The sequence below is a fragment of the Physella acuta genome, unplaced genomic scaffold (genome assembly GCF_028476545.2).
Source record: "Physella acuta isolate Inbredline_101_S28 unplaced genomic scaffold, ASM2847654v3 ptg000320l, whole genome shotgun sequence".
NCBI lineage: Eukaryota > Metazoa > Mollusca > Gastropoda > Physidae > Physella > Physella acuta.
This window is the reverse complement of record NW_026731839.1, coordinates 938588-1002500: the sequence shown is the minus strand read 5'-3', so window position 1 is coordinate 1002500 and position 63913 is coordinate 938588. Positions and strand designations below refer to the sequence as shown.

Genomic DNA, 63913 nt, shown 5'->3' with positions numbered 1-63913 from the left:
ATGTTCAAAGCCTTCACGTCTAGAACGCCAAGTTTCCCCCAGACACCAAGGGAGATGAACATACATTTTATGAAACAATTTATTACTTCCCTTGTTTTGCCTTCCGCTGTCTGTGTGACGGTAGTTGTAACAAGTTTTGTGTCATCGAGCGGAAAAACTACAGGATATGGTGAAGGTTATTGTTACTTGGACAATGCTTTTCTTGTGGGTGAGTGATTTTACCGGCAATTATTTACTAATAAAATTTAAAAAAAACACATCGGAGTATTATATACATTTTTGTCTACAAAAATAAAATTATTTTTTTCTACTTTAACCTAACAGTTTATCATTTTGTGATAAATGTTACCACAATGTTTGGTTTACCTGTGCATGGCATTTCAGTGCAATGAGGATATTGAAGTAATTCAGTACACATTAAAATATTGCATTTTTTCTTATTTTTATTAAAATATGTTTCATCTTTTAACATTTTTTAAAAACATTTTTATACAATTACAGAAGTCTCAATGATCGCACCGATGGCTATCATTATCACACTGGACCTTATCTTTCTGATTATAACCATCGTCAAGATCCAGTCAGTCCGTCAACTACAATCATCTGACCACACGAACACTGACCTCGCTAGATATGTTTTTATTTACTTTAAGTTGTCTACACTTACCGGAGCGTTCTGGACATTTGCCATCATCGCTGAAGCCTTGGATTCGGTTTGGTTGAGGTGATTTCTTCTTAATTTTTTTCTAATGAGCTTTAAATATGCCTAAAACATGTTTAACCTTTATCTTATGTTTCATTAGATTTTTTCATTTAGATTGTTTATAATGTCGTTTTTATTCTAATTATTATTTGATTTTTATGCGCATGCATGTTGTTAATTCAAAACTAAAATAATTAGAATTTGTAGTATTCACTGATATTTAAAAAAAAAACACTTAGATTCTCTTCTTTTTTTTCTGAATACCCGTAGGCCTTTTTATTTCAGATTACCTGATATTTAATTATTATTTAAAATTTCAGATTTATTTCCATTGTTCTGAATGGCCTACAGGGCGTGCTTCTATTTGTATCCTTCATCTGTAACAGGAGGGTACTGGAAGTGTACTTGAAAGCTTTTGGTAGGGACGCAAGTCCACGAGAGTAAAATACAAGCATGACATAGCGAACTGCAAACTGGTGTTTCTTGTAACGTATTTTACACATTGTTCCTAGTACTATCTCTTTAAAGATGTTCGTTGTTAAATATTTTTATTATTTATAACATTTATTTATTAAAATTTTAGGCCCTGCTATACAAGCGGGGACTAAGCCACATTGTATATAATTCTGTGTTGGTTAGGAAATTTAATTTTAAATTTAAAATATTTGATTTTAAAATGTTTTCAAAGTTGTGTTTTCTTTGTGGGCTTAATATTTTATATTCACTTAATTGTTAAATGTTGTTAATTTGTCGCCTATTACTATATATGTTCTTAGCATTAGCCAAAATATGGAATCATTCATTAAATTGCTGCGATGCCTGTCGAAAGAGAAAAAAAATTGTTCTGTTAGATTTTCTGTTTTTTTTTCTAGGTCAGTTGCAACGAATATAATACAATGTGAAAACAATTGTATAAAAATTAAACGATTTTATTGTCAATAATTTACTATAATGGAAAAAATTTATAATCGATACCCCACGTCATTTAATCCACTACGCTGTAATGGATATCCGACACGTTACAGCAAAAGCAAAGAGCTAGGCTAGCTTTATTCTCCTAAAGATTTCATTCTGCCTCCTCTCGTGTGATGATTTGTGATTCATAGCAATGTTAATGAGAGTGTCCAATAAAGATGACTGATCTTCTTTAATTCTTGCCCTACCAGAGCCTTATTGGAAAATCGTTTTAGACTACGTCGGAAACATTTAATCTCTATCCATTATGATGCTGACAACACATTTTTTTTTATATGTCGAGGTCACAAAGGATGCTGCAGCGTTAGCGGTAGCCGTAAAGGTAACGGTAATGGTAATGATAGGTTAAAGAGTAATTATAGTGCGAAGAATAGAGAAAAAGCATTTGGTTTTGGTTAGGAAAAGGTTTGGAGATTTGGGGATGGTTATTTGTGAAAGAAAGGGAAATTTATTGGTATAATGTATTTTATAGTGCGGGAATTACACATGGTAGTAATTAAGAGGAGGTAATTGATGTGGTGGCTTGCACCTAGATAAAACGTCGCATTTTCTATAAAAGTATCTACTATTTTTTTTTAAAAGATAGAGAACATGCTGTAAATATACAATGGTCTGTTACAATTTCTTATATTTTTAACTCGTTCGTTTTACTAACGTTCATTTTACGCTTTTAAATTTTTTTATATTAGTGTTCAATATGCTAAATAATCCTGCATGATATTTTTCCGATATTTTATGATTGTACTTTTTAATTGTATCATTTGGGATTGTTTCTCTTCAGGGGTCGTCCATAAATAACGTCACACTCGTAGGGGGAGGGGGGTCCGTAATTTTGTGACGGTGTGTGACGATGGGAGGGAGGAGGTTCAGATGGTGTGATATATATATATATATATATATATATATATATATATATATATATATATATATATATATATATATATATATATATGACGCTTTTTGAGGAAATTTCAGTAATTGTTAGTGGTATTTTATTTTAAAGTTCGAAGAACTTTTCCCTTTTATGTATTTTCACGAATAAAATTATCGTATCAGTCACATATTGAACTATCATTTCTATTGTCCGATCTCCTTGGAGATGCCGCCCCAACCTCTACTGTTATAAAAGAATTACCTAGAAGTTTGGGGGAGATCTCGTCCGTTTTTTAAAATTGTGAAATGGGGATATTTTCGTTCATAGTGTACAATGTGGTAATATATTTAATCGTTAAAGGAGCCTTCCTTTAATTTGTTTTTTAGAATTTTACAAGACGTTTTTCCTGTGTTTATTTAATTAATTTATTTTATTTTATATGTTTTTATCAGCTCTATTGTTCTCTAGAGTATTTGTCCTTGATCTTTGTTGTTTGTTTCAATAAACGTTGTATTGAAATAAATTCTTGATTCAAATGCTATCAATATAATTTAGATTATTAGATAAGTACTGTCTTTAAATACATGAAAAAAAAAGACACAATTACATTTTTTGGCGCTTTTTGCACTTTCCTTTTGTAACTTTTTTTAACTTCACAATAAATATATTGGCAGAATTATATAAGCTAACATGAGTAATAATATACTTTTCAATATACATTCACTATTTTTAATGCTGTACTTAAACCCTAAATAAAAAAAAGTATCAATGTGTCATATCAACATTTTACCAGGAAACTATGTTTGAAAATAATTTCTTCTACAGTGTCTATTGTATTTTTGTATTATACTTTCGTTAATGTAAGCCAGGTTGGATAGAAGCTGTTAAGATGGTATATCGTGATGTGTTAGGGGGTCGGCGTGGTCAAGTCGGTTAAGACCATGGCTGCTAACCCGAAAAGACACGAGCTCGAACCCTCGGGCAGATGAGGCTCGTTAGATGGGGACAGCCACTCTTCTAGGAGAGACAACTCCAAAATCAAACAACTGCTGCCTTGTATTTTGTTCTTGGTTGGACAAAGGCTATGGAAGCAAATAAAAAAAATAGGCTGAAATCGGATTCAATGGCCTCAGTGGCGCATAACCGTTTGACACGTATACTTAATTGTGGTGGAGGGGATCTCTTCCAACACTAAAATTAAGAACGAAGAAGGAGAAGTGATGTGTTACAATATAAAGTGGCGGACCGAAAGTGAAATTTTAAGACAGCTGAACTGTATGTAGATCTTTAATCACTATTGACTACGCAATTATTTATATAGTTTATAATGAATTATACTTGCTAATGAATTTAAAACAAACTGAACCTAATTATTTGTTTAAGAATAGTCTCCTTCAATGACCAGATAGGCTACGCATATCAACATTTTGAAATATCTAAATACTATATATTACAATTCCCCCCCCCCCCCCACACACACACCCTCCTATCTTTTGTTTGTTCCGCTATTTTTAATTGTCAGAGTTGTACCTGCCTCGAGGTGTCCCTTGTGTTTTATGGACCAAATAAAATGTGGCGGATATACATCACGTACGTGACCAGACAATAAAACAACGAGTGTCACGTACATTGAGTTGGGGGTCAATAGCAGATCATCTCCATCTGGACCACGTCTATACGTATTCTTTCACCCACTGATTGTACTACGTGTTACAACAGATTGTATATTTGTACAGACTATCTCTACCATGTATTTGTGTACCAAATAAATGTTCCACTTCTCTTTATACCAACTTACTTTACAAAAGTCTTTGTACTATCTAACTATACAACTTATCTTTGTACCAACCAACTGTACCACTTAACTTTGAATCAACTAACTGTACTTAGCATAGTTTGGCCACCTCCATTTACTGATGATTTCCGAACAAAATTTTAATTATACATTTTTAATTGGATATTAGCAAAAAGATTTGATTGAATTCGTTAACAAAATGTTCAGATCTCTAGATGAAACATACTAGTCTTTTTAAAATTAAGTTCACTGACCGTTTGTTCACGGAATTTTTTACGATGAAGTATATCGTGAAAAAGTGTATGATTGAATGATTGTATGATCGTATTATTGTATGATCGTATGCTGGTATGATCGTATGATTGGATGATTGGATGATTGTATGATATTACCAAAAACAAAAACAAAATTAAAACAAAACAACCCACATAGATAGCATAATGAAAAATAAATTCTCATGTTAAACACAGTTTACAACTATACACGTATACATATATACTTTTTAATTGCAGACATTAACAACCATCTAATCTCGTATCTGCATTAATTACGATACAATCTGAGAGTTTAACGCCAATACTTTACTAAAAAAAAGAACACACTTCTGTACGTCACCTCAATAATCTTATGCGGATTATAATGTTGACATTTAAAACCAGTTAATGTCAACTGTAAAAATCTATGTCTAGTCAACGTATGTCAATGGCACGAAATGTAAACGGGAGCTTTGTTAATTCATTTATATTTATGTGTATTCGTCAACATATGTTAGCATAAGCGACTAAAACATTCTATTTCTGAAACATTAAGGATGAAGTAACGAGTTGTGGTGGAAAGGGGAATGTATGGTATGTATGTATGTTTAGCATCTAGTATCCCAGGTATTGGAGCTTGGTTCTGACACTAAGTGTGTGGTGTGGTGTGTGTATGTGTGTGTGTTTTCTGTGTGTATGTGTATATGCGTGTGTGTACGTGTGTATGTGTGCGTGCACGCATGTGTGTGTGCCTGTGTACGTGTGTGTGTGTGTGCGTGTGCGTGCACGCATGTGTGTGTGTGTGGATGTGTGATTTTGTGCACGCATGTGTCTGTGTATGCGTGTGTCTGTGTGTCTGTGTGTGCGTGCGTGTGTGTGTGTGCGTGTGTATGTGTGTCTGTGTCTGTGTCTGTGTGTCTGTGTGTCTGTGTGTGTGCATGTGTCTGTGTGTCTGTGTGTGTGTGTGTCTGTGTGTGCGTGCGTGTGTGTGTGTGTGTGTGTGATTCTGTGCACGATCGCGCGTGTGTTAGCCACTGTCGTGTCGTTGCCCCCAGTCGTCCCAGTTCTTGTGGCCTAGGACGACGTGGATGTGACACGTCAAACAAAACAACAACCAACTGCGGCTTGTTTGAGCACTGTGACGTGTGGTGCAGACGATAGATATTGATTAACGACCGCACACTGGACACCTCATCAAGTAACAGGCTGGCGATCAACCTCAAAAAAAAAACATTTTATTAAAATTAGAAGGTAAGAGAGGTTTTTTTTTTAATTATATAATATGCAATTGAATTAAGTGATAAATATAATATTTCTAAGAATGTTCTTGGGTTCATAATTGTATTTAATAAGTTAAATTCATGAATAATAAAGTAATCGGTGTAATTATTTATTTATTTTTTATAAATGCTGTATAGAAATGTTTTGATCAATGGGAAAGCATTAAATGGGAGATTTATTTATTTATTTTTTTTAAGTTTTTAATCACCTCTTCAATAAACACATCTCCCGTTCCGAGGAAAATAAAATGTATATAGAAGACACATTATTTTACCTGTTTCTAGCCCCACTTCAATGACATATTATTTTAGTCAATAGATTTTTGAAAGATACTTATAATTTATAACACACTTGGCGTAGTATCAAATTATTTCACTTTTCTTTTGCTTCTTTGCTCATTGTATGTAGAAGAGGTGCTGATAGGAAGGTTCGGCCACAATTTGATTAATGTAATCTTTAACTTTATTTAGTTTCAAAGCGCACCCTACCATCTCAATGTTCTTTATTACAGATAATTAGTTTTTATAAGATATTAATTTCGAAACTCTAAGTAACAATACATTAAGTAGCAATAACATGTTGGTCTTTTTTAATCGGAATATTGTTATTTTTAAAAATGTAAAGTAATTAGAAATAAAATATTGTCTAACACTATTCCTTAGCACCAATTTTAACAATGATTAAATATTGTTCTGCAGGATGCCTTTTTTGCCAAGAAGACGCAGATCAACTAGAGTGACCATACCTACCCTTCTGCTGCTTCTACTTTTCGCTGTCCATTTTTATTTCTTTACCACTGGGTTTTCTACAACGTGTACACGATCTGATGGAGAAGTTGTTCATAAGCCGCAACGTAGCAGTCTGACAACAAGGAGTTTAGTCGTGAATTGTCTAAATCAAGATCCGGGATGTTTTAAAACAAACTTGACAAAAGGAAGCAACAGTGAGGTTTTTAATCATAAAGTAGAGCAAGTTGAAAATGTAGCACAGAAAATAATATCAAAGAATAGCGGCTTACTCTCTAATCTGAGTTCAAAGACAACAGAGTTTAAAGAGTACCCGGGATATTTTGAGAACTTCACGTATTTTCAACTCAATAGGTCACGTGTGTCGGACATTCCTAGCCAGTATTCGATCCCAGGTGCGTCCGTGTGTTCAGGTGATGTTGACCTGTTGGTGATGATTATGAGCGTTAAACAGCACAGTGACTGGAGGCTACTCATACGTCAGACATGGGCGTCACCAATTTACGACAAGTCCTGGAGCCAAAAAGGTTTGGTTCGATTGGTCTTTTTCTTCGGGAATGAAGGCTTCACAGATGTAGAGAATCTTGCATTGTACAACGAATCCAAACTTTATGGGGACATCGTTGTGGCAAGTTTTAAAGACAGCTACGGGAACTTGTCATTAAAGTTAGCCACGGCTTTGACTTGGGCGTCCAAACATTGCCCACATGCTAAATTTGTTGCTAAAGTGGACATGGACACCTTTGTCCTACTACCAACTCTGATGGAACTTCTCCAAACAATATCACACAACCACACGGAGTTTATCCTAGGGTTCCAGCACCGATACATCAAACCTCTTGTGCGGCGTAAAGGCAGATGGGCGGTGACGAATGAAACTTACCCCTACTTTTACTTCCCTAAGTACATCTACGGACATTCCTACGTGATATCTGGTCCCGCGGTTCACAAAATGGCTGCGAGCTTTCCCTTTGTTCACATCGTTCCTAACGAGGACGCGTTCATCACAGGTATCATGGCCGTCACGTTAAACATCACCAGACTGGGCAATCCTACCTTTGCCTACAGCTTAAAGAAATATAAAATTTGTGATTTGGTTTACGGATATTTTGTTACGGCGATATACAAGAAAATTTTCTTGAAAGAAATATGGACGAATGTACTAAATAAGAACTGTTCTTCAGTAGTGATTAATTAAAACTTGTTATACAACCTAATGCTTAGCCCTTTATCCACTGACGGTACTTATAAGTACCACTTTTATTAAGCGCCTGTATTATTTTTAATTTAGGACAAATTTAAAAATTATTGATGAAGTTGATAGAGTCATCTCCCCTGAGTTACAGGTATGTGGAGCGATCGATGTTTTTTGAACTTTTTTGGTGCGGCATCATTTTCAATCTCTACCTGTATCGGTAGTTCACAATTGTTCTGTACATATCTCACATGTGTTCCTGATTTCCCTTTGTTTTACCTTATTCTTCAAGTTTTCAACACCGAATATTTTTAATTGTTATCTTTAATAGTTAGGTTAACGTGTTTAACTTCTAGTTATACAAATTTAATCAAATTCTCTTTGTATTAGATCAATTTTTCGATGTGGATTGACATAAATATTATCTATATATATAATTCTCTTCTTGGAGACGTTAGAAAACAAGCTGTAAGCGCGCCGAGCAGTCCCCTTTTTTCGTCTCTAGGCATATTGCAACCACCCCCACCCCCACACGGTCTGGTGAGCTGTGGTTCACGCTAGATGTTTACAATCATAGAGCCGGGTTTAGTGACGCCTATTTAGTTTGAAACTGTTTTAAACTCAGGAGAGGTAACTTAGAGGAGGCTGCTTTCACGTGGGGGGGGGGGGGGGGGGGGGGGAGAGGGTTTTTAGTGTTTTAAAGCAAATATTTTTAAGTGGCAACATTGGTACTGTCGAATTCACAAATTATGAATTACTGAAAAGTAGAAAAACCAACAACTAAATAGCGGCGTATGATACGCCGCGGGTCGGCTCGTTTTTAATAATTAATTATCGAAGTGTACTTTAAAAAATAGTTATATACATTTATAAGAAGGTTAGCATTGGGTTTACCTCAGGAATATTGTAATTGATTGCAGATTTCTAGTAGTAAAAGAAAAACAATAATAGAGGTGGCATTTGCAGGCTCGTTTACTAGGTTTAGTATACGTTATTTGTATACCAAAGTCTAGTTCTAGAAGTAAGATGTGTTAGTTATATCTATTGCAAAAAAACTATCTTGTCTACAATAGCTAGCGTTTATGTAATGTATACATGTAGACTAGTAATAGTCCATACATCTGCATGTAATATAGATAGTTTTGTAAATTGTAATAAGTAAACACAAAACAGTAGGCCACTACGGCTATTCTAAACACATTGAGCTCACTTTTAATTATGAACTTTACACTGTAGTGTAGACTTGTCATAACATTCTAGTAGGCTACAATAATGCTAGTATTACTAGTAGTAGTGTACTGAATGGCTAGGCTTTCGTTTTCAAAATATTTGTTTATGCGGCTCATTGTAATAGCTATTGGAAGCTTTCAGCAAAAGCAGGTTCAGTCCGGCAACTGTTGCCACACCAGAAAGACGACAGACAAGAATGTATGAGGATTGAGGAATGAGGGAGTATGACATGTCGGAACCTTTTGCTGTGTTTGAGGTCTAAGATGTGTTCCGATAGAAAATCCAGTAAAAATCGTACTCAAAATATACTTTTGTGCTGTGTTTATGAGTGAAAATTACAAAAAAATGAGTGTTATAATGATTGCCATGTAATTAGTTAATAAGTTGTATCGTTTTTTCCTGTTTTTTATATATTTATTTTTTTTGGAAAAAATGTCCTACCTTCCTGACGGTACTTATAAGTACCAATATATGTTTTGGCCCTTAAAAATGTATGAAACAAAATTTCCTTCGATATATGCTTTAAGTGTGCCAAAAGCAATATGATAACACATTGTTTAAGAAAAAATGTCATTCGGAACATAATTTCGTAAATAAAGGGTTAAAAAATCATAATTTAAAATTTATTTTTCTTTTATTTGGTAAAATGTGTAATTTGCTATACTTACAATGTCTCAATTATTTAAACCTGATTACAGCATATTTCAATTTTACTGTTGCAGTTCTATCTGTGTATACAATTTGTTCTTGTGTTAGACTAAGATTTAACTAATGCATACATTGCTAAAATATATTCATGTAAATTATACCTACATATTAATTTTATTTATATCAATTGTACCATTTTTGTTATAGCTTTCAAAATAAATGTATCGATAGTTGAATGAAGAATCACTCATTCTAGATAAATACGACAATATGACTATTCTATTTTATAAACAAGGATATATATATATATATATATATATATATATATATATATATATATATATATATATATATATATATATATATATATATATATATATATATAAAATTCTCTACGTCGCCCAACCTTGCGGGACACCATCAGTACTCACGCTTTACAAAAGTAGAGCCGGATCGAATTAGTGATGGCTAGAAGGGGCAGATAATTTAGTTTTTAAACGATTTGACAGTAAGAGGAGGTAATAAGTTATCCTTGATCTTTTCATTGTCGTCTGTAAAATGTCGTCACGTACGGGGGGACGACACGTAACGTGAGGATAATTGTACTTCTCGGCACACTGATAGCGTTTTAAGGCAAAATATTTTCAGTTTCAAAATTGGTAGTGTCGAATTCGCAAATAATGAATTACTAAAAAGTAGAAAATAAAACAACTAAATAGCGGCGTATGCTATGCCGCGGGTCGGCTCGTTTCATATAATATGTATAACATGGTTTAAACATTTTAATGATTCTCACTGCACATTACCATTTTCTTGTGGGCGGACCGAATTCTTTTATACAAAAGAATAAAAAAGTACTTATAAAATTCCCACAGTCGCTAGACAGTTTAAAGCGACGGCATCGATTCTTGCAAATAATTTCAATTGTGTTTATCACACAATGCAAATAAGAAAGTATTAGGCGATCGCAGGTGGAAAGTTATTTCCCACTTTTGTGTGGTTTCGCTTTCATAAAAGTCACGTTCGCAAACATTGCTTTGTTCTATCGTAACATGCCGATATTTTACCCAGTTGCTATAAGTGTTAGTAAAACGCCTAGCTAAAATTTCTATTCGTTTAAATAAATATCTATAGATATTTCTGACGGCATTGTTGGAAGACAGTGTGCGCAACTGCTATACCAAAAGCCTACAGTTCAGATCCTGGGTTACAGTGTGAATCACGGTGCTGAGTCCACTCAGCTCGAAAAGGTTAACCATTGCAGGGTTAACCATTGTTGTATACTATAGAAAAACAAATAAACAATAAGGAAATGCATTGATCAACAATATTGATCAATAATTTTGACCGACAACGTTGACCATCAACCTTGACCAACAATCTTGACCGTTAGACTTCACCAACAAACTTGACCGGCAGTCTTTACCAACATACTTGACCAACAACCATGACCAACAACCTTGACCAACAACCTTGACCAACAACCATGACCAACAATATTGAACGACTTACTTCAACTAACTCGACCGACAACCTTGACTAGCAACCTGGACCAACAACCCTGACGAACAACTTTGACCAACAACCTTGGCCAACAACCTTGACTGACATGCTTCGCCTAACTGGACCGACAACTTTGACCATCAACCTTGACCAACAACCTTGACTGACATGCTTCCCCTAACTGGACCGACAACTTTGACCATCAACCTTGACCAACGAACATGATTAATAGCCCTGCGCAGCCAGCTTGACAGCCTTAACAAATGACATTAACGAATGATTTCGATCAACATCTTTGATTAATTACCCTGACTAACCGCCTTACCTAATGACCTTAATAATTGACATGTTATAAAACCTGAATAAAATCAATGTACACGTTACGAGAACAACACAATATTATGTATGTTGATTAAATTTAAAAAGTCAAACTTTCAGGTATTTCGGTTGGTAGTGCAGTGGCAGATTAGAGTTCATGTTTCTTGACCTCGGCATTTGAAGGAAAGTTGTGATCAGCACAATGCTCAGTCGCATTTACTTTCCCTAACAAGAATTAGATACCTATCAGAGCTGAGGGGACTGCACTCAAGGACGTTCTACTGTCTTGAACCAAGCTTCGAACTCGAGACTTTCGGATTAGCATCCTAGCGTTCTATCGCTTAGGCCGTCTAGTTTGATTGGTAAGCTCCATTTAATATAGAAATTACTTCTTTTTCGTGTTTGTTATATTTAGCCATTCAAAGTTTGTTATTCTGATTCTCAAATTTAAAAGCATTCTTTGCTACTGTTATTTGATAATATCATCTAATGAATATATTAACATTTTATTTCTGAACATTAAAAGGAAGAAAGATCAAAAGCTAATTAGTTTATAGCATTTACATAGTCGTTATTTCAAAACTCCAATCCCAAAGGCATATTGTATTAGTATTACAGAAAAGAAGTTAGACTGCAACAAAGTTAAATTAATGATAAAAACTACTTAACCGCAGTCATAAAACAGGAAAAAAATATATAAAGTAACATTGCAGTTACAAATGGAACAGGGTAGGCTTTTAAAAAATTTAAAATTGTAATTTAATATGGTATTTGAAACAAAGAAGCATTAAACAAGAACTTTTTTTTCGAATAATGCATTTTGTAAACGAGGTGGATGCTGAGTTAATGCAACAAGACGAATCAGCGAAGACAGGTATAGGAAAAACATGGCTCGCTGTTTTATTCGTGTTCTACACAGAAGTATTTTTTATTTACTTTTGTATAGCCAGTTCAGAATTACCCGATCCGATGAGCTTTTGGGAGCAACTCAACAAAAATTGAAGTTGGAAAAGAGAAATAAAGTAAAAACGTATAACGTGGACTCAAAACTATCGATTATTTCCACGGATTCAATGAATAACAAATCGTCAAGTTCATTCATACAATGGGACAGAACTCGAATGTCGGCTGTTGATTACCAGCAGAGTTTCTGCCCGTTGCGTTGCTATAACAACGCGACGGTGCCCATGTACGACATGACTCATCGGTGCCCGTTTCCGTTCTGCGACACCTGTACCTGCGACAGGCCGGCTTGTGAGATCTACGACAACTGCTGCCCGGATATCACGGAGACGTTCTTCCGTCTCGACAGTGACACGAAATACCGAACATACCCGAACATGACCGAAAATTATCGAATATTTCCGATCTTTACCGAGTCTAACCGAACACTCCCGAACACTACAGAACAGGCCGTAACTTTACCAAGCGCTTTTAAATATCCCCGGAATACCTCGAACTTAACCGAATCGTTTTTTGAAAACTACAAAATTCTCAACACCACAATGGAATGCGATGTCAAATATTCCGAAGCGCATGTGTTATACATTCGGTCGTGCGTGTCCGGATACGACATCGACGAACAAACTAAGGAGTTGTGTGTAAATGACGTGGAGCCTGACCGTGTCACATTAGACACATTCACGCACGTCGAGGACGAGCGTACAGGTGCCAAGTACTGGAACGTGTACTGCGCCAGGTGCAATGGGGTCAAACAGGTACGTCATGTATGTAGTCAAACGGGTTCAATATGTACGTGGTCAAACGGGTACGTCATGTGTGGTCAAACGGGTACGTCATGTATGTGGTCAAACGGGTAAGTCATGTATGTGGTCAAACGGTTACGCCATGTATGTGGTAAAACAGGTACGTTATGTATGTGGGTTGGACGGAGTGGCCTAGCGATAGAGAGCTGGACTGCTAATCCGTAAGTCTTGAGTTCGAATCCGGGTTCAAGACAGTAGACTGTCCCTGAGTCCACCCAACTCTGATGGGTACCTAACTCACGTTAGGGTAAGTAAAGGCGGCTGGGCATAGTGCTGACCACACTATCTCTTCATATGCCGAGGTCACGGAAACAAGTGAACTCTACTTCACTTGCCCCGTAGACAGTCAGGTTTGAACTTTACACGTATGTGGTCCAACGCTGGTTAACTCATGTATAAATGTACTTTATTTAACAACTTTACAAAGGGACGGCGCGGTCTAGTCGTAGAGCGCTAGACTGCTAACCCGAAAGTCTCGAAACCGTGTCCATAGGACGACCCTTCACCTAACTAGTGGTCCTCCGTGTTCGAACGGGAACTTAACTTTAATTATAAAACTTCTTTTCATTCGAATAAATAAATGAGATGAATAATGAATTGTGTTAAAACAATATACCCCAGTAACTATTAACAGGTAATTTTTAGAAGTTATAAAATAAGTTTTAACTATTTTAAAAATCATCTGGAATCCAGATACAAACTCAATTAACTTTGCTCTATTTAAAATCAGTTCAAAACATCCTATTATTTAGATATTAAAGATCGAATTTAGTGTCTCATGCAAGCATTACATGACGATATACGAGCACGTGGAACCAACGCCAATGTTGAGAGCCGCACTCAAACATTGTTCAGTCGTTCATGTTGTCCAGCGCCATTTATACAGCTCACAGTGTATTGATACAAGAAACATGTACGTATAGCTTTATTGTTTATACGTATCCATCTATATATCTTATATATATATATATATATATATATATATATATATATATATATATATATATATATATATATATATGCAGATATATACATATGAATATATGCAGATATATACATATGAATATGTATGTATATATATATATATATATATATATATATATATATATATATATATATATTTTATATATATATATATAAATATATATTTATATATATATATATATATATATATATATATATATATATGATATAGGGTTCTATATATAATACTTTAGTTTGTCAAAAACTAATTTATATCTTTACAATATACATGTATTATGTATTGAGAGAAAACAATACTTACAGGTGTGGAATCTTGTAATTTTTTTTAACAGGACGTTTGTTGATAGCTGTGATTCAACCGGTTCTAATAACCAATTTGACGAGGAAACCGCTAAGGCCTGCCGAGATCTCAATAAGCCGATCTATAGAGTGTTGACCATGAACCCTTCAGTGGTGTACAAAAATATTTTCTGTGCCATCTGTCAAGTGGTAAGTGTTGTTTTTGTTAGGTTATTATTCTACGTTAATTTTAGTTACTAGACTGGAATCCCCACTAAAAGAGGAAAGTGGGTGGAGCAAAACAAACTCAGCTGTCAGTGAAGCCGAAGCAGCCGGGTCATGGACAAAACTTGTAGGAGTCGCCTGTAACAGAGAGAACGATAGAGAAATGTGGTTGTGTCTTTATGCTCCACAAATGGTCCACAGGAAAAATGATTATATTTTAGTATAGACGAAACATATTTATAGGCTGCGGCATGGGATTTTTTATCAAGTTACATCTTTTTACCTATTATTTGCAACCAAGTGCAGGTGTTTAGTAAATCATAAGCCTTAATTTTTTAAAAGTGTTTTTGTTATTAAAGGCTAACATCAGGTACCTATTACTTTTGTTAAAAAAAATTAAAAATTACACTTTTGGACTTAGCGGTCAATAATAAAGATGATGAAGAATTTGTTTTATTTGACCTCAGTATACATAAGGATTGTAAAGTCTATTCTTTTTTATCACATCGTTTTCAAGTTGTTTGAGCTAGTCTTCAAATAAAGCGGGACTGATCTCCCCTAAACTTTTTAGTATATTCTTCTTTTAGCCGTTCCGGTCAGGCTTTGCATTGCCTTTTAAAAAAATAGTTTGATAAATGGATTGCCTTAACTGACCGTTATTAAGTTTAGTTTTAGAATGTTGACTTAAAATGTGTTGTTTGTAATACTGAAATTAGTTCAGTGTATTGAATTTTCTTTTTTAAATGTAACAGTGTTTTTGTGGCTCATATTAACGCAGTTATATAACATTTCATCTGTATTTTTTATATTTCATTTATATTACATTTTGCTCCAATATATCAGCGATACGGATGAATAAACAACGAATTAAAAGTTTATACTGAACATTTAAAAAAATTAAGCACCACGTTTGTTTGTTTTTTTTTGTCGAGGGGGTGGGGATATTAATTATATTTTGCAAAATATAACTTTTTAAAATTTATATTTTTTAAATGACAGTAAAACTTTCTAAAACAAAAACAAATGGTCAGTAAGGGTCAGATTTTATATTACCTTGGCGCAATTTTTAGAAACTATGAAGAGAGCCACCTGCCACCTTTATTATTACTGTAGTTAATCTATCGATAGATATCTTACCTGTAATTATCCTATCTGTAACTGAAAAAAAATCTGTAATTAGTCGATCGTAAATATTTTAACTGTTATCAATATATCTAAAATATTTAAATTATTTCCAGATCTTCCAGTCAATAAAACCTCACTACGAATCGTGTAAACTAAAAAGAAATCCGTCCTGGATTTTTCTGCCCCACCCTGACGTAAGTAACGTGTCATATCTTTTCTTATCTGACTATTGACATGTTGTGTACGTAACAACACCATCAGTTTACGTTGTGTGCTGTTAACACATTGGCTTATCAATCTAGCCTGTTATGCACATTTTAATGGCTCAGACTTTAGGTCTAAACATCCACAACGACCTTAGTACATTTTATCTAACCTGTTATGTACCGCTTAATAAATCAGTCCTTTGGTCTAGAAATTCACACCTTCGTAACAACATTACTGAGGACTGAATCTACTAGACATTTAATGAAACATCCTCGGTGAATATTCCCCAACTTCTACACATCGTCTACAACACAACTTTAAGTAGCATGAAAACTGTGCATAGCATAAACCCAGTGTATTTTTAAGCTTTTCTTGAAATTGCTTCTAAAAAATAAATATAAAATTGTGGGTCGTTTCTTAACTTCTAGAAACGTATTCAGTACATAATATATCTCCTTTTTAGTGCATTATTACATAAAAGCTTGTTATTAAAACGTTTTTTATGCATTTTTTCGCTATTCGAGCCTGCACTCGTAACAGTTGTGAAACTCCAAAAATACATTGAATTGTACCATACCATGTATTTATCTGTAATTTTTATCAATGGTTACTTCTAGACCGACTCAACGCCAAATAAAGAGAAACTGCCGTTCTCGTTATTGCTAAATATCGGGACCTACTTACTACCATCTAGAACTAAAGGAGACGGAGACACCAGGGTCAGAAATTGTAGCGACACGGAGTGGTCTTCGTCAGCTGTAAGTCGTTATGTTACGCTTTGTTACGTAGATGAGGTAGAGTTTATCTGTTTCAGTAGTCTCGACGTTACGTTTGGGTAAGTACTTTTATCAAACAGTTGTCTAGGCAGCGAAAGGTTGGGGACGTTAAATCTACCCCTTTCCACATACACGATTCCCCACCCCCCCCCTAAAAAAAGGCACGAGGCTCATGAAACTTTACAACTATTGCCAAACTTGGCTTGATTCAATCGCTTTTAGTTATAACTGTAACAATAGTGCATTCTCAAAAGATACCTTAATTCCCTCACCCTCCACGTCCCCATAAAAAAAATCCTGCCTATGCTACTTATATCAAGTATTTTGGAATCCACGGAACTGCATTTTACTTCCCAGAGATCTCTCAGTTTAGAATTGAGCTTAAAATCTGAAAGAATTTTGGTAGATTTTTTATTTTCATTTACTTTCGATTTCTCATAACTACCCATTTCTAATACCTAAAAATAACAAGTATGATGCTAGTTATTTAAAATGCATTAAATTATCTTTTGAAGTTATGGGTATTTTCTATTGTATCTAACATCTCCTTTAGAAATCAATCCTTAGCTAGGCCTACATATTATAAATAAACTTTATTCAAACACAAGTATTCCTCATTAGTTTTGTTGTAAAACAAACACTACCAGCACGACATACGCCTCATCCATAGAACATTTTACTATGTCTACACAGGGAGACTGTATGGAGCTGAGGTGCACTGTGGGTAAACTCATGGACAACAGAACCTGCACGGCAGCATTTCCTTTTATCCGAGGTTTAACCTACAACTTCCAGCTATGGCTAGTAGCTGACCCTGACGATAACGACGAGTTTTTTAAACTTAAGGACTACTTTACATTAGAACAACTACTACGTTCGATAGATAAAAAGGTATATCATTTACTATTATAATATATTACTGTATACACAACACACTCATGTACATATATATATATATATATATATATATATATATATATATATATATATATATATATATATATATATATATAAACACATTTATTTATTCATTGTCTATTAAACATCGTATATTTTTCTGATTGATTTCCCCATAATAAAAAAATGTTCATTGTTGTGTATAGATGGACAGCCTACTAGTGTCGTCTGGGGTTGAATACTTCGCCAACACAGCTGTAATGAAAACCAGAATCGGCTTGGTGGAAAACTTCTACTTCACATCCACCTTTATATTTAGTGCACATTATACCTTGGTCGGTAATTTTTCTTTACCAAGGGACAGTGCAGAAGATCAGATACTGGAGACTTTATTGTTTAGTTCTATAACAGTGCCAATAATTGACACTGTGTCAGTCAAGATGCGAGCTGTGTCAGGTTTTGGTGGGTTTGTACCTTGCTCGCGTTTTGCCTCTGGTGGAATGGTTCAGTGCCTCGACGCGACAAGGGGTAATATTTCTGAGAAATTTTACTCGGGCAGAGCTATTTCCCTTAAAAATACACTCAAATGTCGTTTTGTAAGCTTTAACAAGTCGGATTATTCCGTGGAGATGAACGACACTGAAATCCCACCCAGCGTTACAGTTTTGGTTCGTCTGAAGGTGGTTAATTTGACTTTCACAGAGAGCTCGGAGCTAAACTCGATAGAGCTTAACCAACACGGCGAGTTGAATGTTTGTAATGAACTGCTAGACAAAAAGTTAAAGGAATGGAAACGGAACAAAAACTTGCATCACAAGGGTACAAACCTAATGAGGAGGGCTGGTTATATCTTAACCTTGACCTGTGCTTCCGCGTCTATGGTGTGTCTGTTGCTGACCTTGATGACGTACATCCGGTTCCCTGTGCTGAGGAACACGGCTGGGAAGAACACCATGTTTTTGTGTGCTAGTCTGTTCCTAGCCCAGGCAATGTTGCTGACCAGCTCACACTTGTAAGTTGATAAGTATTTTAGTCGAGCGGTTATACGGGTAATTAATCAAAGGTAATATATCATAGATGGGACAGCATAGCCTAGCGGTAGAGTACTAGACTACTAAACCCGAAAGTCTCGAGTTCGAAGTCATTAGAACCTTCCTGAGTCCACCCAGCTATGTTGGGTTCCTAACTCACGTAAAGGAAAGTAAAAGCGGTTGTCCACATTATCCATTCATATGGCGAGGTCAAAGAAAAATAAACTCTACTTCATCAGTAAAATGGAACGTAAGGTCTAAAGAGGAATCGTTTCTTTAAATTATATCATAGACTTTTCTTTAGTTTCATGAGTTCGCTTAGTATTGGTAAGTATCTGACTTACCTCGGGAAAGTGAAGTCAGCTTCACGTTTACAAATAATTATTAAAACTGTAAAACTCTTACATCTGCCCACTGAATCATCAAGTTACATATTTGTTTCTGTTTTGAAACTGTTTAATTTAGTTTTTTAATAAGCGATTTTTTAATTTTTTTATATAGTTTAAATATCTAATCCGTTTTCTTAAACTTTATATGTTAAAAACAATGTATTTTATAAATATATTTTCGATTACATTATAGAGGGATAATTTCTTTTTGCTAACAGCGTAAATCCATACATCTAACATCCATTCAATTTATATTCATAACATATTCGTTTTCATGAAAGTTCCTGAAAACTCAGACGTTTAAGTTTCTTAAGTTTTTCCAAATTCTTCCATATGAAGATCGGCACCAAGTTTAATCTGCACCGCCTCTGGAATCTCCACCCACTTCCTCTGGCTCTGGATGTTGTCCTGGAGCTTCACCTGCAGTTACCACATGTTTCAAATCTTCACGTCCAAGGCACCAACGTGTGCCAGGCCTCGTTCTGCAGGACCCCAGATGTACAAGAATATCATCAGATCCCTGATACTGCCCTCAGTAGCTGTGGCTGGGGTGATTGTCTTTTCGTCTGTCTACACGAGCGGTTTGAGCTACGGATATGGGAACTTTGCCTGCTATATTGATGCTCCGATGATGAATGGTATTTGAGTTGATTAAATTATCAAACTTGAAAAATAATTTCAACTTTTTTTATAGATATAAAACCCATTTTACATTTGTATAGCAATGTGGTTTTTTTAGCGACTGTATAGATTAATTGTTATAAATATTGTTTAAAGTTTTTATAAAATATTTAAGAAATGGTCATTTTGTGAAACCTTCTTTAAAAAGGAATTTAACAAAATATAATTTAATTGGCCACAATTGTTCTAAATTTCCCACATATCAAAGATATACGATCATACATTGGACACTTTCTTTATTTTTTAATATAAGGAATTATTCTTTATTACTTTTTCTTTTTAATAATGGTTTATCATATTTTTATCTTAAGCATGCGGGGTTTTTCATTGAATTTGCCTTTACCATCTAAAAATAAAGGTTTAAAGCCGATTCTAGCCGGAAATAGATACGCATGCGCATGGGACAGAAACTACCACCTTATTCGCAGAACCCTAACTCTAATCCTAACTATAACCCTAACCCTAACACTAGCGCAGCTATTAAAGTCATTGCGCATGCGCAGAACTATTGAGTTTCGTATTTTCTGCAAAAAAAAATTTTTTCCGAGTAGTCACTTCTTAAAATAAAACTAACACGCCGAAGCATAAGGATGATACATTGATATTAATACCTATTTGGTAATTTCTCGTTCATGGGAGCTAGGAGATATACAACGGTTGTTTTGGAGTAGGTTAAAGATTTACATTTTGGCTAATTGATTGAATAATCATCACTACTTAAAATGTTGTATTTCATTTTTCATTTCTTATTTTAAGTATAATGGGACTTGAACACAGAATCTTTTTCACAAATGTGCATTTCTCCCAGGTATCATATTTTTGGCCGTCTCATTATGATAACACCAAAAGCATATCTCTGTTTCAGCCATCACATTTGCTGGCTCTCTCATTAACACCAGCAACATATGTATTTCAGCCATCACATTTGTTGGTCCTCACAATATGTTAACACCAGCAACATATGTATTTCAGCCATCACATTTGTTGGTCCTCACAATATGTTAACACCAGCAACATATGTATTTCAGCCATCGCATTTGCTGTCCCTCTCAATATGATAACACCGCCAACATAATTCTATTTCAGCCCTCACATTTGTTGACCCTCTCATTACACCAACAATATATTTCTATTTCAGCCCTCACGTTTGTTGCTCCTCTCATTACACCAACAATATATCTCTATTTCAGCCCTCTCATTTGTTGGTCCTCTCATTACACCAACAATATATCTCTATTTCAGCCCTCATATGTGTTAGTCCTCTCATTACACCAACAATATATCTCTATTTCAGCCCTCTCATTTGTTGACCCTCTCATTACACCAACAATATATTTCTATTTCAGCCCTCACATTTGTTGGTCCTATCATTGTTATAACACCAACATCAAATCTCTATTTCAGCCCTCACATTTGTTGGACCACTCACTACGATCACCTTCAGCAACATCGCCTTCTTCTTGATCACGGTCTTCAAGATCCAAAGCATTGTTAAACTCCAAACCACTGAAACGTTTAAAAAAGACGACCGACATCACGTATACGTTTACATCAAGCTTTCCCTAATGACGGGTGGCTTTTGGACGCTGGCTATCCTCGCAGAAATTGTGGACAATGATGTCTTGAGGTACACTTGATATTTGTAAATTGAAACGTATTTTGTATTAGAATGTTGGGTCTTAATTTAACACCTAATTAAACTTCAAACAACGCACAATAACGTTTGCTAGATTGAACGCAATAGAGAAATACTGCCTGCACTTACAACGTATGTAAAAAAAAGCCCTTCTTTAGACCTAGTGATCTATTGGCTAAATAAGGTAGAGTTAATATGTTTCTTGATCTCGGCGTATGAAGGGATGTTGTAGTCAACATTATGTCAAGTCGCTTTTGATGGATAGGGATATAACATGGAAGTTAATAACAAATGACATTTTGTTGCAGGATCGTTTCCATCCTCCTCAACGGTCTGCAGGGGGTGGTCCTGTTCGTGTCATACAGCTGTAACAGACGTGTCTATAACATGTACATCAGTTCTCGTGGCGACCACTCCACCTCGACCACAGCCTCGGTCGTTGCACGGAACGTCAAACTGCGACTGGCATACCCAGAATAAACATTTACATGAGATTTTTAAAAACTCACTTCAGATCGTTTTATTGTTCTCATTTGTTTTTGGTTTCTGGTATGTACATCTGTATATCGAAATATCTGAATCTAAACTTAATGAAGAAAGATTTTTCGTGTTGGATACTCTTGTGGAAAATGTTTGACAGAATCAAAGTAACATCTTTTTCTTCTTACCGATAACTTTTTTGGCGTATGGAACACACAAAGAATGAGTAAAATGTTCTTTCATTTAAAGCTGCTACCTATCATTTAATCGTATTGCTACTTAATTCGATTTTACTAAAATGTGGCTAATTGGAAAGGAAATAATTACAATGACCTTTCAAAATACTCTGATGTTTAAATTGTTTGAAAAGCCTTCAACAATGTTCCCAGCATTTTGTGAGAAAATAGCTTTATTAACCGGTCTCCTTCTGAAATGTTGACGTAGCTTAAATGTAAATAATTATTGAAACATGAGCTTTTATAAAAACAAAGGATTCTGTTTGAGATTTCTGAAAACTAAAAGGTTCAATATTTAATAATATCAGATTTAACAACTTATAGTGATATACCTAATCATTTTTTTAGAGATTTATTTACTATCATTCATTTTGTCGACATAAAAATTTTGTGTTTAATTACACCGACTTTTTAAAAATGGAATTGGTGTTAATCAATTTAAATTATCATTTAAAACAACAGTATTATATTTTAAAACTTATCTTAAAAAAGAATGTAATCTAGATATTAAAAATTAACTTTACATAAATGTGTTAAAAATGTTAAATTGTTTTTTTTTTATTATTATTAATTAATATTATTAATAATTGCTTTTTAAGATCATTAGAGTGGCTGAAATTACATCGTATAAGTGTTTTTAAAATACGGTCCAAGTATCAAAGGATTAAGCATGAAAACACACACACACAAACACACATACACACACACACACACACACATATATATATATATATATATATATATATATATATATATATATATATATATATATATACTATTACGGTGCTATTTAATCAACTCGTGATTTAATTTCCCATCCCCTTAGACGCCCAACAGTATAATTTACCCAGTAAATTCCTTAGTGATCTAAATTTTACATTTCAAGATCCCCTGCTGATTTCAAACAACTACTAATGAGCAAATTAATTATTAAAGTACCCGACGGTTGTTAATGACATTTGATCAGTTTCTTCAATGACTTTTAACAAACACTATCATTGTTAAACAAAGCACAGACGCTAATGTATACGAGATTGTGATAATTTTTCAATAACCTATGTCGAAGAATAGAGTTCAACCTTTCGGTATCATGTTTCAAGAAAAATATTTATATATCATTTTATGATAATTATAATTGAATGATAATTTATCCGGACATAAACACTTTTAATTAATCAGTCTGTTTTTATGTTAAGCCAAATAAAATATATTCTTTGGGAGTACACGATCGGTGTTCCGCTTAAATATTTATATGCAGAGACTTGTTTCCTACTTAATTCAAACCATGGGGGGGGGGGGGGGGGATCGTAGTTGTTGGATAGTAGAGCGCGCGAAGACTAACCCGAAAGTCTGGAGTTCGAACCCTGGACACATGAATTCACCCGACTCTGATGGGTACGTTACTCAAAATTGTTAAAGTATAGGCGGCTGTTCGCAGATCTGAACGCTATCACTATAAATGTTTAGGTCATTGTCTTGGTGCTACCAGGAAAAGTTGATGATGAATTCCCAACCCGTTAAAATTATCAAACTCTGACAAGGAGATGACAACAAAAAAAATCACTAGATATTGAGTTTACTCCCAAAGGTTGAAATGGACCTCTTCGGTACAGGGCAGCACTCCTCGTATCTCTGCAACATCGCCGCCCATACTATGGCTAGTATAAGAGCAAACATTGTCATATCTCTTTTTAAAAGAAGCTACATGTAGAAAAAGCAGTTTTAATTGTTAGTTATTTGCCGCTAAAAACAAATGTTTTAATTTAATATTTTTGACTTATCTTATGGCTAGATTATATTAAAAATTAGATATCTTTGTATTGTCATCGGAAATGAATCTGGAAAGTTGGAAATATCTCGTTGGTTACAAATGAGTTACAAGATTTTCCACAGATAAGCACGCAAATAATAAAAACAGAAAAAGCAAACAGATAAACAAACAAATGAACAGTGTAAGCCTGATAAAAAGAAGCCTCCTTTGGATATTTCACCTACACAACTGCATCAAAAAAATATACAAACCATTTATTTTTAACTTGATTAGTAAAGCCATTACTCATATTCTCTACAAATGTTACTTAGATGAATCCCAGAGAAAGATAATAAGATCAAGCAAAATCTAATTACCGCTCGTTAAACTCACGTAACCTACTGTAATCTTCAACATCCTTTCATCTCAATTGGGTATATACTTGATATCTCCCAGCAGGCTTCTAACGAATGATATCAGCTAATTACTTAAATACTCGACGACGTCTAATTCTAATGGATTTATTCACGTAAATGCACACTAACTTGATAATTAACTATAAAACTTGGCAGAAGAAAATCGTGTTTTAAAAATGTGGTTTGTCGCCTACTTAATTTCCAGAAATAAAAAATTTCAAATGCATGATACCGATTTGTGTTTTCATAAAATTTGTTATGTGTGTAGTAAAGAAGAAACGAACACAAAATGATAAATCATAGTTTGACTAGGTTTATGCTAAATTTACTTTGTTTTCTTCATTGATGTAGCTTCTATTGCAAACATACATGGAGAAGGGGACACAATCGAAGTCAAGAGCGTTAATCAAATTCTAGACCGACCTCCGCGATCCCTTTTATCGCACTTGATGTTTAAAATCCCCACTGTCATCGCTCCTTTCAACAGCAGCTACATGTTACCGGTCGACTAACAGCAGAGTTACTGCCCCTTACGTTGTAACAACGGCGTCACTGTGGAGATGTACCCTGGGATAATGTGCTACATCCCGAACTGTCAAGCCTGTAGCTGTGAGAGACCGGCTTGTGCGATCTACGACAACTGCTGTCCTGACGTCACAGACACCTTCTACCGGGTAGTCGATAGCTTCACGGATATTGTGATTAATCTGAATCCAAAGAACGACACAGTACGTTACAGCCCAATTTTAACGTGCGATGAGGAATTATCCGACAGACCGATGCTGTACATTCACTCCTGCCCACCTGAGTAAGACATGGACGTGCCCACGAGAGAACTGTGTGAGCAGGAGATGGCGACTGACAAACTAACACTGGAGAGTTTTACTCACGTCGAAGACGAATCTACAGGTGTGCTCTACTGGAACACGTATTGTGCCAGGTGTAACGGGGTCAATCAGTTATCTCGTTTTTTTGTACTCGTCAAAAAAAAATTATTTCACTAATTTCTTTTAAATTATTTAGATATAATTTGAAACTTAATGCGAAATGTGTCGAAGGACTAATGCTGTTTTTGTTCAATTTTTTATTATAGTTATGTTACCCTTCGAACCTGACCGTCCTTTGGGCAAGTGAAGTAGAGTTCACCTGCTTTTGTGACCTCACCATATGAATGGATAATGTGTCAGCACTATGTCCAAACACCTCTTGTTCTTTCCATAGAACTAACCACGCCAATCCTTCATATGCTGAGGTCGTCAAGCATATCCACTCAACATCATCAGCCATATGGATCGTTAGATCTGAAAGAGGAGCTTTACCTTCCATGTAAATAAAATTATAAACCAAATCATATATATAGTGCACTCCGATAATCTATGCAAGGCATAAAATCACTCTACAACTATCTAGATTTGTATGCGTTTGAATTGCAGCCCAATGTTAATTTAACATCTAATAATTTGTAAAGGCTTACTTCTCATATTAAGTTATATAAATCTTTACGTTTAGGACTCGATTTGATATCTGCATAAATTTTACTCTAAATGCACTTTAATGTCACTCGGGCCTCTACATGTAAGAAAAATGCTAATTAAGCTTGGAAAAAAATACTTATAGGAAATTGATGTTTTAATAAATTTCATATTCCTAGAATCGAAAACAGTTTCAAGTACACTTGTGCGATACATTTTTCTATTTTAATTATAATTTTAAAGACACCACCCTCTGCTTAAAAAATCAACTTTTTCATCACATTTCTGAAATTTTGAGTTGATTTTTACAAAGCAACTAAAACGAAAAATATAGTATACGAGCCGACCCGCGGTGTATCATACGCCGCTATTTAATTGTTTTTTCTACTTTTCAGTAAATCATAATTAGTGAATTTGACAGTACCAATGCTGCCACTGAAAATATTTGCTTTAAAACCATGTGAGGGGGGGGGGGTGGGGGGGGGGGTTGGGGATGGTGGAGGGTGGTAGCGAGAGAGAGGAAAAGAGGGGACTGCAAGGCGCGCTTGCAGCTTGTTTTCTAACGTCTCCCAGAAGAGAATTATATATATAGATTAGATATCATTGTTTTCGTCTGTTAGAGCTGTAAACGATACTCTACATTCGAATACAGTTATTTAGCTTAAAATGTGATATTTCAATAAAAGATTTCGCAAATCAAGCGATTTCATTGGTCCGATTTGTATTTTCAAGCCGTACCTTAGTAATGACCTTTCTGCGCATGCGCAGTGCTCGAGTTCGACGGATTTTTGTCAACAAACGAAAATGGCTACGCGATTGTCTTCACATCAATTTTTGCAATAACTAACCCTTTGTTTTCAACATGACATGCAGTTATTGCTCGAAATAACAGATACCATGACAGGAGCAGCAAAGTGCCCATCTACTATAAAAAACTTATGATGTCAAGTTATTGAGCTCACCCTCTTGAAGCAGAATTGTGAATGTTGTCATAAGCTAAAGTTGTATGTGAATATTATTAGCACATTATTTGTCAAATATGTATTAAACTATAATTCAAATATGCTAAAATGTACTATCATCAAGCTGGTGTTAGTCTAGGAAAAAGATAATTGCAACTACACATATCCATAGTTGATCAGAAAGGTTTAACTTTTAGTGCACGTAAACTGCGGAATTGTGCACACTTAACCGCTATAAAATTATGAGTGGTAAAACTTCAGAAGAATGCGCAAACCATAGTTGGCAATGGTTTATTTTTCAACTGCTTATGTTGAACTTTGGATACTAAAAGTTTCTTCCTGATATTGCTGATAGATTTTTTTATGGAACTTTCAATGTTTAAAAGTTAATTTTCTCAAAACTTGATTTTTCAAGATTTTTGCTTATTATAACTCCAATGTTTTAGCTGTTTGCAAAGATAATGTCTTGAAACTTGGTGTACTTTTTCATTATTCATGTTATGGTGTAACTTTATTGTGAGAATGATGTGCATTGTGTATATTTTTATTTTTAAGAAATTTCATAACTTGTATGCCTTGTTTTGAATGATACATTTTTTATAAAAATTGAAAAAAAATGTTTCTTTTACATTTTAATGAAAACAAACTTCTTCTGTAAACTCTAGAATGGTTCTAGTTAAATAAACAGAAATAAAACCATTATTATTTTTTCACATTATTGAAATATTAGATTTGTAAAAAAAGGTGTTTTTTCAAGATGGCCGCCGTTACCATGGCAACCATGCATAATTAGGTCCTCAGAATGTGGACTTTTTATTAACAGTTGCTAACTATTAATAATAGTGTATTGTTACTTGCTTATCTCTGCTGTGGGCTAGTTTGGTTTTTACAGTGGAGTGGCCCCTTTATAAAATTCTCTTTAATACTTTGACCTTTACTTGTTTTCTTATAGAGCACCACTCTACCATTCCTAATCCAGTGCAAACATTTTATGAACGTGTACACTGAAACAGAACTTGTTCAACTACTGAGAGCCGCAGTAAAACATTGTGTTGCGGTTCATATCACCCACGAACATGAACATAGAACACCCTGTGTTGATACACGTCGTATGTAAGTACTTCGATGTATTCAACGCAGTAGCTTATGTTAATATACCTTATCTATGTTTTAACGTATTGCTTGACGTTTACTTACACAACAATATTTTCATGAATGTAATCAAAGATAAAATATATAAAACTAGATGTTATTTTAAAGAACATATTTTTTCATACTAAATTAAAATAATCGAATTTGAATTTTTTCTGCTTTTTAGAATTCACACAAGGCAACTCTCAATGTCTGGTACTTCATTCAAACTATATTGTATTTAAAAAAAAACATCACGATATCATCATAGCGTAATTTTAAAGGAAATCCTCAGCAACTATAGAGAATATTTATCAAAAAGTTTGGCATAGTTCACAGACATCAGAATCATGTGAACCATTTTAAGCCAATGAGTTTATGTATTGCGCTGTGTGTGCGTGTGTGTGCGTGCTTGCTTGCATGCGCGCGGTCGTGCGTGCATGTGTATGTGTGTGCGTGTGTATGTGTATCTGTGTTTGTGTGTGTGTGTGTATGTGTGTGTGTGTGTGCCTGTGTATCCTTATTTCAGGCATCTTTTGCATTTGGGCAAGTGTCTTACGGGAAAACGTCGGGCTGCCTTTCGAGACACATGCTTTCCATTAATTTAAAAGTAAAATATATTTTTTTTTAAAAATTAACTAAATGCAAGATATTAGCTACATTTTGTTAGACTTTTAAAAATTATCACTTCATTTTAACAAACAAAACACTAAGCAAAGATAACGAATTCCAGAAGTTAAAATTGATTTTTTTTTGTTTAACGGAAATACATCGACAGCTGTAACTACAAATTCAAAATGGAAGTATAACCACGACGTACATACAGCTTGTCAAGCACTCAACAAGACAATCCATAAAGTTTTTACCACGGAACCAGAAGTGCTGTATAAAAATATTTTCTGTGCTAACTGCCACACCGTGAGTATTTTAAACGAAAAATGTGTGTATGAACAGCACAACAACATTACAATTGTAAATGGATATTGTCAGGAACTGAATTCGTTACTTCCCACACCCATTTAATGTCCCGTTTTAAATATATATAAAATAAGTATCCTTGATAATTCTAAGCAAGACTAATTGTTTACGCCTTTCAGTCTTCTACCATAAACATTCCATTGTATTGTTTACAGCCTGCAACTATATAGCATAAACTCTAACAGTTCACATCCATAAAATACGCTCCCGAATATTCACAACCTTGTGACTAATTCCTAAAACACTATTTAAATATTTTAAACACTATCACACAATGAAAACAACAATTAATTTACAAAGTTTACTAAGTTCTATTGCAGAAATTTTTGTATGGAACCTGTTTGAACGAGAACAAAGATCCAGGAAAAATCATAAGTATAAACCGACCAATCGTAAGAATTTTTTTTCTTTCATTTTTTTAACAAAATATTTACATTGATGGCACACTACCTCAGAATACTAACTTCAACAACACATTCCATTTGAATATCAAAATAATAATTATATTTTGGGGGATTTAGATATGAGTATTACTATATTCTTGTTTTCAAAAACAGGTGTTTTAAAACAAAAGTTAATGGTTTTGTTAACATTTAATAAATTCCAAATGCGGCACATTTTATAATGATATTTTTCGTTGCAGTTGACCATATATATATATATATATATATATATATATATATATATATATATATATATATATATATATATATATATATATATATATGATCAACTGCAACGAAAAATATCATTATAAAATGTGCCGCATTTGGAATTTATAATAGTGTGGCCTAGAGGTAAAACGCTAGACTGCTAACCCACTGCTAACCCGAAAGTCTGGAGTTCGAATTCTATTCAAGTCTGTAAAACGTCACGGAAAACGCACAGCTACCTAACTCAGCTAAACTTCTGACCACACCATCCCTTATATACCGAGGTCACTGAAACAGCGGTACTCTATTGCATCTACCTCTTGTGTTTTGGGAACGAACAGTGTAACGTTTACCTATCTACCAGCCAGATAGATGGAGAACGTCCCCGGATTCTTTTTTCGGGGTTATATGCAAATGACTTACAGCCTAAATGAATGGACACTAACTCAACAACACACTAGGGCTCGGTTTCGATGCCTAGGGAAAACTAGTGATACTATTGAAGTTAACAACTCATTCAATCTGCATACAACCTTTAATAAGCGAACACAGTTGTGGCTGAACACTAGGTTAAACGAGATAAAATATTTAATTTAGAAAATAACAAAACCCTACTTACAAAGCGTAAGAAAAAACACTATCACAGATTTTAACACTGTATAAAAAATAGCCACAGGTCACACAACACTGCTATAGCTTCAATAATCACTTGGCGACAAGTAATATTATACTAGAAGACTAAACCAACTTAAGAAAGCATAGCACACTCAGGACTTAAGTTCTCTCACGTTCAAATGGTCAGAATCTATTGCCGGACAAAATGGACGGCCTGGTCTTAATAGACCGTTTGATCAAGGTAGACTGCCTCTTGTCGCGTGTGTGCGATCTAGTTAAAGACTTAGGCCACAAGGGAGGTTATCCTCAACTCATGTAGCCATTGGTCGGGGCGGTCATCTGATCTGAATCAATCAATCAGATCTTGATGGAAAATTTCTTAGTCTTAGACACCCTTAATAAGACAGTGGAAAAACCCCGGTAGTTGCACCATCAATCCATATAAGGTATTATACAATGTCAAAATAAAACATTACTGGACCTAAGTAGGTCACATCCCCTCCCTTTTTGGAAGTGACAGATAGGTTCCACAAAAACATACATAAGGAACCAATCTGGCAATGAAAATAAAAAAATGTCTTACAAATGTAGGCAATCAAAATCTTAATACCAGATGAAAATATCCCTGAACATAAAAGGGAAGTAACTCAAACTTTTACAATTGGTGAAAGGGGAGTAACCCTTCAACAAATAATTATACATCAAAATCCCTCAGAAAGGGGTATTACAATATTTCCATGTGGATATTAAAAGTGGTAAACCCGCCAGGGTAAGACCTTTATTTCAATGACTAGCTACAATATCAACTGAGTCATATGAGACATATTATCATAAAAGATTACAAATAATCAAAAACCACCTTTAATTAAGGTTCACCTGAAAATAAACAAAATTTTCAACAGGACGGGAATTTTGAAAAATTCGAAACTCATACCACTCATTTTCATGTGAGTGTCACCCAAACACAACACTTGTATATGGTCCTAATGAACCACAAAACATGTCACATGATCAATGTGTGTAATAAGATTTTACATCCTTGACAAACAATCAGCCACAACATTATCACTACCCTTAATGTGTGAAATTTCCAGATTAAAATTTTGGAAATATAAACACCATCTCAATATTCTTTGATTTGTCTGTCCTAACTTAGAGGTAAATTTCAGGGGATCATGGTCAGAAAACACTCTGACTGGATTGGTTGAAGAAGAGACATAGACTTCAAAATGTTGTAAGGACAAAACCAAAGCTAAAGCTTCTTTTTCAATAGTAGAGTAATTCTTTTGGTTCTCATTTAACTTCCTGGAAAAAAAAGCAATGGGATGGTCAATCCCCATGTTGTCTTCTTGAAATAGGACTGAACCAATGGCTAAGTTGCTAGCATCAATGGCAAGTTTAAAGGGCTTGCTGAAATCTGGTGCAGCCATAACAGGAGCATTAGATAAAAATGACTTAATGGTTAAAAAAGCTTCATGACATTTATTTGACCATTCAAACTCAACACCCTTTTTCAATAATGCGGTAAGAGGTTCAGCAACAGCTGAAAGGTTTTGACAGAACCGCCTATAGTAACCAGCCATCCCAAGGAACTTTTTGATTTCTTTACAATTTTTGGGAGGTGGCAACTTTACAATAGCATCTACTTTAGCTTCAATGGGCCGAACTTGGTTCGTTCCCACTTGATAACCCAAAAAGGTAATTGAACCTTTACAGAAATCACTTTTATGCAAGTTTACAGTAAAATTCACCTCAGACAATTTTCTAAAAAGGTTAGTCAACTGAACAATATGTTCTTCAAAAGTATTAGAAAATACAACTATATCATCTATGTAGGCCTCACATTGGTCTACGTCAGCAATGACAGAGTTAATGACCCTCTGGAAAGTTTGACCAGCATTTCGCATACCAAAGGGCATACGTTTGTATCTATAAAAACCATTAGGGGTTACAAAAGCAGATATTTCTTTTGCACGGTCAGATAAGGGGATTTGCCAGTATCCTGAAAGTAAATCAATTTTGGAAATTATCTTAGCTTGACCAACTTTATCAATAACGTCTTCTATTCGAGGTAATGGATAGGAATCAGCTTTGGTGAGCGCATTTACCTTCCTAAAGTCGGTCACAAACCTGAAAGATCCACCGTCTTTCGGGACTAGGAGACATGGGGAACTCCAGTTGCTGAAACTGGGCTCAATGATATCATTCTTGAGCATATAATCAATTTCATCTTTTATCAAAACAGCTTTTTCCGGGTTAACTCTATAGGGGTGTTGTTTGATGGGTTTTGCGTCTCTACGTCTACATCATGAGGTGGAACCTTCGCTTCTTTGGGGACATCCCCAAAAATACAGGGAAATGTCTCAAATAATTGAGACAATTTATGGCTTTCCTCTGTGGACAAATGCATAAGGTGGACATTCAAATTATCTAAAAAGGCAGAATTTACCAATTTTGGGGGTTTCAATTTATCATGTATCACATCATCAGAAACATTTAAACATACAGGTAAAGTAATTTTAGCTGTGGAATGAAAATTGTTACAATTATCATAATACTTTTTCAGTGAGTTAACATGATACACTGTCTGTTTCTTTCTTCTGTCGGGCGTATTGACAACATAGTTCAAATCACTTAATTTTGAATGCACAGTAAAGGGTCCACAATATCTCAAGGATAACGCATTGTTCAGATTAGGCACTAGCACAAGACCTTTGTCGCCTGGATTGAATGTTCGTTTACGAGAACTCTTATCATACAGTCCTTTCATTCTCACTTGGGCCTTTCTTAAGTTCTTGTGAGCCATTTCGCACACGGCTTTCAGTCGAACGTGAAAATCGTCAAAGTTTTCCACTGGATGATCACTGGTACCTGTCCAACGTTCGTGATCAGCTTCAGGGGACCACGGACAGAATGTCCAAACACAAGTTGAAAAGGAGAGTAGCCTAAAGAGTCCTGGACACAGTCCCTCGCGGCGAAAATAATCCAAGGAACAGTCTCATCCCATTGGGTGTTACTTTTAGCGAATGTTCTTAGCATGGTTTTGAGGGTTTGGTGGAACCTCTCAAGTACGCCTTGAGACTGAGGGTGGTAGGCTGAGCTGGTGATGTGGGTAACGCCTAGCTTGGCTAGTGCTTCCTGAAAATGGTGACTGGTGAAGTTGCTGCCTTGATCTGTTTGCACGATTCTAGGTAATCCAAAGGTAGTGAAGAACCGGGTCATGGCTCTGACTACAGTCTTTGCCTTAATGTTCCGTAAGGGAAACGCCTCGGGAAAACGGGTACTTGAACACATAAAGGTAAGTAGGTACTCGTTGCCCGCCTTGGTTTTAGGCAAGGGTCCTACACAGTCCATGACGATTTTAGAAAAGGGTTCTTCTAATACAGGAATCGGACTCAAAGGGGCCTTAGGAATTTTCTGGTTTGGCTTTCCGGCCAACTGACAGTTCGTGCAACTTTTGCAGTAACGCGACACATCATTTCTCATTTTGGGCCAAAAGAACAGTTCTTTGATCTTCGCCGTCGTTTTAGTGACTCCTGGGTGCGCTGACATTGGATGGTCATGTGCCAGTTTCAGTATTTCATGCCGATAAGGTGGAGGGATCCACAGCTGGTTTTTACCCAACCATGGTTCGGCTGGTGAGGCATTCACTGGTATAGAGCGACGAAAGAAGAGGCCGTTCTCGGAGAAATATTCCCCATCGTCAGATGATAGAGATTTTTCGACCATTGCTTTGAGTTCCGCGTCGACTTGTTGAGCTTTAATGATGTCTTCCTGAGATATCCTCAGGGGTAAGCCCAGGCTTGTGTTTTCTGGAAGCATAGACTCCAGTTTAGGAGTCGAATTTCTTGACGATGATTGTAGGTGTGGTTCAGACGTTGTGTCAGCCAATTGTTTGGTCTGGCTTCTTGTCACCGCACATGCAGGATACAGTTCATTATCATTATCTCGAACTGTTGACAAAGGGTCTGAAACCGTACAGGGGTATACTTTGCTTCCCGCAAGGTCATTCCCTAGAAGTAGGTGTACTCCTGGGACAGGAATACTATCTATCACACCTAAAATGACCTCACCTTCGACGAGATGATGTTTCAGGGCAAACTTGTGTAGAGGGACGACAGTAGATTTTGTCCCCACTCCCTGGATAATGGAAATATTTCCGGTGTTCGTCTCTGGTGTAATGTCCATTGAAGTTTTCAAAAGAAGTGACTGTGACGCTCCTGTGTCTCTTAGGACGGTGATATTCCGCTGAGACAACGGATCACCTGGTTTGCTAATGATAGCTTCGGCAATGAAAGATGAAAAGTCAACTTTTCTCGATCCCTCGAGATCGGTAGACTCGGAAGAAACTGGATGGTGGCGTGAACAGTCAAAATGTGACTGCACATAATGCGTGGAGACTTGACTACCTTCTTGCGGACACTTAGGGTTAGCGTCCTTTAGAATTCTAGAGTTCATAGTTGAACTGGCTGCTTGAGGGGATAGAGCATAGTGCGCAGAAGTACGCACCACCTCTCTGTTATATTGACGACGTTTGTAACAGTCCTTGACAAGATGACCAGGTCTTTTGCAGAACTAGCATACTGCTCGACGATTGAGAGTTGATCTTGGTTTCTCTCTGGACTGTGATGCCTTCAAGTGTTGGCCAACAGGATGATTGCTGCCAAAAAGGGGAAGCACGGGGTTGAGGCGGTTTCCTGACACTGGTGGTTTCTTATGCACCAACATATATGTGTCAGCCGACTCAGCAGCCTTCTGGATGTCAATTATCTTGTTATCCAGTATGTGTAGTCGTATCTCTTCAGGCAGGGACTTTAGGAATTCTTCCCTTAGGATAAGTGACCTGAGTTTCTCAAACTCAGAAACTTCCTCAGAGTGTAGCCACCTTGAGAATATTTTCTCCTTTTCAAAGAGAAATTCCACATATGATTGAGTGGGTAACTTGCGGAGTGCTCGGTATTTCATCCGATATGCCTCGGGCGTCAGTTCGTAGGCCTTCAAAATGGCAGTCTTGACCAAACTATAGTTATTTTGAACGTCGTGAGAGAGTGCCTGGTATGTTTTTGCAGCTTTCCCAGTAAGGACCGAGCTCAATAAAGCAGTAATGGAAGTTTCGGGCCATTCACATGTCTTCGCTAAACTCTCAAATGAGTTAAAGAAAACGACCAAATCTGTTTCATCAAATTTAGGAACTAATTTCCCAAATTTGGCAATCACTTGCCCCACCGACAACTTTTTTGGATCTACCAGAGAAGTGACATCACTAACTTGACCAAACTCTAATTCCAACCTCCTCTTATCTAAAGCAATTTTAGCCTCTAACTCCTGTTTCTCTAAAGCAACTTTCTCCTTCTCTAAAGCAACTTTCTCCTTCTCTAAAGCAATTCTAGCTTCTAATTCTACCTTCTCTAGAGGTTTCTCCTCGCGGAGTAACACACCAGCTAACAAACTTTCATCAAATACCCCTTCATTAATAAAATGAACAACAATTTTATCTTTCAACACCTCTGACTTCTGCGTAACAGAATAATCCAATTTCAATTCCTTAACAACACTAATCAAAACTTTTCTACTCAACTTCTCTACCTCCTCAAAGGTGGGATTAGATAAGAAAGACTCCATAACACTAACTTTCAAAATCAAAACAAGCCTAGATTCTCTAAATTCACACGGAGCGTTGGGCCGTGTACTTGACCTCCTATCGCGACACGTCTGGCTTTTGACCTAGATACCTCTAGCCTTGCGCGCGTTGTAAGAACACGGCGCCACTGGATAGAAAAACAACTAAATCAAACTAAACTTAGTGTTTAACTGATATAACCAACAACTGGAACGACAGATTAAATCTCGGCGAGCCCCCACTTTGTAACGTTTACCTATCTACCAGCCAGATAGATGGAGAACGTCCCCGGATTCTTTTTTCGGGGTTATATGCAAATGACTTACAGCCTAAATGAATGGACACTAACTCAACAACACACTAGGGCTCGGTTTCGATGTCTAGGGAAAACTAGTGATACTATTGAAGTTAACAACTCATTCAATCTGCATACAACCTTTAATAAGCGAACACAGTTGTGGCTGAACACTAGGTTAAACGAGATAAAATATTTAATTTAGAAAATAACAAAACCCTACTTACAAAGCGTAAGAAAAAACACTATCACAGATTTTAACACTGTATAAAAAATAGCCACAGGTCACACAACACTGCTATAGCTTCAATAATCACTTGGCGACAAGTAATATTATACTAGAAGACTAAACCAACTTAAGAAAGCATAGCACACTCAGGACTTAAGTTCTCTCACGTTCAAATGGTCAGAATCTATTGCCGGACAAAATGGACGGCCTGGTCTTAATAGACCGTTTGATCAAGGTAGACTGCCTCGTGTCGCGTGTGTGCGATCTAGTTAAAGACTTAGGCCACAAGGGAGGTTATCCTCAACTCATGTAACCATTGGTCGGGGCGGTCATCTGATCTGAATCAATCAATCAGATCTTGATGGAAAATTTCTTAGTCTTAGACACCCTTAATAAGACAGTGGAAAAACCCCGGTAGTTGCACCATCAATCCATATAAGGTATTATACAATGTCAAAATAAAACATTACTGGACCTAAGTAGGTCACAACAGGAAAATATATTGGTTTTATAATGGGTGAAATACAAAGTAGGTTTGCAATCCCGCTTGAATCCATAATGGCAACCGGCAACACATGTCAAGTTGAGGTAATATTTTTTTGTAATTTGGGTACTAAGATAGAAATAAGGAGGCTTTATTTACGTTTTGTTTCATATATGTCAAGCACAAGATAACTGCCGAAACAAGTGAATGTGTTACACATACTTAACTACAAAAAGATCCATCCAAACTAGATGGTAGTGCTATGTACAAGAAAATAATGCAAGCAAAAAAAAAAATAAAAAAATAAAAAAAAAAATAAAATAAAATAAAAAACACTAATAAGTTACGGCTACTCCGCCGCGTGTATTTGAATGTTTTTTTTATTGAGTTTGTTCCCTTTTCAGTTTGACACTTCACTCAAGTGCATCAAGGTACGACTAAAACAAGCCGCATTAACTTAATGGTTGTCGTAGGGTCTGGATTTAAAAGAAACGTTTATATTTTTTATGTGTATATAATATGTGTATATATAATATATATATATATATATATATATATATATATATATATATATATATATATATATATATATATATATATATATATATATATATATATATATAGAAAGAGAGAGAGAGAGAGAGAGAGAGAGAGAATCTATCTATATATATAATTCTCTTCTGGGAGCCGTTTGAAAACAAGCTGCAAGCGCCTCCTTGCAGTCCCCTCTCTTTCTCTCTATCACTATCACTACCACCCCCACCGCACCCCCACATTTTCTGGTGAGCTGTGGTCACGCTGTTTACATTTTACAATCATAGAGACGGGTTTGGTGACGGCTATTAGGGGCAGATAATTTAGTTTGAAACGATTTTAAACTTAGAGGAGGCAACTAAGAGGAGGCTGCTTTCACGTGGGGGGGGGGGTTTAGAGTTTTTAAGCAAATATTTTCAGTGGCAGCATTCACTGTCGAATTCACAAATTATAAATTACTGAAAAGTAGAAAAAAAAAACAACTAAATAGCGGCGTATGATACACCGCGGGTCGGCTCGTATATACTTAAGCCTTTAGGGTTAACAGCCGTATGCTAAATCACCCAACCACGTCTCCCCTCGCATGAGATACGAATTCAAACTTTGATATAATGAGCTAGCACTGAAGGATATAAAGGAACAACAATAACATTGCTTTGCTAGCCCAGAGTACAATAACATTGTGTTCATTGGTTTCTTTACAACAGAACATGACTTGACTTACTACTTTGATGAAATTGAGTTGCAAACAACTGCATCTAAACCTCTCGACAGGAGTCAGTTTTGGGTAGACCTTTTTGTTGGAGCCCACGTAAAACCAAATTTCTTGCTTCTTCTCGCATGGACTTCAGAGCATACGGATAACATGGCAGCTCTTCTAGAAGTAGGCCCTACACAAGCAAGAAAGTACGGACCACGAATGTTTAAAAGAAATATATTGTTAAACCACACACCAGGAGCACAATTTATATTAAAAAAAAAGATGTGCGCATGGGAATTTTTGTATGGACACGAACAAAAATTGATCACATATACTTTGTAGTCTACTTAAACATATGTCCACAAATTATGATTTTTTTTAGTGTTTAATTATGATTAGTTTGTATTGGCGCATTTTTTCTTTTTTGCTGTTTTCCGCTGCGCAGTTTTACGATTGACACTTACCTTCGAACGTCGTTAAAGACTACTTGTATAGACATTCCGTGTCATTTGAATTATTTGTGTTGTTACATCAATGTTTAATAGTTACTGTATGGACCGTCTCTAAAAGTAGTTCCTCTTAACGTAGCCATTATTCAATATATGTGGATCAGCGTAATTTTAATTAGCGGAGTTATTACATTTAAGTTTAATATTACTGTATGGACAGTTTCTTAAAATAATTCGTCATATTAATTCTATGTGGATTAATTCACTTTTAATTAGATGTGTTATTAAATGCAAGTTTTATATTACTGTATAGACAGCCTTGACATAGATATTAGCTTCACTCGTGTTTTCCCTTACCTTTCGCCTACCCTTACCCTTTTTCTAACCCTCATTACTGAACTGTGTTACAATAAACAGTGGCGTCGCTATGTCGGCTGTCACCCGGTGCGGCACTTCATGGTGTCAACCCCCCCCCCCCACACACACAATAAACAGTATATATATATATATATATATATATATATATATATATATATATATATATATATATATATATATATATATATATATAAATGTATGTATATATACATATATGTGTGTGTGTGTGTCGGCCTACATAGGGATCTAATTAAAATATATGCCACATACGCTTAAATCACTATAGATTTAATTGTAACAATGGTTTTCTATAGTCTGTTAATAATACAGTGGGATGTAAAGTTGTTTTCCCTAGTGTTTGCACGTTTACGTCATGATGTCAACCCCATCGTCTTGTAATAAGTGTCGATTTGTTCATAAAAGATTATTTAACTTTAATTAATCATTAATGGAACTGGCAAAAAGCATTTTTCTTTTGTACATTTAGCATTTGTTTTTTTTTGCCTTGGTGTCACCTCCCCCCTAAATTGTTTCACCCGGTGCGGTCCGCACCCCCCGCCCCGCCGTCGCCATGCCTCTGCCTTCATATGCCAAGGTTTGGATACAGGTGAACTCTACTTCGCCAGCACTATTTTACGACAAATTGTACCTACATAGATCTTTTCGAATCTTCGAAAACCATCCATCAATTCTACCAATCCCCATTAGCATCGAAATAATACAAACCTGCTTATTCTCGCACACTATTAATGCACCGGACATCTTATTTTCTATCACAAAAAGACAATTAATTGAATGTTGTGGGGTTTTAAACCAAGCTTGTTAACGTATGTTTAAAAAACAATTTAAAAAATCCATATAATTGATCTTGGTATCGTGTTAGCATAGTGAGCTTAAAGGTCTAGCTGTGGCTTATTATGTTGGTTTGTGTTATGTTTGTTATGGGTTGTATAGAGCCTACGTATATAACACATATAGGGAACAAGGTTAGGGGTGGCTTATTATGTTGGTTTGTGTTATGTTTGTTATGGGTTGAATAGAGCCTTCGTATATAACACATATAGGGCATAAGGTTAGGGGTGGCTTATTATGTTGCTGTGCTGTGGTATGTGTGGTATAGTGTAGCCTACATCTTTTCAAAATAAACTTGGGTTTTTATGTAGATTTTTGCTGAACAAAAAAGTGTAACACTGCCCTTTTTCTTTACGAGAAAAAAAAACAGATAGCATATCCAGACATGTAATATTCTGTTTTAAACAAACTTTGATGCAATGTAATGAAATATTTCTGATGAGAAAAAAAAAACATTTTTTCCCTACACACTATAAAAATGATTAGAAATTGTGTGACGCTTTGTGTATGCTGATGGAATGGGGTGGGGGTACGGTTGCATCTAAACGCTTTATAGAAAGTGAATTGGCAATGTGTGATTAATTGATGGTTATATAATCGTCACAAAAAAGCAAATTTTGTATTTTGTATTTTGTGTGTCTCTGTCTGTCTGTAAGTGTGTGTGTGTTCGTGTGTGTCTGTGTGTGTCTCTGTCTGTCTGCGTCTATGTGTCTCTGTCTGTGTCTGTCTGTGTCTGAGTGTGGATCTGTGTATATGTGTGTCTGTCTGTGTATATGTCTGTGTATATATCTGTCTGTCTGTGTATCTGTCTGTGCATCTGTGTGTCTGTTTCTATGTGTGTGTGTGTGCGTAGTTAATATTCATGTACTTAATATTCAGTTACCGTTACCCTGTGGGGGTTGAAGGTCAATGAGAACATATGTGTCTGTGTGTGTGTATGTGTGTGTGTCTATGTGTCTGTGATTGTGTGTCTATGTGTCTATGTGCCTGTGGTCACCTCATATGAGGGACTAGTATCATTTATTTCTAAGACCAGAATTGATGGGATTCGAACTCGAGACTTTGGGGTTAACAGTCATGTCTTCAATCAACCAGCTATATCGTCCCGCATTAGTGATAGTAGGCGTGAGCAGTTCTCAAGACCAAGTCTAATCTAGACCAGGATCGATATTGAATATGCTTTGTTTAATTTATTTTACCGACTCTGTTAGGGTGGGAAGATTAAATAGTAAATGAATCTACCAGGGACGATTTATTTACAATTTGACCTGTGACTTTTTGACCTACATATTGCATCACGACTGAACCTGCTGAACGATAATGGGATATTTTTTTCGGTTTATTTGTTTACAAGACAGTTGTTTTGTTGATTAGATTTCTGTTTAGGTTTTAATGAAGTAGTTGCTCGTTACTGGCTTACGGATAGACTATACTTCAATCATTAGTGTCTATGCTTATAATAGATCGAAATCCTAACTATATACAACAATAAATAAATGATCAAAACAAAGTATAATTATAAACATAAACAATTTATTTTTAGCTTAGTCCTACACTTAAAATAAATTTCTTGCTAATACTAGACTACCCGTTATCTAGTTAGATAACTGTGGGTTTCGGTGGGTCATCCATAAATGACATCATGTCTGTCAGCACTTATCATCTCAAAATAACCTGACCCCTTATTCATATAGACGATTTTTATATTTTAAAAACTCTAATAAACTCTACTTCACCTGCCCAGTGCCCCGCCATGTCTCAGACATGTTTGTATTTAAAAAAAAACGATTCCGGCCTAGCATGGCTCTGACCACACTATCCCTTCATATGCTGAAAACATAGAAACAGGTGAACTCTACTTCACCTGCCCTGTGCCCTGCGAGGTCCTGATAGTCAATCTTATCATTCACATATAGGCCTTAAGAAAAAATAATTGTAAACATCGTTGTGAAAAGAAAAAAAATCGTTTTACTATTACTAAAGTCATTGTTCTAAGCTTTTTTAATTAATGTGACTAATCTATCAATGAATATATCAATACATTAATTAACGGCTTTATATTAGTTTGTAATTAACAGTGTGTTTAAGAAAGAACAATATTTATCACCCAAAATCCTATTTTACAGCTCTACACATAATGCAGATTCTCCCCAACAACAAATTAAACATACAAACAAACAAAAAAAAATGAGTTATCAAACGTCACTATTCAGTCAAAGTTAAGCCATTGTTCTAAAACTTTAAAATTAAATTGAATAAATCAATTAATTAATTATCATCTTTAAATAAATGTGTGATTAACAGTCTGTCTGAAAACAAAATATTTTTTCTACCTACATACTATTTTACAGCTCTCCGCCTAGCGCCGATTTTCTCTAGTATTCAATCGGACAAAAAACAAAACAAAAAGACAAACAAATAATTATTCAAACATGTAAACAAACTTGAGTTTTAGTAGTATATAGATAGATATAATCGTAACCATACATTACACTTAACCATTAACTAAACTACCCCTGCAACCAATTATTATAAAGTAACACAAACTTTACACCTAAACCCAACGCTATACGTGAATCTAAACCTAAACCTAAACTGCAACACAAATCTTACATCAAATCTGGCATTGGATCTTAAATATAAATCCAAACCTAAATTTAAATATCGTATAAATCTTTCCCAGCGACTAAAACTCAACTAAGTAGTACACAACAAACAAACTTCATTCAAATTTAAATTGGATCTATCTAGTAAATCGGACAATGACCCACATTACAAGATTGATCTTATCAAATAATTCACCGTCACAAATCCCAGTTTACTTTTAGTAAGCTAATAAAGTTCCGGCCGATTATGTATATATATATATATATATATATACTAGGCATACTGCCTAGCTTCGCTTAGGTTTTCAAAAAAGTTGAGAAATTGAATGATTAATTAATAGGCGATTGGCTGTTATATTAAATGTCTAAATTTATACAGTGGGGTACTTTTTTAGTACCCATAAATTGATAGAATATTCGCAACTTATTACTCGCAAGGTTATTAGAACTGAAAGGGCTTTCATAAAAATTATCAATCAAATATTATATTAAATTACTTTTGCAATTAATTTTACAATTACAATACAATACAAAACTTAATTTATAACACAATATCCATTTAAAACAATGCTATACTTTATGATTTTTGTTTTTTCTTAAAAAGAGTATACAAAATATTAAAAAATTGTTACATTAAAAAGTTACCTCCCCTGCTCATAGACCAATTGACCAAATTTCGTATAATGAGAATTTCACTCGCAGTCATTTTTAGCCCTCTTCGAGGGCTTTAATGCTGACCAACAGGTTTTCCATACGGCCCATCTATCTATAGAGGTGTATGCAAAAAATTAGCCAGTTATACAAAGAGTAAGTACCCTAAAGTCTGCGTTGAAATGACCCTCTGTTTTTCCCATAAAATACAAAGATTATATAGGGAAATACAACTGGTCAGTTTTGACCGCTTTACGAAGTTTTCCCAGATATGCCGAGTTTTTTGTGACACCCCTAGGTGTTCTTCTACCACCTCACAAAATATCAAGGGGGGTCGTCGGAGGAAATTTTTTTTCGTAATAGAGCTCATATAAAGAGAATTTCACTCGCGGTCACTTTTTAGCCCTCGTCGAGGGTTTTGATTGTAACCGACAGTTTTCCCTAAAGGTCAAGCCATTGACCTAGGAGCATGCAAAAAATTAGCCAGATATACTGAGCTTAAGTACCCTAAAGTCTGCGTTGAAATGACCCTCTGTTTTTCCCATTAAATACAAAGATTATATAGGGAAATACAACTGGTCAGTTTTGACCGCTTTACGAAGTTTTCCCAGATATGCCGAGTTTTTTGTGACACCCCTAGGTGTTCTTCTACCACCTCACAAAATATCAAGGGGGGTCGTCGGAGGAAATTTTTTTTCGTAATAGAGCTCATATAAAGAGAATTTCACTCGCGGTCACTTTTTAGCCCTCGTCGAGGGCTTTGAGTGTAACCGACAGTTTTCCCTAAAGGTCAAGCCATTGACCTAGGAGCATGCAAAAAATTAGCCAGATATACTGAGCTTAAGTACCCTAAAGTCTGCGTTGAAATGACCCTCTGTTTTTCCCATAAAATACAAAGATTATATAGGGAAATACAACTGGTCAGTTTTGACCGCTTTACGAAGTTTTCCCAGATATGCCGAGTTTTTTGTGACACCCCTAGGTGTTCTTCTACCACCTCACAAAATATCAAGGGGGGTCGTCGGAGGAAATTTTTTTTCGTAATAGAGCTCATATAAAGAGAATTTCACTCGCGGTCACTTTTTAGCCCTCGTCGAGGGCTTTGAGTGTAACCGACAGTTTTCCCTAAAGGTCAATCCATTGACCTAGGAGCATGCAAAAAATTAGCCAGATATACTGAGCTTAAGTACCCTAAAGTCTGCGTTGAAATGACCCTCTGTTTTTCCCATAAAATACAAAGATTATATAGGGAAATACAACTGGTCAGTTTTGACCGCTTTACGAAGTTTTCCCAGATATGCCGAGTTTTTTGTGACACCCCTAGGTGTTCTTCTACCACCTCACAAAATATCAAGGGGGGTCGTCGGAGGAAATTTTTTTTCGTAATAGAGCTCATATAAAGAGAATTTCACTCGCGGTCACTTTTTAGCCCTCGTCGAGGGCTTTGAGTGTAACCGACAGTTTTCCCTAAAGGTCAATCCATTGACCTAGGAGCATGCAAAAAATTAGCCAGATATACTGAGCTTAAGTACCCTAAAGTCTGCGTTGAAATGACCCTCTGTTTTTCCCATTAAATACAAAGATTATATAGGGAAATACAACTGGTCAGTTTTGACCGCTTTACGAAGTTTTCCCAGATATGCCGAGTTTTTTGTGACACCCCTAGGTGTTCTTCTACCACCTCACAAAATATCAAGGGGGGTCGTCGGAGGAAATTTTTTTTCGTAATAGAGCTCATATAAAGAGAATTTCACTCGCGGTCACTTTTTAGCCCTCGTCGAGGGCTTTGAGTGTAACCGACAGTTTTCCCTAAAGGTCAAGCCATTGACCTAGGAGCATGCAAAAAATTAGCCAGATATACTGAGCTTAAGTACCCTAAAGTCTGCGTTGAAATGACCCTCTGTTTTTCCCATAAAATACAAAGATTATATAGGGAAATACAACTGGTCAGTTTTGACCGCTTTACGAAGTTTTCCCAGATATGCCGAGTTTTTTGTGACACCCCTAGGTGTTCTTCTACAACCTCACAAAATATCAAGGGGGGTCGTCGGAGGAAATTTTTTTTCGTAATAGAGCTCATATTAAGAGAATTTCACTCGCGGTCACTTTTTAGCCCTAGTCGAGGGCTTTGAGTGTAACCGACAGTTTTCCCTAAAGGTCAAGCCATTGACCTAGGAGCATGCAAAAAATTAGCCAGATATACTGAGCTTAAGTACCCTAAAGTCTGCGTTGAAATGACCCTCTGTTTTTCCCATAAAATACAAAGATTATATAGGGAAATACAACTGGTCAGTTTTGACCGCTTTACGAAGTTTTCCCAGATATGCCGAGTTTTTTGTGACACCCCTAGGTGTTCTTCTACCACCTCACAAAAATTCAAGGGGGGTCGTCGGAGGAAATTTTTTTTCGTAATATAGCCCATATAAGGCGCCGGTCAGTCGAGGTCAGTTTTGACCCCCTCTCCGTAGACTTTTCGGCCAACCGTCACCGGCCTTCGTGTTCTATTGCCCGAAGGCACCATCGTGCCAAATTTGACGCGCCTGCGGCGCCGGGAAGTGCCCTATCGGGCACTTGACCACTTTGCTTTATATATATAGATATATATATATATATATATATATATATATATATATATATATATATATATATATATATAGAGAGAGAGAGAGAGAGAGAGAGAGAGAGAGAGAGAGACTATATATATATAAATAAATAAATAAATAAATAAATAAATAAATAAATAAATATATATATATATATATATATATATATATATATATATATATATATATATATATATATATATATATATATATATATATATATATATATATATATATATATACATATATATATGGTGATAGGACAAATGATTTCAGGACAAATTATCCCAGACAAAATATCTCAGACAAAATATCTCTTGGACAAATGATCTCAGGACAAATGATCCCAGGACAAATGATCTCAAGGACAAATTATCTCACGGACAAAAGATACCAGGACAAAATATATCAGGACAAATGATATCATGGATAAATGATCTCAGACAAAATATCTTAGACAAAATATCTCACAGCAAAATTGTAATAGTGAGTAGGATGATTTTAGTTGATCTTTAAACATTTTTTTTTATTCACCATGAGCGGCTGTACATTAATATAGACTGCTACAACCTTACACGCGAACTGTATTCCGCGTGGTCTTGACTCTCACGACACCTCGCAAGCACGTGTTCCTTTTCAACTATAAAAACAAACTGCTCAGTCAATAAAAATTGTACATGCTATAAACTTTCGTACGCAATCACTTGTTTTGCAAAAGTACACGGCATACGCTACGTAAGTGAGATAAATAATTACATGGAATATTTTTATTTATTAATTTTTAAAATTAATTGATTAATTAATTAATTTATTTATTTATTTATTTATTTATTTATTTATTTATTTATTTATTTATTTATTTATTTATTTATTTATTTATTTATTTATTTATTTATTTATTTATTTATTTATTTATTTATTTATTTATTTATTTATTTATTTATTTATTTATTTATTTATTTATTTATTTATTTATTTATTTATTTATTTATTTATTTATTTATTTATTTATTTATTTATTTATTTATTTATTTATTTATTTATTTATTTATTTATTTATTTATTTATTTATTTATTTATTTATTTATTTATTTATTTATTTATTTATTTATTTATTTATTTATTTATTTATTTATATATATATATATATATATATATATATATATATATATATATATATATATATATATATGATATTTTTAGTTAGCTTTTGATTAAATTAAATTTAGATTTAAGCATAAGCGTAAATTTGCACTTTGAACTTTGAACATGTAAGACTTTAATGCCCCCACCCCCACCCCCAACGAAATAGAAGTTATATTGAAAATATATACATTTGCGTGTGTCAGTCCCCAATCCCGCCCAAAACAGTTTAGTACGCCCCCCCCCCTCCCCGAAATCATCAAGTCCACCCCTCTACCCGAAAATATTAAGTACACCCCCTACCCGAAAATATCAAGTACACCCCCCTCCGGGAGAAAAAAGTCTGAAAGAAACAATAAATAAATCATTCAGCCGTCAAGGGTCGGCGTGGACGAGACGATAAAGCTCATGGTTGGTAAATCGAAAAGATTGAGTTCGAACCCTCGGGCAGATGAGGCTCGTTAGCATGGGACAGCAACTCTTCTAGGAGAGACAACTCCAAAATCAAACAACTGTTGCCTTGTAGTTTGTTCTTGGTTAGACAAAGCTATGTAAGCAAATCCAAAAATAAAAGCAGGCTGAAATCGGAGTCAATTGCCTCAATGGCGTATAACCAGTTGACACGTATCCTTAATTGTGATGGAGGCGTGGTCGAGTCGGCAAAAGTTAATGGATAAAGAATTCGAAACAAAAATCCACGAGTTCAAACCCTCTCGCAGATAAGGTTCGATCCCTTCCAACACTAAAATAAAAATTAGGAACGAAGAAGAATAACAAGGGCGCCGTCATTATTATTAAAGCTCATTTAAATTGTTATTATTCAAACTTCCTACAATGGCATCGGAAAACCTAACACATACTTAGTGTTTCTTTCAGAGCGGGGCAGAAGTTAAAGGAAATAATTTCTGTATAAATTATGTATTATTTCTATTTCCTTTGGGATTAGGGAAGGAGGACTGAAATAGCTAAGCAGAAAAGAAAATATTTACACGCAAGGAACACAGTTTGGCTATTAAGTGTTTTAAGGAAGCGATTCAATATAAAATTTTGAATCTTAATAATTTTAACTTTGTTCTGTGTTTATAGGCAATGTTTATAGAAACTAGAAACAACAGAGAGTCAACTAAGATGAACATCTTACTTTACAAGCTGATGAAACTGATCGTCATTATAATATCGATTTTGATAGCATGCGCCAGGTAAATATAAACAAAGAGTGCGGGCGGTAGTAAAAACACTAATGGAAATACTCTAGCACATTAACATAATGTTATCCAATAGCTAGACTTAGCTTACTGATCAAATACAATTCAATCGTTATATATATATATATATATATATATATATATATATATATATATATATATATATATATATATATATATATATATATATATATATATATATATATATATATATATATATATATATATATATATATATACTAGCGTACCCGTTTCCCGCGTTGCCGCGGGATAGAAGAAAATTGGACTAAATGTATTAGAAGGATTACACCAACGCGTTACCAATCATATGTTCTTACACGCGTGACCGTCTTTTCTAAAAGTGAGTTATTTAAATGTAAACAATACCTGCGCTTGGATCTTAAATATTGGGACACGGGTTTACCTACACTACCGCATGAAAACAATGAGTGTACATTAATCACTCACCGAAATAATATGGTAGAACACACTTCGGTGACCGCCTATGTGTTAGAGACGTAGAGGGGCGCTCTCAGGGCCCCCACCCCCCGATTACATTTCAGCATAGGTGCGGCGTACGACCCCTGGCTCCTTAACACTAACAGGCGCTATAGTGCCAAATAGCATCCTGTTAATAATGATGCAGATTTCGTCATTCGCTAAAGTATTACACCTTACTCTCTATGCAGGACGCTCGATTAAAGGATGCCAAGTGCCAACATAGTCGCTCTAAAACTCTGGGCGCCAAACTGTGTATTGACGAAAGTTCTACCCTATATGGCGCCGCCCATAAGAAACTTTAGTTTTCTTTTTCGCAGAAATATTCTCGGGAGTATTCTCATCTACTCCCTAAAGTTTCATGGTACTCGGATGAACCGCATCCGAGTTTTATTTTTTATAAACCGTGTATAGAGAAAGAAAAAAATCGCTCCCCCGCCCCTGGGGCGCCGCCCTTGCAATATTAAACAATATTTTTTTGCAGAACCCTACCATTGAGTGATCTAATCATCTCCCCAAAGTTTCATGGTACGCTAGTATATATATATATATATATATATATATATATATATATATATATATATATATATATATATATATATATATATATAAAGCAATGTATGTGTGTGTGTCTGTCTGTGTGTGTGTGTCTTTTATGCATTACCACACCTCTTATCACATCGCCATCGAACTTTGGGAAGTCGTTAAGAACATTCCTGGGGAGGTTTCTGGAAAAAAAAAATTCAAATTCGCATGTGTGTCGCCCCGTCAGGGCGCGATTTTGTTTTTTCTCTATATACGGTATAAAAAAAATAAAAGTCGATTGCAAATTCACACTGTTCATCCAATCGCCGTCAAACTTTAGGGAGTTGATTAGAGCAATTCAGGGAATGGTTCTTTAAAAAAAAAAATCATTTTTAATTTCGCAAGGGCGGCGCCACGGGAGGGTGCGATTATCCACTATATATGGTTTATAAAATAAATAAAAGTGAGTTGCAGTAACACCGTTCATCCGATAGACATGAAACTTTGAGATGATGTTGAGAATAATCTTGGGGAGGTTCCTGCGAAAAATAAATTTCACATTCACAGGGGTGGCGCCTCGGCAGGGCGCGATTTGTTTTTTTTCTCTATATACGGTATATAAAAATAAAAGTCGAGTTTGGTTTGACACCATTCAACCCATCGCCATCAAACTTTGGTGATTTCATAAGAAACTCTGAGAAAGGGTTCTGTATAAAAATCACTTTTAATTTCAAAAAGGGCGGCGCCACGGAAGGGTGCGATTTTTCTTTATATACGGTATATAAAAACAAATGTCGATTTTGGTTTGACACCGTTCATCCAATAGGCATGAAACTTTGATGAGTTGATTATAACTCTCAAGGGTAGGGTTCTGTAAAAAAAAGTTAATCTAGCAAGGGCGGCGCCACGGAAGGGTGCGATTTTTCTCTATATACGGTAAATAAAAAGAAACGTCGATTGCGGTTTCACAGCATTAATCCGATAGCCATCAAACTTTGGTGAGTTCACTAGAACACTCTGGGGAAGGATTTTTGTTAAAAAAAAATCATTTTTAACTCCGTAAGGGCGGCGCCACGGGAGGTGCGATTTTTCTCTATATACGGTAAAAAAAATAATAAAAGTGAATTGCGCCGACACAGTTCACACGATCGTCATGAAACTTTGGGAAGATATTGAGAATACTCCTTGAGAGGTTTCTGCGCTAAAAATATTTTCAAATTTGCAGGAATAGTGCTTTGCGACAGGGTCGTTGAGCTACAAAAATGAGAGTAGGCAACTATTGAAACAGACACCGCTGAAGAAAAACAAAACTGGATTATAAATGTTAAAATAAAAAGTGTGTAGCATGATATTTGTTTGTGTGTTCATTTTTACCATAGCATAACTGTATCTGGTTCGTTGAGTCTGTGCTTATTAGGCTAGTTCATTGATTATTTTGACGCATTTCATTATTAGCAAATAACTACTTGGATTAGCGGTAGAGCGTTAGACTACCATCTGGAAAGTCTCTCTAATATGGGATTAAGTCAGTGGAATGTCAGTGAATCCACCCAGCTCTGATTGGCATCTAACTACCTAACTTAGGTTAAGAAGGGTAAAGGCGGCTGGAATAAACAAATGAGTTCTACTTCTTCTGCCGAATCTTTACATTTTTATATAACTATCCCGCAGGTAATTCACAACAGCAAACAATTTCTGCTTTTTAAAAAAAAGTATTATTGTAAGCCCATTTTTTATACCATTTTTAAAACTCTCTTTAACATCTAAATGCTGCTAAATAAAATAAAATCGAATGTTCATCTCATTATTATTAAGTGAATCCATTTTTTAAAATATTTTTATGTGAGCGATATGGTGTTTCTCAATGGTGAAGTTTTGCTGTCATGCGGGCATATATTGGTAAACGTGGTAACCATTTTTTTAGCAATACGTTGCATTGTTGCAGAATAGTAGACTGTGAAGGAAACTGTGATTTATGACTGTTTAAAAAACTGCGTTCTTCTACAGTAAAGTGGAGGTGGGGGGTGAGGGGGGGGGGGGGGGGGGGCGAGATCGGAAGTTAATTTTTTTACTTCAAATATCACTTTTTTTAGACTCCCTGGCGGACGAGGTTCGTTTGCTGAAGACAACTACATATCTCCACTATCAAACAATTACTGCATTACACTTCGCTAACCGGACGAAGTTCGTTAGCTAAAAATCGCAACATAACTCCATAATCAAACAATTACTGCATTACACACTGTCGCTTGGTGGACAAATTCTTCGGAAGTTTAAATCGAGAAAAAAAAATTTCTGAAATAGGAGTCAACGGGATATACTTCGCATACTATTTTGTGAGACCTGACCAAGTATGTCGACAGTGTAATTACTGTTAGTAGTTCTATAAGATTTATCGATTTGTATATTGTGTTACGCCTATAGGAAAGATATTGACCAGTTTAAGGATATGTATTAATTTAAAGGTTTGCCCAATATAACGGACACCAATCTATCAGCCAGATAGTTGGCGAACGCTCCCGGATTCGTTTCAATGATTATACACAGATGGCGACAAGCCTAAATAAAAGAAAGCTAACACACTAGTTCACTAGGACTCGTAATTGATGTCTAGGGGAAACACTAGAGAAACTACTGATGCCAACAATACATTTAATCTGCATATAACTTGTAATGAGTGTACAAAGTCGTGGCAGAACACTAGATTTATACAGGAATAAAATAGATTTACAGAATGAACAAAACCCAACTTACAATTTGCGGGAAAAAATAATATGATACACTATCACAGCTTTTAACACTTCAGAAAAATCACCACAGTTTACACAACGCTGCTATAAGCATAACGTATTACTAAGCCACTAGTAATATAAGAATATGCTACTTAAATTATTTAGCACTACACGGCAACACACAGGGCTTATGTCTCTCAACGACGTCTGGTCAAGTAACTGCCTCGAGACACCTGTGCGCAGTCTATTTATAGACTTAGGCAACATGGAAGGTCACCTTCAAATCATAAGGCCATTGGTGGGGGGTATCATCTGGTCTGAATCAATCAATCATATCTTGATGGAAAATTTCTGAGTCTAAGACTCTCTTAGTAAGACAGCGGAAAAAACCGGTCATTGCACCACAGACCATATATGGTATTATAACAAATGTCAAAATAAAATTACCAGACCTAAGTAGGTCACACCAATGAGTCAACAGTTTATTGAGTTGGGCGTATAGATGAAGAATTTTTCATTTCAAGGTCACGATTAATTCTTTACGCTAGGGATTCATCTGATGAAGAAAACGGGAGGGGGGAGGGGGGAAATGGACCCTGAAAAAAAATTCATTTTGTTTGGGGGGGGGGTGGTCGGAAGAGATGCTAGGGAGAAACTCTGATAAAAAACAACAGGTAGATAAACATAATAGTAACTACATTTTGTTGTTAATAAAATAATTTGTATATAATGTTTGTATGAAAATAAAAAAAAACGGAAAGTTAAGCGGTTTAACAGATACAAAACGTTTTGTAATTTTTATTATCTGCCTTAGCATACAAGCATTTTATTAAATACGCAATGTACTTCTGGTTACTTACGCTGAGTAATATAATGTAAACCAAACACTGCTCATAGTGTTTGTAAACAAAGAGTACGTAAAAAAAGATTAAATTATATTTTGTATGCTTAGTTTTTAATTTAATTTTTTTACAAAAAGCTGACATAAACATTACAGATTGCAATTTTAAAAAGCTTTAGTATTTTTTCTTCTCACTGTTAGTTCATTTCTTCAGTTAGACCTAAATCATGTATCTCGCCTTAGTTTTAAATGTTTTAATTTTTTTTTGCTCCTAATAGCCTTCATTAGATCGACCGACTGGACGATTGTAAGCATTCTCGTGAACGACAGCTCACTAGATTGTGATTGCGTCTAGCTAGTAAATATAACTTATCTCCCATTCCGCTCTTAAATATAGTAATCTATCGAGTGATTTAATATTTTATTTCCCCTTAGTTTCAACAACGTTTAATTAATTTTTAATGACTGATTAAAACATCTAATTATATTAACAAGTAAATATACTTGCATTGTCATTAAAGTGGAACCTATCAGGAAAGTTTGAACGAAATGGCTATATAAGAAATGGGTAAAAAATCAGTTTCATTATTTCCACAAACCCACACACACACACAAACAAGTAAACAATTTAATATTTTCTTTAAATATATAACACTTCTCTTTTTTTACAAACATTTTCAGACGTGTTTTGTCTACAAAAATATTACACAGGGAAGTAACCGGAATTATATTCCGAAAGTAATAAATAAATATAAGCTAAGAGAGATAATAAAAATTATAAAACATTTTGTAGAATTTAAAGCGCTTAACTTTCCATCATTTTACGTAAATTTTCAAACAAACAGCATATCGTTTATTATATTACTTACACAGTTTATTTAGTATTATTATGTTTATTTACATTTTATTTACAAATGTTATGTTTTTTTTCCATAAGGCATACACATATTTAGACATAATTTAAGATATATATTTACGATATTACAATTTTCAGAAGTCAAATGTACTCTGTGAGTTCAGTCTAAAATTTTAATTTTGCAATTGAGTTCAATGAATAAAATTATCGATCAGTCATTTTAGAATTTTAAAATTATTTTTAACAAGTTATTTAAGTACATAGCATATTGCATACATTACAGATAGTTTTAAAATTTACTTCTGTCGATTCTGAAATAGAATTCTGCCGGTCATTTTCTATAATGTAGTGTGTGCCTAGGCTAAATGTATTATATTTATTACAGTGGCGTTGCTAGGTCAGGTGTCGTCAGGTCCGGAACTTCGTGGTGACATCCCCACCCCCCCCCCCCTAAAAAAAAGGTATATAGATATATAAATACACACACACAAACACACACCCACATATGTATATATATATATATATATATATATATATATATATATATATATATATATATATATATATATATATGTGTGTGTGTGTGTGTGTGTGTGTGTGTGTGTTTGTGAGCAGAGGGGCTACAGAGGCCTATAATTTAAATATATGCCACATACGGAAACATGTATGTGTATATGATTTATTCTCTGCAGACTTAATAGCAACGATGATTATCTAAAGTCTGTAAATGATACAGTTGGATATAGCATTGTTGTCTAAAATTCAATGTGTAGGCACGGAGAGAGAGAGAGAGTGTGTGTGTGTGAGAGAGAGAGAGAGAGTTTGGCCTCCCCTAATAGTGGTGTGCTAGGGAGAGGAAGCTTAGAATACGCCGCTATTTAGTGACGGGTAGAGGACTTCCTGAAAGACACAGTTGACCAAATAAGACCCCCTCCCAACCACAAAACCAAGGTACCGTCTCCACTTGTTTATAAACACTGAATTATTTAAATGTAAACAAAACCATCGCTATATTTCTTAAATCGTAGGCCTTGTATGTCGGGGCACGATGTTTTCGGACGTTTTTCATAGATTGAACTTTCAGGTTCGCTTGTGTGTATCCGTCCAGTGCTTAAAACAACCATATACCGTAAATTCAGTGACATTCTGACAACAGAAGAAAATAGAAAATGTATTTTTACACGCTGGTAAGAAAATGCAGCCATTAAATGTTTTAAGTGTAAATATGAAGTAAAGATTCTAAATAATTTTAACTTTGTTTTGTGATTATAGGAAACATGTATTGGAACCAGAAACAACACAGATCCAAATAAGATTAATATATTACTTTACAAGCTGATGAAACTGATCGCCGTTGTAATTGTTATCCTTACTAGTCCATACAGGACAATATGAAGAAATAGTGCGGACAGTAGTAAAAACACTAATGGAAAGGCTCTATCACAGTGAAACAATGTTATTAGTTAGCTACTTTTACCTTACTGTTCAAATACAAAATCCAAACATTACGTTATATATATATACTAGCCGTCCCGGCCAGGCCCTGCTCTGGCTTCTGTGAAAAACCCTTCTGTTAAAGACCATCACCTGTGTGTTTAGTAATCATCATAAACCCGGCATTGCCCACCCAAACCACAACCAACCAAAACAACAAAACGCAAACATAACGCTAACACAATTACAAATACAAACGAAAACAAAAACTTACAACAAACCAACCACAACCACAAACACCAATACGAACACAAAGAAAAAAGCAAACGAAAACAAACCAAATCCAAACACAAAACCAACCACAAACACAAACCCAAAGAAAAAAACAAACGAAAAAGCAAACGAAAACAAACCAAATACAAACGCAAAACCAACCACAAACCCAAAGAAAAAAAACACAAAAGAAAAAACAAACGAAAACAAACCAAATCCAAACGCAAAACCAACCTCAAACACAAATACAAACACAAACCCAATGAAAATAAAACACAAACGAAAACGAAAAAAGAAAGAACAAAAACGAACCAAATCAAAACGCAACCACTAACGCAAACCCAACCTAAACACAAAGAAAACACTAACGCGAATATAAACGCAAAGTGCTCACGGGGCTGAATCGCCTACTTCAACTTAATAAACGACTATAGTACCCCAACTTATTCATAGTCTTTTGCACTCACTTTAATGAACGTAGGCGTGAAACCGAACACGGGAGGGCCGGGACCCCAAAAAGCTCCCTGTCTGGGCGCCAGAGGACGCACCATGACGTCACCGCCTGATTGAACTTAGTAAACGCCTATAGTGCATAACTTATTTATAGTCTTTTGAACTCACGCGAACGTAGATACCATAGCGTACACCGGAAGGCCCGGGGCGCCAAATAGCACCCTGTCGGGGTGCCGGAGGACGCCCGGATTTGATTCACTTAAAGACTATAGTAACCTTTCTTATCCATAGTCTATCGCACTGTTTAAAACAAAATTATGCAGCATAGCGCTCACATGATAGCCCAGGGTGCCAAATCAAACCGTGCAGGGGCGCCGGCGGACGCGCCTGTTTCAATTTAGTGAACAAAAATGATAATACTCCAAGCTTATCCGTAAATGGAAAGAAATAAACGTATATGATTTGTAGGACCTGGCTTATTAAATGTTATTGATTTAAAAAAAAAATAATAATTATTGAACAGTATGTTCAGTGTATAGAATAAACAAAAGGCAGTGTTAAAAATACCTAACCACATTGCACTTAATCAATCCCCGCTAATTGTGTAATTATTTTTTTTTCTTAACACCAAAAACAAAGTAATAAAATGTTAATTCTCTCTTCTTAAGGATTTATTTTTCATTAAAGGGAAGTAACTTTGCAGTCAATACATTTCCGACACAATTTTAGAAATTTTATAAACGTCGATACACTTTTAAAAAATTTTATGTCGTGTTCATAATTGAAAATTATTCTTCTAAGTAAATAGAATGAAAATTGTTTTTAAAGACTTTCAATGGTAATTTTTCGACTCGTAAATTTAGACTTTGAGCACGATAAAAAATCTAACACTTAAATCCGTAGAAGTGTCAACGACAAACTTTTTTTTTTTTGCCACACGTTACAGAACTGAGCTTTATATATTAGATATATATATATATATATATATATATATATATATATATATATATATATATATATATATATATATATACGTATGCATGTATGTATGTATGTATGTATGCATATATGTATAGCAAAGTATACCAGGCGTATTAATAAAGAAAATATTTTTGTCATGGCCTATTTTATGTAAAGCAACCACCTGCTATGTAATGCCAAGTAGAAAACGTACGATGTGCGATTTATTTTCTTTCTCTCTCACTGACTAAAGCATTTGGATAAAGCAATAGGAAAGACATAAGGATGGCATTTGACTATCCTTTGCCCGATGTAAAAAAGCAAAAGTACTTTGTTATCCAGGCCAAACTCTTATTACTAACACATTTCATCTTAACAAATTCATACATGAATTGGCTACATACCTCAAATAATGTTTTCTATGTAGGCTTCAAAAAGAATATATAATTACAATGGAAAGATACATAATATAAGATACACAATTTATCGTTTTTTCATTACCTCCCTTTTTTTCTGATGTTTATTAAAATATCTTTCTTTATTGCTGATTTCTTCCCTTGTGATATTACGATTCAACTTGAAAATATATAAACCAATTAACAACTAAATATATAAACCAATTAACAACTAGTTTACACTATTAGTTATGATTAACAGGACAATTTGTTCTTGAATTTTGTTTTACAAGCATATATATAAAACACTTTGAACAAAGAAACTGTAGTCGTGAGCAGTGGGCGACTCCAGTTGTAAGTACAGGGTGGGCGTCACAAGTAAACAACTGATGAAATCAGATTGAAGTTAACAAAATGTACACTATCTACACAAGCATCTAAGGTACTCACAGGATAAAAGTAAACAATAAACATTGTGAGTTTTATAACAAACTATTTAAAAAATGCCGATAGCTAATCATCATAAAAAAAATTATACTTAAGATAAAAGCTGGATTTTTTGTATTATTATACTCTTTCCTATCATACAAGAACTATGTTTTTTTTTAAATACCAAATAAAGGCTATAATTAAAAATTAGCTTGATTAATTGTCTGTCACTAACAGGGTGACTGCCTGCCATTGCATTGCTCTGCTGGTAAAGTGTTGGGCGACAGAAATTGTACGACAGCTTTTGACTTTGTCAAGGGGCTGAGTTATAACTTACAAATTGTGTTAACAAGTGACGCGGAGCACAACCAAATGTTTTTAAATAAACAACTTCTGGTTAATTTAAAATGCTTGAACAGCCAGGTAAGAATAAAATACAGATTGTATTCTTTTTTTTCGAATACAAAAGCAATTTTTAAAAAAATTAAAAGCTAAAAAACCATCGTCATAAAAATATACTTTTATAAGATTAAAAACGAGCCGACCCGCTGCGTATCATACGCCGCTATTTAATTGCTTTTTTTTCTACTTTTCAGTAATTTATAATTTGTGAATTCGACAGTACCAATGCTGCCACTGAAAATATTTGCTTAAAAACACTAAACCCCCTCCCCCCTCCCCCCCCCCCCCACGTGAAAGCAGCCTCCTCTTAGTTACCTCCTCTAAGTTTAAATCGTTTCAAACTAAATTATCTGCCCATAATAGCCGTCACCAAACCCGTCTCTATGATTGTAAAATGTAAACAGCGTGATCACAGCTCACAAGACAATGTGGGGTGGGGTGGGGGTGGTAGTGATAGTGATAGAGAGAAAGAGAGGGGACTGCAGGGCGCGCTTGCAGCTTGTTTTCTAACGGCTCCCAGAAGAGAATTATATATATATAGATAATATTATATTATAATAATATTAAATTATTTCTAAATTACAAAACACGTTATAATTCTTTTAGATCACTGATATTTTGAAACCATACGTCCTATTATTCGTGGTCCATCTAAATATTATAATGACAAACAAACTTGGATCTGTGGGAGATTTCAACATCAAATCTGCCGTCACGATAAGGGCGAACTATAACATCGTATCAAGTCATAATTTCACCAGAGAAGAAGTGGAAAACGTGCTAACCAACGAGGAGACATTCTATAATTTAAGCATTATATTGAATGAGTCTTTGAAAATAAAGTAACGTGCTGCGTTCTTGAGCGGCGAGTTAAAGAACTATTCACATTTTCATTCAAGCCAAACAGCGGGTCATTTAATCTGCTTGGATATCAAACAAAACAAATCTTTCGTTGAAAATAATGAAGAAGAATATTATTTAGATTCGTTTATCAATCTTAGAAGAACGTTAACCTGTAGTTTTGTGTGTTTTAATAAGTCTAACTACATTTTGAATGTGTTAGACAAAGATATCCCACCCTTTCCAATGTTGACCATTTATCAAAAACCTACAAAGCTGATCTTCACAAAGAGCTCGGAGCTGAATTTCTGGGAGATAAATGAACAGGGCGTGTTGAGGGTTTGTGTTGAACTTCCGGGCAGAAAGTTGGAGGAGGTAAAACAAAACAAAAGATTGCATGAGGGGCAAGAATCATTTTGGGACGTGGCTTACATTTTAACATTGGCATGTCTGTCAGCTTCAATGGTGTGTCTTCTATTAACTCTTGTGACGTATATTTGGTTCCCTGTGTTAAGGAACACTGCAGGAAAGAACACCATGTTCTTGTGTGCTACGCTGCTATTGGCTCAATGTTCTCTATTGGCAAGTTCGCATTTGTAAGTTAGTATTACCTTTGTACAACACGCTTTACAAAATCAATTATTATCATATTACCCAATTTAATTATCGCACTTCAATTGTACTCAAGACAAAAAAAATTACTTTCATTTATCAATTGAGTAACACACTCTATCCTTTTCATTATCGTTTCTCTCACTTAGTCTGGGTGAAACTCTATCCTTTTAATATTTGTTGAAATATCTCTAAATAAAGAACCCCTCCAAGTATTATGTGCACCGCCTCTGGAATCTCCACCCACTTCCTCTGGCTCTGGATGTTGTCCTGGAGCTTCACCTGCAGCTACCACATGTTTCAAATCTTCACGTCAAAGACACCAAAGTGTATAACGGCACAGTCAGAAAGACGACAGCTCTATAAAAACACTTTCAGGTTACTGATTCTGCCCCTAGTTTCCGTGTCCATGGTGATTATTTTCTCATATGTCTACACACAGGGGCAGATCATTGGTTATGGTCACGTGACTTGTTACCTGGATTCTCCACTTCTAAATGGTAAGATGCATATTATAGGTGTAAACAGACAAAAACATATTTGTGAATATTGCAATCATACAGTGGTTATAATAAAATACTTATTGCCTTATTGAAGTTTTAACTACATAACATTAAGCAAGCTGGGTTTAAAGCTAAAATTAATTAAATTTACTTTTTAAAATCATTAGTATAATTAAGTTATATTATGTTTTTTCTCGCCAGGTGTGACCTTTGTAGGTCCTCTCACTCTGATTACAATAAGCAACGTCGTCTTCTTCGGGATCACGGTTTACAAGATACAGAGCACCATAAGTCTTCAGTCTGCCGAAACTTTCAGAAAAGACAACCAGCATCACATCTACGTTTACGTCAAGCTGTCCCTTATGACTGGAGCATTTTGGATATTGGCGATCGTCGCAGAAACATTGAACAGCCACGTTTTAAGGTAAAAGTAATAAAATACATTGATTACACCTTGTAAATAATGTTTATTAAGTTAAACATGTTTATTCCTACATAATTTAAACTACTTTAGTTGTTTAATAATATCCAAACGTGTTATTGTGTTTGTATTTCTTTTGAAGCAGTATTATTATTTTTTTTTGTTTTGTTTTAATGATCGCATTTAAACATTATTAAAAGATGTTAATTTCTAGACAAAGCATATCAAGAAACGCACGTTAATTACAACATGATTATTTTAATTAAATAGCTAAATTGTCTTTCTCTACAGGATGATATCCATTACCTTAAATGGGTTGCAAGATGTCGTCATATTTGCATCTTACGTATGCAATAGTCGAATCTTCAATCTGTTCTTGAATCTTAAGAAACGCAACTCCACAATGGTCTCGGCTGGTGAAAGAAACTAATAAAACTTCACAAATTAATGTGATTTGTTCGAAATGTGAAAAGTACAAATCAGCCATGCTTTTATAAAAAAAAACATAAACCATGTTTTTATTTTTTATTTTTTTATTTTTTTATTTATTTATTTATTTTTTGCTTTGAAATTAGAATATATTCATTGAATCATTGCTGCCAAAGGACAGCTTTGGTATACTTAAAAATTAAAATAATCAGCTTTGCATACGCTTAATATCCGTCTTTATTTGCTTCCTATAACGCTATGTATTCTAATACTGGGACACTAGGCAGTGCTGAAATATAACTTATTTACTGACTATTTCATTTTAAAATACGATTCATTGTTCTAGGAATTATTTTCATGTATTTTTTTTTTCTTTTTTTAAAATTTACATAGAAAAGAATTATTACTTTTACTCTTAATAATTCAATACACTGTATTATAAGTCTTCGTCATTATTAGTGCGCCAAATTAATCTTTTATGTTTTAAGTAACCCAGATTTACATGTGTCGTTAATTGTCTGGATTAATCACACACACTTTTAGCCAACAAAAAAGTGAAAATAACGAAATGGATGATATATATATATATATATATATATATATATATATATATATATATATATATATATATATATATATATATATATATATATATATATATATATATATATATATATACGCTAGTGTATTCGTCAAGCGTTGCTGCGACTTTGGAAGATAACAATGTGACGTGGATCGTCTATAACGAAAATATGTGGGCACGGGGAGAGTGTGTGTTAGAGTAGCCTCCCCTAGAAAGTGGTGTGTTAGCGAGACAAAGTGTGTGAACGAGGCAATGTGTGAAGCAATGTGGTGTGGCGTCAACAATCGTGTACCTACTCGTCAGTTTTACTTCTTGTCATGCGTTCCCGTAATTGATGATAATTATGATAATTATACACCCATGATACAGATTAACGTGGCGGATTGTATTTATTTATATTTGTTACACTTGGCCCAAACGAGCCAAAATACATAAGAAGCCGAATGTAACAACTATTTCATGAACACCTCTCATGATAACATTCAATTTATATTGTATTTTTTAAACATAATTTTCACACAACTACCGAGACGTCCAGCTTAGTTGTTGGGGTGCTAGATTGTCCACACTACCACTGAACCGCCAGAGCTTAGTTATTGGGGTGCTAGTTTTAGTATTTGATATAGCGAAACATTCGTATCACTCTCAGTTTGTCAACAGTATATATTAAAACTTTTGCCACCTTTAATGTATAAATCTCTTTAGAGATCTCTATGTTGACTTAAAATAGCGAAAAATATTGGCTAATTATTAGTTGTTCGCATAGTAATTGTATCAGATTAGTTACGACAATGAATTAAAATCACGAATCTTATTACAAAACGTACCATAAGACTATCATATTTAAATAAAAATAAAATATTTTTAAAATGTAAATTTTTGTATCGTGGTGACTTTTTATTTCAAAGTTTTGTATGAATTAATTTGGTAATTCTAATATGGTATTTTATAATTTTTAATTTAGAGTTATCATTTCACAAATTAGCGCTTTAAACTGTATTCAACACAACATTCTAAAATATGTAATGAAACTATAATTGTATTTTGACGCTGAGCAGATTTCAAGGTAAAATTTGTTTTCTAACAAGTTATGAAAAATTAAAAATAACACACACAGAAATTGCGATCGCATCGAAAACTCAGGACGTTTGTTTTACTTCTAAAATGTACGAAGGAGAAATATACATAAAAGAGAGCGAAAATAACAATCGCATCTCAAAACAATCTCCCCTACCATCTTCAACAATTTAAAAAAAATGTATTTAGAAACGCTATTTCTCCGTTTAACAGCAGCTACATGTTACCGGTTGACTACCAACAGAGTTACTGCCCCTTACGATGTAACCACGAGCAGATTGTGTAGATGTACTCAGCTGAGAAATGTTACGTCCCTTATTGTCACGCCTGTAGCTGTGAGAGACCGGCTTGTGAGATCTACGACAACTGCTGTCCTGACGTCACGGAACCTATTACCCCATACTTAGACCTAACGACCCTGTTTAAAAAAAATGTGATCAACTCCAAACCAAAGAATGGTACAGAGAATTACAGCCCGATTTTAACGTACGATGAGAAATTCTCCGACAGAACGGTGCTGTATATACACTCCTACACTTAGGGGTTAGGGAGGTCGGCCGGTAAAACTTAAGGTTGGAAAACTTTAAAGTGCCGAGTTCGAACCCTAAAAAATGACGTTTGATAGTTGCGGACAGCAACCCATCTAGGAATGAAAACTGTATAATCAAACACCTCCTGCCTTGTAGTTTGCGCTTGGCTAGACAAAGGCTAAGGAAGCGAATTCAATTTGAAAAGCAGGCTAAGATCGGAGTCAATAGTCTATTTTGCGCATAACATATTAAAAATATTCTTTGTAAGTACACATTAACCACCAACTACAGGGGAAGCGGGTATGACACCATGACGTAAACTTGCTAACTATAAATAAAACAAGGCGGCATCCCGATGTAGTATAGTCGAGTATCTATAATAATCGTTAATATTAACTATCCAACGTTTATGGCAATCACGCGGAGGAAGGGGTTGACACTTGCTGAAAGCTTTCGCAAGGTTACTTAGGGAATATTATTGTTTGTTTTTTTGTTTGTTTGTTTTTTATTATTTTTTTTTATTTATTTTTTTTTGAGTAATATTAAACACTGGTAAGTCAATCAACGATCGGGGTAGGGGTGACTTCACATTAAATTATTTACTACGAAAATAATGCTTTTTCCATTTGAAATGATAACTGTTAGAGTTAAATGCCTTACAGATATTGGGAGGGGTAGACACTAATTGCAATATAGAACAATTGATTAGAACAAGATGTCCCTTCTAACAAAATGGATTGGGGTAAAACCACATTTGACAATTTAAAATCAACATAAAATCGGTTATTGTTGTTATGGTTAGCCCTTCTATGATTGCAATTTGTTGATTTATTTATAAAATAATCTATCACATGCATTCATATTTTCAACCATTACCATCCTAATTGTACAGAAATATTCATAACACTTGTAATCGAGATCTTCCCGCAGACTTCAAATAGCTAAAAAATATAATTGGTTAATTACCAAAACGTAGTTTTATCAGATTTATTAAAGTAAACTCGTGGATCTTTTTACAAGACTATCCTATTTAAAATGAATTTTCTCTTTAAAATAAACTATTTAAAAGAATAACTTTTGATTTTATGGTGACATTTAATCAAACCAATGCTTCTCTGTACATACATGTTTAACTAGACAAATAAACTATTTAACATAGA

The 63913-nt window shown here is 35.0% G+C and overlaps 2 protein-coding genes and 1 long non-coding RNA gene across 3 annotated transcripts; all 3 read left to right on the top strand.

The window, feature by feature from the left end:
* Positions 1 to 6581: 6581 nt before the first annotated feature.
* LOC131940510 (beta-1,3-galactosyltransferase 5-like) lies at positions 6582 to 7826 on the top strand. The gene has a single exon (XM_059299170.1). It carries the CDS (start codon positions 6582 to 6584, stop codon positions 7824 to 7826), a length of 1245 nt encoding a protein of 414 aa, XP_059155153.1.
* A 9739-nt stretch (positions 7827 to 17565) lies between these two features.
* On the top strand, positions 17566 to 21998 carry LOC131940509 (uncharacterized). Its single transcript, XM_059299169.1, has 5 exons — positions 17566 to 17775; positions 17988 to 18793; positions 19541 to 19839; positions 21287 to 21509; positions 21827 to 21998. Exons 1-5 carry the CDS (start codon positions 17566 to 17568, stop codon positions 21996 to 21998), a joined length of 1710 nt encoding a protein of 569 aa, XP_059155152.1.
* A 24216-nt stretch (positions 21999 to 46214) lies between these two features.
* On the top strand, positions 46215 to 50329 carry LOC131940503 (uncharacterized). The gene is made up of 3 exons (XR_009386550.1): positions 46215 to 46347; positions 47842 to 47954; positions 50209 to 50329. It is a non-coding gene; the product is annotated as an uncharacterized LOC131940503 (long non-coding RNA).
* Positions 50330 to 63913: the final 13584 nt, after the last annotated feature.

Bases quoted from the DNA above. Each gene is read 5' to 3' on its own strand.
- LOC131940510 (XM_059299170.1), top strand. From the start codon at position 6,582: ATGCCTTTTTTGCCAAGAAGACGCAGATCAACTAGAGTGACCATACCT.
- LOC131940509 (XM_059299169.1), top strand. From the start codon at position 17,566: ATGTCTACACAGGGAGACTGTATGGAGCTGAGGTGCACTGTGGGTAAA. The intron at 18,794-19,540 runs GTAAGTTGATAA...TTCCATATGAAG, and splicing joins TTGCTGACCAGCTCACACTT to ATCGGCACCAAGTTTAATCT. The intron at 21,510-21,826 runs GTACACTTGATA...ATTTTGTTGCAG, and splicing joins GTGGACAATGATGTCTTGAG to GATCGTTTCCATCCTCCTCA.